The sequence below is a fragment of the Astyanax mexicanus genome, chromosome 7, assembly GCF_023375975.1.
Source record: "Astyanax mexicanus isolate ESR-SI-001 chromosome 7, AstMex3_surface, whole genome shotgun sequence".
Classification (NCBI taxonomy): Eukaryota; Metazoa; Chordata; class Actinopteri; order Characiformes; family Acestrorhamphidae; genus Astyanax; species Astyanax mexicanus.
Genome location: NC_064414.1, coordinates 438,614 through 510,702, shown reverse-complemented (window position 1 = coordinate 510,702; position 72,089 = coordinate 438,614). Strand labels below are relative to the sequence as shown.

Here is a 72,089-nt window from a genome sequence, read left to right as displayed (position 1 = left end):
TCTCATGTGGGTTAACTGTCTGCTAGATAAACTATAGCACAGGTTCATCCACATACTGTATACCACTTTAGTTCCTGAATCAGTTTCTCTGATTTTACTATTTATAGGTTTAAAATGAACATTGTTGTTTTATTCTATAAACTACAGACAACATTTCTCCCAAATTACAAATAAATATATTCTCATTTAGAGCATTTATTTACAGAAAATGAGAAATGGCCTTTTTTTGTTTTAGACTTAAATAATGCAAAGAAAACAAGTTCATATTCATAAAGTTTTAAGAGTTCAGAAATAATCAATATTTGGTGGAATAATCCTGATGGTTTTTAATCACAGTTTTTTTTTCATGCATCTTGGCATCATGTTCTCCTCCACCAGTCTTACACACTGCTTTTGGATAACTTTATGCTGCTTTACTCCTGGTGCAAAAATTCAAGCAGTTCAGTTTGATGGTTTGATGGTTTGTGATCATCCATCTTCCTCTTGATTATATTCCAGAGGTTTTTTAATTTGGTAAAATCAAAGAAACTCATCATTTTTAAGTGCTCTCATATACTCATACTATACAACAAAAACAGATAAATGTACATTTCCTTTACCTACAGGTCAGAAAGCCATCAGGAATATGGAAGCACAAATTCACAGACACTAAAAACTTGTTGGAATATTAAATAGCATTTATTTTGCAAAGATAATAAGATGCATAGCTATAAATCAATGTGCAAAACAAAATATTACACAAAAGAATGAATTTTGACAAAAAAAATGAAATGTTTTTGGTGATATATTCAAAAATATATTTACAGAGTACATTCTGCATATACATGTTCCGCATCTCTTCACTTTCGGGATTTTTGTCTTTGGGTTAGTACGATATACAGTATGGAATTACTTCAGATGAAGTGAAGGCAGGGTAAAGGTGGGCAATGTGATGGATAATATTTTGTTGTATCATTACACACATTTTAAAATCTTAATATTGTCACTATTAATAAGAGTTCCATTACAAAATGTAATGTACTATTTGGTTAAGCTGTATTACTTTGAATGGTATTCTTTAAGAATCTGCTGCAAAATATCACAATAATTATTGTGCATCACGGAAATTTGAACAGAATTGTGCACTGGACAAAAAAAAAAAAAAAAGGTAAGATATTTTTAAGATTTGTGCACAGCATGGGAGTGGCAGTCCAAATGGTGATACTGTGCACATTTTGGCACATTTCTTTGCTCCAGTTTTATTTAACAAGCAATCCTTGGGTTGAAATGTGTGTGTTTTTAGTGCAGAGCAGATCCTAAAGTAAGACCATGGCAGGAATGCACCAGACCAGGCCTGAGAAACGCCTCTGAGAGTCTCAAATAAAAATACTGCAAGCAGAAGATCCAGACCGGACAGGATTTCTACACTAAAGTCATGACTTTAAGTGAAGCTGGTTGGAAACGGCGGATCTTCTTCTTCAGGGCTCTGGAGGCTTTGATTCGGCACGCCACCGGCTCAGGTCGGGGGGGATGCTGATTCTGCAGGGAAAGCCCAGCTGCTGTCGGGCCTACAGCTGCCTCAGCCCACACCAGATCTCCTTCATCCTCCTCTTCCTCCAAAATGTCTTCCTCATCGAGGGACAGGCTGCTGTCCGAGTCGGAGGCGGTTCGAGAGCCCTGGCTGGATTCGCTGTCCCCGAATCGATTAGCGGTGAAGTCACTCAGCTCGCCCTCGCTGCTCTCGGCGATGGTGGAGTGGAACAGGGAGGCGCACTCAGCCGAGTACTCGGAGAACTCGGACTCGCACCTCGGGGGGTAGCGGGTACAAGCAGGTGCTGGTGGGTACCTGAGGTTCATGTTGTTGAAGTAGGAGGAAGAAGACGAGGAAAAAGGTGGTTGGATTGGATGAGGAACGCCACCCCAATGTCCTGAGTGGGGTCTCATGCCTGGCTTTTGTGGGCAAAGGCCTGCGAGTCTGTGGGTGGGTGCCTCTCTGGATCTTTGGTGGTGGGTTTGTAAAGGGTGGGGGGGCAGCTGGATCTCTGAGGCAGAAGGCCACTTTCGAGAGTTCGGTTTCCTTCTCGACTGACAAACAGAAGAAGAGTTGCCCAGATCGGGTACTTGGGAGGTCTTGCGAGGTTTGCTAGACCTCTGCTGAGGCTGGCTGGACTGAAGGTGAGCATTAGTAGTAGTAGAAGAAGAAGCACATGGATTTCCAGGTCCAAGAAGACTAGACTCTGAGCAAGATCGAACCCGGGCCTCTCTCAGGCGACCACTGATCTGCTTTGTGTCTCTCGTTTCTCCACGTATTTTAACGTGGCATCCTCTGTCCTTCTCCAGCTCTCGTAAGGAGTGTCTTTGTTGGTGTTTCTTGCCTGGAGGTTTTTCATTTCCTCTCTTCCGTAGTTTTACAGCCTTCGTTTTCTTCTCTTCTTGATGCACCTTCACCCTCTGAGACCCTGCGGGCACAAACTGGGCATGGACGAATTCGGACTGCCCAGTCCTCTGGTGACTTCCGTCACTGCTTCTGTTCTCATCGTTGCTGGAGGAGATCAGGCTGAGTCTGCTCTCTGAAGGCTTGGAGACTGTGGCTGTAGCCTTAAAGTCATCTTTATTATTTTTATTATGGTGAAACAGAGTGCTTTGCTTTTGGTCCTCAGTTTTTTCCCTGACTTTAAACGTAGGACCCATCAGAACACCAGGTCTGTGGTTCATCGCGCCTGTTGGGCATCGAAATTGGCACACAGGTTTGGATTCTTCAAACCCATCACTAATCATTTGAGGACAGGAGATCATTTGCTCCTGTCCACTAGTTCTTGCTGGTGAATATTTTCCAGAGTCTACTGGATTCTCCAGGTACAACGTTTTCTGCTGTAGGCCACCCTGCACTTCAGCTACAGTCACGGGCCCATAGTTCCCAACTTGAGCTCTGGAACCAATTAATCCAGGACCCTGGGTGTCACTACAGGAGGTATAGAGCTTTTCTGTACTCAGCTCTCTCTGGAGGTTCATCTTACCGGAGCTGCGCTGGACCAGTTTGACGATGTAACCTACAGGTCTGGAGGCGGATAAGTCCTGCTTGGATAGAGTGTCCTCCATAAGTCCCACTTCTACAGGGTTCTCTTGGGCCTCAGAGCCCACCGGTGTTTCCTGATCTCCACTAAGAGAGAAGATGGGACTTTGCAGGGCCACTGCGTGCAGGGGGCTGGGGTAGCGGTACACTTCCATGCCATTGCGGGACACGAGGTTGCTCTGAAATTTGGTGTCCAGCGTGGGATTGCAGAGGTTTCTGCACACGGCAGAGGTCTTCATGTCAACTGGTTTACAGTATCCAAAACCAGGGTTAATGACTCGATCAAGATCACCTGTGATTATAAATGAGAAAAAGCATTTATTAACAAAACGGCACCATTTATTATATTTATGTCTTATTTACAGCATTAACATAGAGGTTCACTCAAAAGCCAACTTGCTGTTTTCCAGCTCAAAAAGATTCAAGCTGTACAGGACTAGTATAGTAACGTTAGCTTAGCCTGAAAGGTACATCTCTTCCTGTGTCTGTTCCATTCACCCTTCAACACACTTCTCTACTTAGCTCTGCTATCTCAGCTATCTTTCATATATTTCATATTTCTTTCATTTTTGGACGTTTTCGAGCTGCAGTATCTGAGCTCATTATTTGGATGATTAGCACTACCAACCTACATGTTTGATCAGGCCTTCAGCTCAGATTAAACCACTGCAGCTCCGCCCCACTTTTATTCTGTAACGTTACTTTTGTATCATGCTTTATTTTTATTTTATCTTTATCTTTTTATTCCAATTCTTTGTTGTTCTTTTACATGTATTTAAATTTTACTTCTCTTTGTTTTAATCATGTCTGAATCTATCATGCTTTATTCTTATTTTAGTTTATATTTCCATTTTTACTGTTATTCTTTTACATGTTTTTTTTAAATTGACTTCTCTGTGTATTTTCTAATTCGTAAAGCACTTTAAATGACCGTTGTGTATGAAAGGTGCTTTATAAATAAACTTGCCTTGCCATACAGCTTTTTCTAGTATCTTTTGCAATTTTTTAAAGTACAGCCATAGAGCCATTTAACATCAGGAACTGGTCAGTTAGTGCAGAGTTTAACTTCTCTTTGCATTTTCTAATTTGTAAAGCACAATGAAAGGTATTATATAAATAAACTTGCCTTACATTTATGACTGGAATAACTTGCTAATTGTGCATTCATACTCTTTAAGTCTTGGTTGTTTGGCTTAAGTGTGTTGGGAGCTGATGAAGCAAAGACATAATCTGGGCAGTGATTTAAAAGTCCACACTCACCTGTTGAGACAGGTCTCTGTCTGGCTCGTTCTGAGCTGACTGATGTTGTCCGGATCCCGCTGCTTCCCAGCCGAACTCCCGGCCCTCGCGGCGCATCGGGCTGAGCTGTGGACTCGTCAGCAGAGCGCCGGCGCGAGACCTCGGCCTGAGCAGGAAGGAGAACAGCATGGGGTGCAGAGGGAAGTGAGGAGAGAGGCAGTAAACTGGCTTGGGATGAGGATGAGAGGCACTCGCTGTAGAGAGACGTGCAGGAGTTGGACAGAGAGCCCAAACCACCATCACTGAGCTCGTAGAATCCTAAAGAAGAAAGAAAAGTCCATTATTAGCGATAGATAATAGATTACTGAAATCAGATTTTCGGTGAAAATATTATTCAATTTATTTCTGTACTTCCTGAATACCTAATTTTACCTCCTGATGCAATGCTTACAATTAAATTAAAACTTATTATTTAGAAAATACTATCAAACTTAAGACTGAGGAGCAGAACAAAGAAGTATTTGTACTCTGTAATTGAATGTAATGTAATATAATGTAATGTAATGTAATGTTTGTGAACTCCGCTGCTCACCTGAGCTGGGTCTGCTGTCACTCTCCAGATGTTCAGCAGAAGCTTTACATACGTCCAGTTTGAGCTCACTGATCTGCTGATCCAGCTGCTGCAGGTGCGTCTTCAGTCCAACATCCTGTCTGCGGAGACGCGTCTACAGAAAAAGTACGTATATGTTGATCACTTTCTTGGGATATCTCATGATAATAGCCCAAATGGATGTTACCCTCAAGACCTTTACAGGACGTTATCTTGTGTTTGTGATGGGTCTGCTAAACTGATGAATTAAATCCGCAAAAATCTCAAACATCCTTAATTCTACTAAAAGGACAGTAATTATTGGGGTGTAGCATTATAGTCAATCATTAGTCTTGGACTTTATAATTTTCTGTTTGTGATATTTGGGCCTAAGACCAAATGGCTAATGGGAAGGACAAAGACAAAAAAATGTTTATAAAGACATTTTACAGCTGCAAGAGAGCAATTTTAATGCTTATACCATATGTTTATACCATAATGGATACAGCCAATAAGAGGATTGATGAGTTGTTAAAGGAAGTAATGGAATTGCTTGAAGTCTGGAGTTTTCCCAAAAAGAGATCTTAAAAATGCTAACAAAGGATTCCAGTCAAACATGAAAGCACAATAATCAGATACAGACAAACTGGCAGAATCCGTGCTAATACTGGATTCTAAAGGCTGACTTTCTTGAGAACCAAGCTAGGAGGACTAATATTGTCATTGATGGTATTCCAGAGACGGATAAGGAAAATAATCCCGTCTCAGAGGATTCTGTTTGTTTGTTTGTTTGGGTTTTGTGCCATATCAGCAACATGTTGGCTATTTTATGGCATCAACAATGTTCATAACTTGAGAATCACAGGCTTAAATCAGTGTCTTCATATTAAGGACTTCCAAAAAATTTAGTATTTTAGCTGGTGGAATCTTTTTCAAATAGTTATAAAAGTTATTTCTGGTGGTTAAAAGTGCAGGGCATGCTTTTAGCTGACTGCAATAAAAAACCTGCAGCAACACCAGCACTGTTGGAGAGAAGACTGGACACCCCTGGACTAAAGTTAAAGTAGTAAAGTTCCTCTGCTCCAACACACCTGATTCAAGCACGGAAAACACTAAACCAGGAAGGCCACTGCAATCCCAGATCCAGAACTAAAGGGGAACCTGGTCTAGTAACTCAAGTCAATCATGAATGACACAAGAAACCCCACTCTAAAACCAGTCTATTGGTGAAAAGAGGAAACAATGGAAACAGCTGCTTAGAGATCTTTAATGAATGACACAGGTCTCCTGCAGTTATACGATGTTCAGGGGGAAGGAAAGGAGGAAAGAAGAAAGAGGGAGTGTAGTTGACCATTAACCGAGCAAGGACAAGGGAAGGCCTGAGGGGGAGCGGTGCTGTAGGTTTACTCATCTCCCCCGCAGAGAACCAGAGGCCATTGTTTCCTCAAACACAAGGCAATACAAGACCAAGCCAAATATTGAACCGGCGTGATCTGACCGTAACCCCTGGATTCCACCACAGACTCAAAACAGACAGCTGGGTTTCTCAACATACTCGTCTTAATCTGAGCAAATAATACCAATATGTCGAAATCATAACTGAAATATTGATCTTTTTGGGTCTAATTAACACAAATCTGGATAGAGAACATCATGTTTCTCCATGTTTTCCCATTTAGATCTATTGAAAACAACATGAGACCTTGTAAAATCATATAAGCAGTTTCAATTCTCTGCCAGATATCGATATTTCTGGGATTCTTCCACACCTCTGGCGTTTTCCTGAAATATTCACAGTGATATGGTTTCAAATTTTAGGTTTTAAGCCTTAAAATGAATTCAGAGAGACTTCTTATTCACTCTGCTTAAAATGAGAGAACAGTTCACAGAGGTGATGATTCAAACCAAGAACATCCAAAGCATTCAATAACTAATAGCTAGGCACGTCGCTATGATTGTTATTGACTGATCCAATATCCAATATATATTGATATAAACTTCATCATTTTTGTTGACCTCAATACTGCCCACTGTGTTTTAAATGAATGAGTCGGTATGAGAATAATATATTGCTTCAACATCGGCATCACAATGTGCATACAGTCACAACAGTCAAATTGCATTATGTGTTTTTTTTTTTTTTTTTTACTTAATCTTAGATTCACATACAGCTGTATTAATATCATAACATGTTGAGTCACTGAGGAAAATCAGCTAAAGTATCTGGTGATAATTCCTGCATTGTTTTCTCTTGTAAAAGAAAAATGCAAAAAAGTATTGAAAAGTTTTTTAAAAGTATGCTTAACATTGAAAAGAATTAAGCTATATACACACACACATACACATATACCGTACATATATATATATATATATATGTAAAAAACACAACTTAAAAGCACTTCTAACTTAAGTACATTTATGCATGTTTTTTTTTAACATCACTTTTTAATACCTTTAAAGTATATTGTAAATGTACTACTTTGCATATTGTGTACACCTTAATTTCCATTGGAAAAAACTACACTAAAGTGCACTTTAAGCAGTAATTCATTTGTATTTTAAATACAAAATGCAATTTTAGTATTCTTTACCTAACTGAACATACTTGTAATGCTCTTGAATATACAAGAAAACAAATGATCACAATGTCAATTTTTTCCAATACTGTGCAGCCTTAGTCATGTTTATGCATCCTAATGCTGGAGTCGCCAATTTAAGAGGAACCAGTGTTAATGATATTTAGTCAATGAAAGGAAATGTGACCTCTGGAAGACCCCTATCTGTCTCCTTACTCCCTGCTTAATGCATTAGACTAGATCAAATAGATCATAGAATAACAGCCTTTTCATTATGACCAACTGGGACACTTTTCACCACTGGGAGCACGCTCATGACATTCTAATCATGAGATCAGGACACCCTCTAGACCTTTCTAAAAAAATTAATTGAGACAATTTTTATTATTTCTAATTTAACTGGGATTAAAACAAGGAGAAATCCTTCTTCTCCAGACCAGGAGCTCACTAAAGCTTCAAGCCTCATCTAAGGGCCACTGAGGGGTCAAACCCGTGCAGCCAACCGGGTCAGCTCTCTGTGTCCATTCTCATTAAACTGGGTTAATCATCAGAGACGGAAACTCACCCCCCCTCCCCCCCCCCAGTCCTCCACCACCTCCTCCATCCCCACCTCCTCCTCCACCTGGCCCATCCACCCCCCCCCCCAACCCCCTACAGTGAACACTGATTTATGAGCCTTCACCATCTCCAGCCACCAAAAACAACTGGAGCAGAGGATCAGTATCGGTGTCACATAATAATAAAAAATAATCATAAAAAGTGCTGACATTGTTTTTACTATTTTCAGTTCCACCTTAAAAAAATTAATCAGTTCTAATAGAACGCGTGTGATGTCACAAGTATGTAGCTACTGAACTGTTTAAGAATTTAAGGTGGGACGGAATTAACAACCCAAAATTGTGCTCGCATAAAAACAGGAATGTTTGTATACTAACAAAAAAATAACAATAAAATATATATATTTTACATTTCACTATGTACACAGAATACACAAAATACAATGCATTTCAACAACTGCAGTGCATTGGTGCATTAGTGATAACATTTTATTATTTACAGGCATTATCATACACTTTCAAATATATTTATAAATTTATAAATGTACGTTTTACTTTTTTTTGTATGTTAATCCAGTTTTTATGTTTTATTACATATATATATATATATATATATATATATATATATATATATATATATATATATATAAAGTGCTGAATATTTCCACTATAATGAAGCGCTAGACTGTAAATGCTAAACAATTTAACGTATTTAAATTAATATTAAAATATTTAAGGTGGAACATAATTAAGACACCAAATTCATCTAATATAAAAAGTGTGCATTTATGTGCTGTTATTGTCACTAATACACTTAAACTACTTCAGATACATTTTTTTTGCACTAAAAAGAAAAAAAATAAACTACAAACCCAACAAAAAAACCCAGAAATAAAGTGTTTGTTTCTCACCAGTTGCTGTTTAAGGGCAGTAAGCGTGGCCTCGAGACGCTGCTCCTCGCTGCTGGAGTCCGAGTCTCGGGGGTTTACAGCGGGGGAGCTGGCGGGCTGCTCCCGGTCCAGCCGCAGCGCCCAGCGGACCATGTCGCTCTGCTTCTCCCGCAGGTGGTGAAGCTCCTGCAGCCCGGCCAGCGCCGCCTGCAGCCTCTCCCCCACCCGGCCTCGGTCCACCCCCGCGGCCGCGCTCAGCAGCTCCGCTCCGGCTACTTTTCTGTTCAGCATTGTGTTTAAATACGGCGGTGTGGAAGTTTCACATCATCCGGAAACACCGAGACTCTTCCCGCAGCTCCGCGCGCTCCGAGCTCCAGCCGGAATCACCGAGCAGCCTGACTGACACTGATCACACTGAGAACAAGCTCCGCCCACATGTAAACACCGCGGGTATACTGAACAACCATTGGTCTGTAAAATTAATATTCTACTAATGAGCCTTCTTATTGGATGAGCCGTTAGTTAGAAGCTGTAAGCTCCGCCCACACTCCGTCGGACGCTGGTGTTGAGACTTATGTCTGTCTTTAACCAATATAATCATTTATACACCTATATACCTGATTATATACAGGAGTTTTTATGCTACAGGGTCAGTATTTGAGGCTAAATTCAAAAATAGAAAATTGGGCATTAAAAAAAGAGATTTTTTTTTTTCATTTTGTATAGTACAGGAGAAATCATTTTTCATGAAACTTCCCAATTTTATTTTTTTCATTGCTGCCTTTGACAGAATTTCAGGGAAAATAAAAAATATTTTTTTTTTTCAAAATGTCAATTTCCACTTTTTGTTATAAAAAGATGTTTTTTTTTGTACTAGAAGTGAACAAGAAAAAACTGAAATAATGGATTCAAACATTTTGTTTGTTTGTTTGCATTTTGTGAAGTACAGAAAAAATGGGTTCTCATTTTTTCATTTCTGCCTTCTGCCAACAGAATTTTAGGGAAACTGAAAAATATATATATTTTCAGAAATGTCAATGTTGAAAATCTGAGATATATTTCCAATTTTTCTTTACAACATGCAAAAACAACCCTGAGAAAAGATTTATTTTGAATCTGTAAGTTTATAGAAAACAGATTCAAATTGTATGTGTATTTGAATGAATCATGTATATATTAATACATGTCCTCTACGTTGCTGCTTTGCCATGCTGCTGATGCTGATAATCACAAAGTGCATGCATACTTGCAAAAAAAAAAGAATATCTGATTTATTCATTCATTTTCTTGCCACATGCTTCCAGAATTGCATACTTATAAGATCTAGGCCCATATATGACTTAAATCTGATAAAAAGAATAATAATAATTAAATATGACAAAAGACAGCCTGGTAAATGGAAACACTGCCTGTGTAACCTATGCTGGTAATTTACTGCTGCGAAATGTAGAGTGCAGAATAAGCTCACACTTTTACACTGGTGACCTCTAGTGTTTGAACAATGATTGTGAAAAGCTGAAAGTAAAAAGGAGCACATGTAACACAATCACTGGTATAACTATAAAACGCAGACAATAGCTTAGATGCTCTGTCATTGTTCAGAATTAGCTGAAAGGTAAGAAACATGAAAATGAACAGTCAGGCAATGCTTCACCACATCAACGTTTATTCATCTTTTTTAATCTACAAAAAAAGCTTCAGCATTAATAGAATTTAATTGGCCCTGGTTGGTTTATGGATAGAAAAGGGTTTGCCCCTGATAAGTTAGTCAGAGAGAGAGAAATGGAGCACTGGATCTTCGCAGGGTATCGATCATCATTCGGTGGTCGAGGGTTCAAAGCAACACCAGTCACCAGAACGATTATCAGAACTACTCTACGCCGCTTCAGTAAACCGGGTCCAGATGGCTGGTGGAACCTCAGAGAAGCTGCTGATGAGGTGACGGGCTTTATGTGGCCCGGGCCGTGCTGGTGCTGGAGGTCGAGGAGCCAGAGGCGCTCATCTTCTTCAGGGTGCGGTTCAGCTGCAACCACACAGACAGACAAGTTTATTAAAAATCAGATCTTAAAAAAGCATTACGCTATGAGAAATCCTCACATGCATATAGCAGATGTGTGAAACTGGCCAAAAAATTTAATTCTAACTGAATTAGGAATAAACACAAAGCTGTTCAGACAAAACTTAACATTTATGATGACCGATTTTAAAATGAAACAAAGTGCCAGAGAATAAACGTGTAGAATCATGTGACACAGGATTATATTTTTAGTCTATAGTCTACAAGAAATTATGATACTCATGCGGTAGTGGACATAAAAAAAAAAAAAAAGTTATGCCGTAAAAATAAATAAATAAACATTGATAATAATAATAACAATAATAATAATGATTGTTCTAAAACACTTTATGTAAGAAACTTAAAGAGCACATTAATTGTGTGTTACTGTGCTACAGATATTGGTCAGTCTTTTTTTTTTTTTACAAAGTGGCAAGAAAAAGTATGTGAATCACAATTTCATGGTTTTCTGCATAAAAATAGGGTCATAAAAGTGTTATTAAAAATGATCTGATTTTCAGGACAAGGGTAAAAAGTAATAAAAACATCATGATCTTTTAGGTGTTTTTTTGTGTTATAGATAGATGAGTAAGATTAGCATTTTTGCACAATAATTGCACAATTTGGATTAATGAAATTACAAAACAGCCTACACTTATTTGTGTTCGTATTTTCCATGTTTGCTACCTTCAGTTTTAATGATAAATTCAGATTGTTTTAAGTTTAATACACTCTCCATTTGTGGTTGTGTTACTATAATACTGTCTAATTACATGTTTTATTCATAGTAATTATTAATAATAATAAAAAAAAGTTACCAGCATTTAACAACAGTGAAAAATACCATCAGGAATAAACACATATTTATTTATTCAGGAATAAACACATTTTTTTACGATATTTATTTGTAGTATGTTTGAAGTGCATATATGAACACAGTACATTGAAAAGTACTGAACATTTTAAGACAGTCTTGGTCATTTTAATATTCAGATGACTCTTTAGGGATTAAAATGAGAGTGAATCATGTGTTAATTGCTGCGTGTGCATTTAAAAGGTGTCCACACAACGTTCCCACAATTCTTCACAGCTGGAATACGTCCAGACGAGTCTACCTACCTGCACCCATCAGCCATAACATTAAACCCAAGATTTTGTACCAGCAAAACAGCTCTGATCCATTAAAGGTTTGGATTTTTATAAAACTTTCAAAGCAATTTGTGTTTTTTTTTGGTGGAATTAAAACCGACATAACTTGCTTCTTTTTCCATGTACATGAATGAGTCCTGGATACTCTATAGGTCCTTTACAGCAGTTCATTCTGCAGTTCTCCTCTGGAAATAAACAACTACCAGGAACACTACACTACAAGACTTTTCTGTTTAGTTTATTTTTTATATTTGTGACCATAGAGAAAATTATGCTTTGTTTTTTAAGCTGTGAATGGTGAAGTTTGTTATCTGGCTAAAAAAAATATATATATATTAATGCTAAATAATTTGTCAATGATGTTATATGTGAAAAGGGCTGTTCTTAAGCTCTTACCTCTTCAAACTTGTGGATCTGTCGGATGAAGAAGTCTCCATAACGGCGGGCTACCTTGGTGTCTGCGATGTGGATCATGTCCTGAAGAGAAATTAGAGTAGATACTACACATTAAAACCTCGATAAGAATTAAACTGAAATATAAACTCAACACCATCATATTCAGTATATTAATCAGTGTATACAGACACACACCTTATCAATGTAGAAGTCGACCTCAGAGGCAGACTGGAACTCTCCGTCCAGAGCAGAGATGCCACTGGTCCAGACCAGATTCTTCATCTTGTGTTTAAAAACAAGCAACTGGATCCTGAACTCCTGCTCAGTCATGTCCAAAAAGCCGGCCAGCTTAGCCACAGGCATGGTGGTGTAGAGCTTCAGAAAACTGAAGGAGACAGAAACAGAAAAAACGCAGAAAAATAAAGAGCTGTTTAGAAATCAGTGATAAAATAACAAGCAAAGAAAAGTCTCTCTTAATCTACAAAGTTCTCTTTATTAAACTGGAGCTTTAAACCGGTTCTGACAGCTATTTTTGTAGGGGAAAAAAACACTGAATAAACTGCCATTTAAATGCATTTTGTGTCACTGATATTTGATTTTATAAGATTTCAAAGTGTGTCCAAACTTTTACTATAAATATAATGGGCAAACTCAGCTACAACTGCAGACAAGAGCCACTCAAAAAAAAAAAAAAAAAAAAAAAAAAGTATATATATATAATTTTAAGCAACAAACCACACCATCTCTCAGATATCAGATTTAAGTGATTCTCCCTAAGCGGAAGCTCAACATATATTTAACCACATGACGGTAACGTTTTTTCCTTGCCACTGTGTCGCCATAACAATCAGCATCTCAGTGGTGCTGCTCATAAGAGGCGTGGACCTGTGGTGGCTTCACTTTTGAGAGACGATGCTCTGTCCAGCTATTCACAGAATATGAACTGAATTGAATAAACAGACACAAACCTGCGGATGGTGGAGAGCTGCGCCTGCTGCTGCACTTCCTCTGCAAAAACTTTGAGCTGCTGCTGGAATGGTTCTTTATGGTAGTTGGGATGGACGTTGTCATAGTTGGGCACAACAGGAGACAGGAACTTGGGACAGGCAAAGCTGAACAGCTCCTCAAAGACCTGCAGATCTCTGTTACGAACAGGAGGCAAAACGTTAAGTTATAGAACAGCATTCAAATCAAATCAATGGAGCTCATGCAAATAAACTGCAAGCAATTACACATTCCAAAAAATCCCTTAAAGATTCACAGTAAATAACAGAAGAAAACGCCTCTATTATTATATACATCTGTACTGTTTCAAAAACAATATTATTGTGTCTGATACAGTATCACACTCCTATACTACAATAGCAAATCACACGTCTCACCCTTTCTGCATGCGCAGCATCTTGTCTCCGTATTTCTCTCTGAGCTGTGTGTGGATGCTCTCGTCGATGCGCATGGGGTACATGGTCAGAGCGATGGCCAGCAGCCCATGCATCTGCTCATTCTGCTTGTTAATCTAAAAAATATACAACACAGAAAACAGGTTTTTAAAAAATAAATAAACCAAAACTACTACTAATAATGCTATTAGCATAACCTACAAATGATTCTACTGTTTAAAAAAGGGGTTTGCATAATTTAGTTTAATTAGTTTAGGATATGTTAGCATTATATTACAAATCTAACTACATAATATTCAAAAAGTTCACTACTCTTTAAAAGTAATGTGTTAAAGAAAAACTGTAGCATCATTATAGGTCATAATTGTTTTTTTTTTACAATTGTTCCTGTATTACAATTATGTATAAAGTTAAACATAAATGGTCATTGTCAAAAATCTATTCTACATTTAAAAAATTAAGAGAATTTTTAAACCTTTAAATCTTAAGCATTTGACATAATATTTCAGTTAAATATTTCAGTTTAGACTGCACATACACACTCCTTCAAAAAATCTTACAATAAAATCTATTTAAACATCATTAATTACATTAAAATAATTAAGACTTAACATTAAAGCTATAATATTTGAGCATTAGTAGGTGTACTGACCATCTCGTATTTGTAGGTGGATCTCTGGAACATGTTCCTGGTCCTCTGAACGTAGAGCAGGATGTTGGCAAAAACACGAATGGCATCCTGGTAGCGTCGCATCATTAAGTAGGCAAAACCCACGTAGTAATAGGTTGTGATCTGGCACTCAGGCACACGCGAGTACATGCTCTGAGTTAAAAAAAGAAGCAAGAATAAGCATTTAGAGAACGAAATATGAGAAGATTTAAAACATTTTAACTACCACAACCATCACATCTAGTAAAGAAACAGATCTTCTACCTTCTTGTTGAGTTCGATGTTCTCCAGGACTTTGATGGCCTGGTAATAATCCCCCAGCAGAGAGTGCAGTCTCAGCAAACCCACCAAGCTGAAGTAGCCCAGCATCTTATACAGGGAGTGACGGCCGTATTCTCCAGCCACGCTCTCCGGGTCTCCTACAAGCACACAGATACACACACAGCTTAAACATAGCCTAAAAGAGCTGGATAGAAACTGCTGAATAATTATTGAATTATTGAAAACTAATGCAGACACTAGACACTCATAAGAACATAAAAACAGGATGATTATTATAATAAACATGTATAAAAAAATATAAATTAATTTAATTTAATAAGCACCAACTCCACCCCTACTTCTTAAGCAACTTGGAAAACACAAGCAAGCTTCCAGAGCAGCTCATATATAATGATATATCATGTCAGTCATTTATTAAAATAAATCTTTTTTTTATTGCATTTTCTCCACAATTGACAAGCACAGCGACTTGTTTCTGATACATCAGCTCACAGACGCAGCCTTGTGCTGATCCACATCACCCTAGGAGTGATGAGGGGAAAGAAAGAGCAAAAGAGCGCAATCTACTGTACTGTACCCACCCAGAGAGAGCAAGGCCAACAACTGTGCTCTCTCAGGGCTCTGGCAGCTGATAGCAAGATGTATGAACGGGATTCGAACCAGCGATCATAGTGGCAGCACCTTAGTTAACTGGACCACTCGGATAACCGTATTAAAATAAATCTTGATCATTTTAAACTGAACTGAATTAAACTATTCAATTCATGGTGTTATTGATCTGAAGTCATATTTCCCACTATATATAAAGAGATTTAAAATATCAGTGTTCAATAAAAATGCTAGGATAAATATTGTATATAACCCCTCCAATGTAATATTTATAAAAGAGCCCTACATTCTCCCTCTTTTAGTTAATATACTTTTATTTATTATTAATATATATATATATATATATATATATATATATTTTTTTTTTTTACCTCCGCTGGTGTAAACCTCGAGCTGTCGGTTAATGTTGCTCTTGTCCACCAGTGAATGCAGGACGTTCAGGACACTGTGCACGTTCCAGATCTTTGGGTTGTTTCTCAGGAACTCGATCTCCTCTTCAGACTTCTTGGCCGTTTTACAGCGGTACTGACTGAAGGACTGAAACTGAAGGGGGAGAGAAGTAAAAAGAGAAGAAAGTGAGACACTTTTCACTATGCAATGCCATCAACAGTTCATCCACAACATTAAACACTCAACAACTCACTAGGCTGCAGTAATTTACACAAGGAAAACTGTATTAGCTGTATTAGAACTTGTTTGATTTACCTGGTAGATGAACTCATCAATAATGTCCCAGAGCCACTGGTTGGGAAGCTCCAATGGTGCAGGACCATCAGCATCTATTAACAACAAACCAGCATTATCGATTACCTAAATTTTGTTCTTACAAACCATAAAATATTTTTTGCTTTGACTGTTTCCGTCTAAAACCATGAAACAAATATAATAAACATTAAACATGTTGACTTACTGAGAATGTAATTGAATAGATTGCAGTAGTTGTAGTAGGATTCAAATCTCTGGTCCAGTGTGGGTCCTCCCTACAAACCAGAGAACAACAAGATTTACATAAATCACAATAAGAGAAGCGTAATTTAGCTTTTAATAGAAAAAAAGAAAAAAAAATATATATATATACACAAACAAACTCAGATACACACTGAGTTTAATGTACTTACGCTGACTTTAGCATAAATGTGCCGATAGTACAGCTCCTTGTAGAGAATCAAGAAAACAGCATCTGGAACAGGAAGTAAAGCAGTAGGTTAGAGAATATCTCAGCCCTCAAAATGAGTCATTTCTCAGTGAATGAATAAAGTAGCCTTTAATATTGTTTCTCTCAGACAAAAAACTTGTATGTCCATACATAAGCTTTATTTGTTTATTTAATTTTTACATTCTGAGATTGTGAATCTGGCAGTTGCTCTTCACTGTTATGATAAATGAACCAACAAAAACGCTCCAAAATTACTTGGAATAAAATATTTTTTTACTTTTAAGTTTAAGGACAAATAAGCTGAAAGACAAAATAATTTACACCCCATAATACTGGGCTTTGTAGGTATGCCTGCTGGGAATATTCAGTATTAGAGTTTTCTGAAAAAGTAAGACAGTAATACTTTTAGGCTATTTAATTTAATGCAATTTAATGCAACTTTAAAAAAATCCAGCAAAATTTAAGAAAACTTGCGAAAAACTAAATTAAATTATTCAGCCTTCAGCCAATATTTCATTTTGTTTAGTTTCAGTGCATCATTTATATAAAAAAACAGCAAACATTTAGAATGAACAGAAAACAACCCCCCACCCACTCACCACTAAAACTGTATTAAACAAACAAACAAACAAAAAACAAACATCTCACCATTTCCTACCAATGAGGCAATAGCTTCTGCCTCTGGCCAGGGCGAAGTCTTAAAGAAACGATCTGTTAACTTGTTCCAACTTTTAAAAACAAAGACAAAGAAGACAAATAAAATTTAAGACCTTTCAAACTATAACATCAAACTGGTTATCACTATTTAAAATGATTAACTTTCCTGAAAAGCTACATCTCTATGCTGTCAGGGACAGGCAGAGGGAAGTAATGAGAATTAAAAGTATATTTTAACTTGAAAGTGAACCTACATTTTAGCCTAACTGACTATTTTATATAAGACCATCTGTACCTGTTCTCATAGACGTCCTGGATTTCATAGATCTTCTGCTCAATGCTCTCGCTGGACACGCGGTTGGCCTGCAGCTCATAGACCTTCTGGTCGATCAGGTCTGAGATGGTCTTATGGAAATACTGCAGGAAGTTCTTAATCACCTCTGGGATCACGTGGTACGTCTGCTGGTGCTCGTACTGCCGCTCAAACGCCAGGTCAGCTTTAGGATCACCTACAAACATGAGAGAATTTTATTTATTGTTTAGAATTTTAATGTAAGAGAGATACATAATTTTTACTATCTTTCTTTTGACTGCATACACTGACACTACTCACCAGTGTGAAGATCATAGTCGTTGGTGTAGTTGTAGGGATCATACTGCAGAACAATACAGAGAACAAGATTAAAGGACACCATAATAAATGGGGAAATTTACCTTAAACAGGTGTTTACTGATCAGTTACAGTACAAGACACACAAGTAGTTGCATGCATTAAATGATGGCAAATAATGGATTTAACCTGAGTAACACAAAAGAAATAGTGTGCATACTAAATTGTACAAATAAATATTTTAAATATTAATTTCTGTTATTGTTTCTACATATTAATAACTATTAAAAAAAAAAAAACAGGATATATATCACCTGATTTTCTAGGGGTTGACTCCACAAACGTCTAACCCTAATGTACAATTGTGAGGAACATCACCTATTAAAGCTTCAGTATTCAATTCTAAATAATGGCAATTCAATCAATATATTAAAAATATGCAATTAAGTAAAATACACTTTTAAATCTTAAGTACTTTTGTGAAGCTGTTCTACTTTGTTACTTTACACATCTGTAAATAATACATATTAAAATATCTAAATTCATATTTATTTCCTTAAATTGCTGTTTTAAGGTCAACTTTCTGGGCATTTATGTAAAAAGCTTATACCATACATACATAAAAAAAATGTGTTTTTATGGTTGACATAACTGCTCATTTACATTGATGGGCTTTTTCTCGATAAGTAAAATTACTGAGGTTGTGCTAACATATTGTAGTTTAAATCTTATCAGTCAGAACCTAAATTTTGATCATAAAATGTGTTTTTAACTTCATCTCAATCAGGAATTCGTCCTTTAATATAATATATGAATATATTAGTTATCTAAACTAGTTTACTCCCTCAGTAACGTTACCTGCTAACCAGAACTGCACAAAGAGCAAAAGCAGCTGTTACATGCCTGTTTAATACAGCTATTTGTTTTCTAACGTACTCTGGATTATTAAAAATACTGTTTATTATTTATAACCTGTTATAACTGTCTATAACCAGGTTCACAGTGTGAGTAAAGGCCTGCACCGCTAACCCGGCTAACCGTACTGATCGTTAGCTCAGGCTGCTATATTAGATATATTAGCGCAGCTACTAGCTAGCTAAGCTAACACGGTAAAAACGAGTCTTATTTCTCGCTAAACGCCGCCGAAATCGACATTTAACAGAGCTTTAAAATCTTACTTCTTCTTCCTCGTTCTGGAAAGAAGACATGTTTAATCGGTGAAAGCGTGCTTCTCCAGTTAAAAATCAACACGATTATCCCCCGTTCAGAACAACCACGAGTCGGGGAGAGGGAAAGGAAAGCCGGGAGAAATTTCCGGAAGTAAAAAAGAAGTTCCGCCACAATAAAAGCACGTATGAATAATTATCGGCAGGGTCTTGTTGGAATCGTCCGTTCCACCTTAAATAGCGCAGAGGTTAGTGCAGGCCTGAGGCGCCAAAATGTTACTCCTGCACTATTTAAGGTGGAACGGACGATTCCAACGAGAACCTGCCGAAACAAAGCCAGCTTCTTTGCGCTAAACTCATGCAAAAAAAACAAACATAAATACATAAAATCATAAAAGTCACACAATATTCAGAAACGTTAATGTAAAAAAGACTAATACAGTAAAATATATATGCAGTTAATTTTGTGTCAAAATAAAAAATTAAAAATATATATATATATACTTGGTTATTTTATTGTTCTTTGCAGCTATTTTTTATTCATGTATTTATTTTGCTTTTGGATTTTATCCGTCTTTGTTTTTTGTTTTTTTTTTTAGAACTAGTTATATGGATCAAAAAACAATTCATTAAAGCGTTGCACAAAAATATATTCTATACATAAATATGTATAGAAAATACATTAAACATGAGTCACATAATGTTCGCATAATATTCAAAAACTTGAATGTAACATAAAAAAGGCTAATACAGTAAAATATTTAAGTTAATTTTCTGTCAAAAGTTTTACCAAAAATATAATGTCCTATGGACATTTTGGACTTTTTTTTTAGATAAGCGGGTATAACATTTACTGTACATTTAATTTTATTTCACAAACAGTTTAAAGAATATTGATTGATTATATTCAAAATAGCAATACAAGAGACAAACAGCAATGGGGGGGGTAAAATACTTTTATATACTGAAACTCACAAGACGTGTAGGTTCACTGGAGGGTTTGGATAATAAGTGAAATGGCTATATTAAATAAAACAACAGTTTAAATATTTTTTTATGTATTGAAATGTAACTGAAGGCTGCAGTTCCAGAGCCTGTCTTCCAGCAGAGGGCAGCATTTGTCCATACTTGACATTATAGAGGGAGCTCCGTTATCTGCAGTCTGAACCATATTAAAATGTGTTTCAAATGTGGTTACAGGAGCCCATAACCATCATAAAGTAAGATTTTACTTATTTATTAATTTAATTAATGCCTATTAATTTATTATGCAAGTAGAAAATCTTAATTATGTGAAAAAAGTGGCTTTTGGGACCCTTTTCTTATTTATACTTCTGCAGTGAGAAAAAATATGATCAAGATTTGAATTGCTGAAGTTCTAATAGCAGATGGTTATAATGTCTAACTGTGTGGCACAGATGAGGTGATGCTTACAGGGAGCAGTTTTTAGTAAAATCTCTTTCATCAGTTCATCAGCATTCACAGAGCAGCCCTGTGAGGAATAACAGGTGCCACGTGAGCAAAGTTTCAAGCTCTGTTTTTAGGTTCTTGTTGTAATGAATGGAAAGTCCTGCCTCAGGACAGACTGAAGTCATTTCACATCTGAATTAATGGGACAAAAGGGCATCTGCACGTCCAGATGCAGCCTTAAAACTAACCTAAGCGTTTCCCAAGACATGAGTAGCAGTCTGTTTCTCATTTTTATGCTGTTTAAGCAGTGTCACATGAAAGAAATAGCCTAAAGATAAAATTCAAGTGATTTTTTAAAATTCCACCTGCATTTAAGTGCAGAAAAAAGACTGAGAGTGTTAATAGAGAAGGTTGCTAAACTGCCATTCAGTCTTTATATGGTTGGGCAGCTTAATACTGGAGATGCAACAAATATTTAGCAAACAATATCATTTAAAAAAATGTGTTTTTTGCCATTTTATAAAAAGTGAATAATAAGTACAAAAAATTATTTGTATACTTTGTATGAGTACTTTCTTGTATTTAAAGATACACTTTTCATAATTGTTCCATCAAAGGTATAATCTGAAGTACTTTTCTAATAGCAGGAACTACAGATTTGTACCATTTAAGCAGCCAAAAGGTACATTCAGTATTCTGTATCACTGTACTTATTAAAAATACAATCATTTAATTATACATTTTTCATTTGAAAGACAGGAAATTTTGGATCATCAAGTTCTTGACTCATATTTAGTTGATGATAATGTTTATAATCTTTATAATGTTTACTGGCACAAAAAAACATGGGTTCAAATAAAAACTTTTACTGAAAGATACTGTAACCCAATATAAGGTATAAGGTACTTAAAAACTTAAGTGATTAACTTATCCTGTGCAACAGAGGTAACACTTGCTCTTCCTTTCCTGGGGCAGTCCTGATGAGAGCCAGTTTCATTACATTTTTGATGGTCTTTGTAACTGCACTTGAGAATACTTGAAAAAATACTTAACTGGAACACTGGACATCCCAAACTCTCTCCCAAAACAAACTAGACTGCTATCTGAACCTAAAACATCAGCACACCCTGACCACGTATCTCCTCACTGTCCGAGATACGAAGCAGAGACGGATCCTCACCAAATACAGACTGAGTGACCAGAGCCTGACCATCGAGAGAGACCGGGTCAGAAAGTCCTGGATCCCGAGAGAGGAGAGGAGATGTGCTCACTGCAGGACAGGGGAGGTGGAGACAGAGCTTTCATTCTTATCCTCTTTCAATTTATATATCATTATTATACACTTACATCATATACATATACACAGTTTTTTCCTTTCTTTGCTTTTTTTTTATTACTTTACATTTTTAAAATCAGATTGTATGCATGTATATGTGTATAAGTATGTAAATATATATATGTACTGTTTGTCTCAAATGTTTTGACAATAGAAATGTAATTTTGTCATGTCAGTAAAGCAAACTGAACTGAACTAAGAGAGAGAGATTCTCAGAGAAAGAGAGAGAGCGTGAGAGAGAGAGAAAGAGAGAGAGAGAGAGAGAGAGAGAGAGAGAGAGATACAGACAGACAGATACTCAGAGAGAGAGAGAGAGGGAGACAGATTTAGAGAAAGACAGAGACTCAGAAAGTGAGCGAGAGAGAGAGAGTGAGAGAGAGAGGCTGAAGGTTGGGGAGGGATCAGGGTCAGGACTCGGCAGTAAGAGGCTCGGAGTCTCACCGCGCGGATCAGCTCTCTGGTGGGAATTAGCGAAATTAACTAAATTATAGAAATTATTATTATTCTATCCCTCAGACTCGCCGCCTCTCTCTCGCGGGATAAACCCACACCCTGTAAAACCTAAAGGCGGATTTTAAAGTAAGAGAAGCGGATAAAGAGGAGAAAAGAGGAGAAAACCTCTGTTTTTATTCGGAGTGGAGAAGCGCGTCGTTTCGGCCGCGGCTCGTTCCCGACAGCAGCGCCGGTGAAGATGCGCGCGCGCGTCTCTCTGCTCGCGCTGCTCTGCCTGCTGCACGCGGGGCGCGCGCACACGTTCTCCGCGCTCACGGTACGTGATACACTCTACACTTTACAGTGTTAAATAACTGTGTTAAATAACTGTGTTAATGACAACGACTTACTGTGTTCTGTTTAATAGAGATGTTCTTATACTAAGTTTATTTATTTAACATTTTTAGCGGCTTTATTTTGTAATTTCAACATATTGACGTATTTATATAACATTCTGGAGTTACCGCGCACCAAATACACTTTCTAAAACATCTTTGTTATGTTTTATTATTTTTTCTGAATATTAATGCTAAATTAAATATTGATTATACAACTTTTAGGCTGAATCTTTTAAACTTATACCTAATTCAAGTGATTCAATACAAAAATGAAAATCTGATTTGGGTTCAATCCTTCTGTAAACATTATATATTCAATATATGATTTTTACTCCTTGATCTCTTTACATCTCTTTACATCCAAACAAAACCTGTTATTTAACTGAAATATCTCTAAATCAATCCATTTTGAAGTTATTTAAATCAAACATTGAATTACATTGAATTTAATTGAATTGATTTGAATGGGGACCTCCTGAATTAGAATAAAATTTATTTTATTTGATACCCAACCCTAATGTAATAATGTGCTATTTCAGACGATCTGCTTTTTTATTCATTCGTTTAATTGCTCTGATTTCTAATTGAGTATTTCCTGAAGATATTATCCCAGTACTGGTGGACAGCTGTATCAGAAATGAACCCAAAACACAGGAACCTACTTCTGTGCGCCACCTGTTGTGCTTTCCTTGGGATCTGTAGTTTTGCCCTCACCACTTGGGGTTTAGAGCTGCAGGCTGTTTCAGTGTGTTCTTGAGAAATGCAGGTTGTGTAACCTCAGCTCTGCACTTCAGCAAGCTGCTGTTAGTTTAAAGATCTTATTTTTAGGCTACTGAATCTGGCAGAGATGCTGAGAACTGACAGGTCTGCCAAGTTTTTGTGTAGGTGCTGAAAATCAGCTTCATTGGCTGGTTTCTGCCCGGTGAAGAACAGGAGCAGAAAACAGTGAAGTTCTGCCTCTTCCTGAGCTTACACTGCTGTTAATCACCAGGCCCAGTTTCCGAAAAGCATCTTAGCATTAATAACATACTAACATGGAGATAGAGAGAGAGAGAGAGAGAGAGAGAGAGAGAGAGAAAGAGAGAGCTCAGTGTGAAGCTTGCTCGACCAGCTAAGATTAATCTTAGTGCTAAAAACCTTTTTAGCACTTTAGGATCACCAGAGATGTACTGTGGGTAATGTTGTCATAGTCAATCTTTCAGGAACCTTCAAACTTTGGTGCAACAATGATTTATTTCCTCTGTGATAGGTAGCTAAAGTTAGCTATGTGCTAGCTTCTCTAGCTGCTCTATCCCAACAAAGTCTGAATATTCTAACGCTCTATCCCAACACGAATCTGAATATTCTACCACTCTATTCAAACAAGAATCTGAATATTCTACCGCTCTATCCCAACAACAATCTGAATATTCTACCGCTCTATCCCAACAACAATCTGAATATTCTACCGCTCTATCCCAACAACAAGAATCTGAATATTCTACTGCTCTATCCCAACAACAATCTGAATATTCTACCGCTCTATCCCAACAACAATCTGAATATTCTACCGCTCTATCCCAACAACAAGAATCTGAATATTCTACTGCTCTATCCCAACACGAATCTGAATATTCTACCACTCTATTCAAACAAGAATCTGAATATTCTACCGCTCTATCCCAACAACAATCTGAATATTCTACCGCTCTATCCCAACAACAAGAATCTGAATATTCTACTGCTCTATCCCAACACGAATCTGAATATTCTACCGCTCTATCCCAACAACAATCTGAATATTCTACCCCTCTATCCCAACAACAAGAATCTGAATATTCTACCGCTCTATCCCAACAACAATCTGAATATTCTACCGCTCTATCCCAACAACAAGAATCTGAATATTCTACTGCTCTATCCCAACACGAATCTGAATATTCTACCGCTCTATCCCAACAACAATCTGAATATTCTACCCCTCTATCCCAACAACAATCTGAATATTCTACCCCTCTATCCCAACAACAATCTGAATATTCTACCCCTCTATCCCAACAACAAGAATCTGAATATTCTACCGCTCTATCCCAACAACAATCTGAATATTCTACCCCTCTATCCCAACAACAAGAATCTGAATATTCTACCCCTCTATCCTAACAAGATTAATCTGAATATTCTATCGCTCTATTCCAACAAGACTCTAAATATTCTACTGCTCTATCCCAACAAGAATCTGGACACCATACCTTTAGACTTTAAAACACAAAAGGGTTAAGACTAATTGGTAGGGTCAGGGTGTGAAATGGGTTTGGGCCTAAATCAAGCCTAGTCTATCTGTGTAAATTCACACACACACACACACACACACACACACCCTCACCGAATCACAGGTGCACTGTCAGTATAACCCCCCCTTTGGCTCGGAGTGTTATACCTGCTTGAGGTTGAGGAACAGCGTGAGATTCACGATGTTGCCAAATATGTAACTGGCTCCTGCGGGTTGGCTCAGCATGGCCCGAGTACACAGGCCCGAACTCGAAGGCGGTGGGAAGCCGCTGCTCATTAGCCACAAGCCAGCGCCTCTGGCCGGGCCCCCTGGGCCGAAGCCACCACAGATGGGCCAGTGGGAGCCACGTGGCGTAGCGCGCTAACAGAGTGGGCTTTGATGGTGAATTCAGCATGGCCACTTCTGGAAAACCAAACACACCATCCTTTCCACATGCCAGCACGTTATTAAACGTGTCAACAGGGGAACAGGAAACAGCCCACTTTATAATCCATAAATGCAGGTAAATGGTAAATATTTGCACTCGTTTGGCTTCATAATAGGGCAGCTATGAGCTTTACCATGTACCTTGCTCATTATATATATGAGGTTCTGCCATAACCGTCAGAAGTTGGTGGTGATAACAGGAATGAAATGATTTAATATTTTGAATTGTAGCTCATTGAAAATTAATTTTTTGTTAGAAATGCTGGTTCTAGTCTTTCAGATTTCAATCTTTACTACTGCGAGACTTTTATTACATCTGCATTAAGGCTTAAAACATATTTTACACATTTTGGCCAATGCTCTTATAGTAGCCTGGCAGCTTAATACACTTAGTAATACACTCAAGATAAGGATACTGCCATGACTGCTCACTGGAATAAAGCATGTAATGGAATAAAGTGCACTTTAATGCACTTCTGGGCAATGCTAATAATTGTTATTTTTGAATGCAACAACATGCAAAACTCAATCTGCATAGTTTGAACATGTTTTGGACTCTTTATGTTTTCTGATTTTTATCACAACCTAAGGCCTGAAACATACTTCAAAAGCCAAGCTAACAATCTGCTCTCTGCTGAATAAAACACTCAGTACTCAGGGAGTTGTCTGCTTTCACATCCATGAATTGTGTGATTCAGGCTCAAGGACATTACTACTAATAAAATAAGTTGTTATTTGTAACAATGGGGAAAAAGGCCAAGGAACACTGGAGGTATTGCACAATTTACAGAGACCCTAAATCCTAAATCAAGCTGTGAAACTTACCAGCCTGTTTAAAACCTTTATATAAAAAGAATCTCTTAGGAACCCCATCTTTATTGATGTAGGACATTGCAGGGCAGAGGTTCTACATAGAGAATCAGATTTGAGAAACATTGGTTTTGGGAAAGCTTCTCTTAGGGATGTACCTTCCTGCAGGCTTTGGATCCAACCCAGATTACCTCCAGAATTTCTTAATTGGCAGTTCTTAAGTGGAGGGTGTCTATGAGTTGGGTTGGATCAAAAATTCTAATGGTTTATTGGGTCGCCATTGTACTTTCTAGAATCCAAGTCAGTTACACTCTCTGAATCAAAATTAAACAATCTCTAAAAAACAGTAGAAGCAGCAGAACCAGTAGAAATGGTGTGAATTGAGCTGAGATTATCCTGTAATGTTGGTGTACAGTAAAGCTGAGAAAGCTGCCGTTCTGAAATGTGCCTGAAACTGGCTGTGTTTGCATAGGTTGCAAAAAAAAAGTGGGCAAACAGAATCTGGGGCTTTGTTTGTTTTGCCTCTGTTGTCTGTGCTTCCCCTCTGCAGCTGAACTGAATGTGTGGAGCTGGATCTGATTCTGCCGGTCCTGGCAGGCCAGCTGTGTGTTGACTGTTCTAATGGAATGCCTGAAGAGCTCTTTTTCTGGGGCCGGGCTGCGCTCTGCTGCGGTTTTGTCTCTCGGGGTTGCAGGCGGGAGGGGGCAGGGGCAGTGCGGCTAGCGGGACCGACCCGTGGGGCTCTCGTCTGGCGTGCCCGGCCGGTGATGATGGGAGTTGTTAGCACCACGGCCAGAGATACAGTGGCTGTCAATGTTTCTCCACTTGGCACCGGCTGCCAGCTATGCGGCACGGCCGTGAATGAGAGCCTATAAAGACGTGTCCTCGGGGGCACCCGTGGGACGGCGCACAGGAGGAGACACTGTTATTCCCTGTGCCGAAAGTACAAATCGACCCGGGACGCGGTCGGACACGGGAGAAGGTAAACCGAATTCCCGCAGGTTCTCTGGCCGCGGGCCGGTCCCAGGGAATCCCGGTCCCGCAGTACGGAAGAAGAGTCAGTCCCCTGTTTCAACAACACTGATTCTGCAGCAGAGCTGCAGAACTGCTGAGAGCCGTCCGGATGATACGGCTTCCCTCTCGCTCCGCCTATTTAGAGCTTACTGAAGAGACTCATTACAGTACAGTACATTACAGTAGAGTTCAAACAGAATATAACACTCATTTTATGGCCTTCTGCCCCTCAGAGTGAAAGCTGGTTATGTGGATAACACCATGCCCCCTGCAGGAATGCCAGAGCTGTGCTAAAACTAGAATTTTAGGGATTATTAGACCTTTGTATTATAAATCTGTATTTACCCACGCACTGGCATGAGACTGCAACCTCTAAAAAAGGATATGTGTCATTTTAAAGCTTGCTGATTACCACTATTTCTGTTACCTTCGAAATAATCCCATTTTTGGATTATTTTGAAAATGCTGTAAGTGTTCAACGTGTTAGTAATAAAGTACAAAAATCACCATTATATGGTTATATAAAGCTATATGGCTTGAAAATACACTTTGTCAACTTTTAATGTTTTAACGACACAGTTGTGTCTTAAATTTTGTATCATTAGTAAGGTGCTCTAAATACTGTATAGTACTGTAATAAATACTAGGGCAGCAACTAATGATTATTTAGTTAGTCGACTAATCTGACGATTATTTTTTCGATTAGTCGATTAGTCAACGATTATTTCTGCCGTCTATAAAAACGATAGAAACAACAGAACATAAGATTTAAATGGCACTTGAATATCTGAACTCTGTTTAAACATGGAAAGTTCTGATATTTAGGGGTTTAAAATGTAATCTGTTTTAAGAGAAACGATTAGTCGACAATGTCATTGTCGATTATAGTGACTAATCGTTGCAGCCCTAATAAATACTGTATGACTGTCTGCTGAATACATTAATTTTCAGTTCTCATCCCCTCTGTAATATGGAATAATTACCTTTATTTAAACTGGTGCTGAAGCATCAGGTATAAAGTGGTGTGTGAGTTAGCGCAGTGGAGGATGATAGTAGAGAGGAATGCACGGTGTCAGTCTCTGAGTGGTATGATTTAGAGGTTAGCGCTGCAGCTGATGACCCTAGCCTCATTACTCGCCGGCCGTGCAGAGGACGCCTCAGAACTCAACGTTAACAAATAGCCGTGGGTAGTTAAGCTGAGGGTGAAGGGTCATCCAGACTCACTCCCTGCTTACAGCCAGGCAGGCAGGAATGTGGGAGGCAGCGCTGCATTATACAGACGCACATCTGCACTTTTGCAAGAGAACACACCTACACACATCTATATCCACACTCACACTCACACTGCCAAGGAAATCCTGGTGAGCAGCCACTTAACACATCTCTTCAGTTTCAGATCAATGCCGAGCTTCCAAATGCTGATGTAACAGAGTTTTAGGTTGTATATATAATAGACTGTATTATATATATCAACCATAGACATCTTAAAAATGATGAGTTTCTTTTATTTTACCAAATTGAAAACCTCTGGAATATAATCAAGAGGAAGATGGATGATCACAAGCCATCAAACTACCAAACTGAACTGCTTGAATTAATTTTTGCACCAGGAGTAAAGCAGCATAAAGTTATCCAAAAGCAGTGTGTAAGACTGGTGGAGGAGAACATGATGCTAAGATGCATAAAATAAAACTGTGATTAAAAACCATCAGGGTTATTCCACCAAATATTGATTTCTGAACTTTTAAAACTTTATGAATATGGCTCTTAAAAAATGCTGCATTTGTGTTTAACATGTTAGTAATAAAGTACGAAAATCATCATTATATGGTTATATAAAGTTATACGGCTTGAAAATACACTTTGTCAACTTTTAATGTTTTAACGACACAGTTTTGTCTTAAATTTTGTATTTGCACTCATGTAGATGCTTTGGGTTTATTTGAGAATCTGGACTCAGTTGACAGTTTTTTCTCTTTATTAACTTAATTATGTCAATCAGCTAAACCTGTTCGCATCATTGGATTTTCACTAAAGCTAGAAGCACCGCAAGCGTCTACAACAGCAATTAGCATTGTGCAAACTGCAAACCGTCATCAGTCTTACCTCAAATTCATTCCATTCATTTTAATAGACACCAGGACATCATTCATTGGACAGTATTTCTTGTCTGAGGTGTAAAAATGATCTCAGTGTCGGCTGCTTCGTGCTACAATGTTTTTATTGCAGAAATTATTCGACTGTTAAAGGCTAAGTCCACATATTTAACCACATTTCCACATTTTCAGTGGATATTTTCTGCTGTATGACTCAAGTTTGAGAAGACCAATGCTTCTGTACCTATTTCTGCGAGCTGAGGACAGACATATTAGAGCTATTCTGGTCTGAAAACCACTGAATGCTGGATTTTATAGTTTTTTTTTTGTAGAAATATTGTGTGCAAGAGGCAGAGTGTGCTGCTGTTTCAATCACAATGTTGACATCTGACTAGTTCACGACCATCCTCTCGTTTTGGCCAAAGCATTCAAACATATCTTCTTTCATCCCTGTGTGATTTTTAAGCTTTTCAAGCAGCTCTTCCTTTTTGACAGAATCCATGCAGACCATTCAGGCCCTGAGACCCAATAGCCTTGCACCTGTGCTGCCAAATAAAGACCTTCCCCCTTCACTTCACATAGATGCTAGTGGGCTTTCATTGCCTTTTTTATTTTTCCTTCTTCACTCATCCTTTATCCCTTCTCTTCTTGAACCTTTTCACAGCAATTAAATGCCGTCCTTTTGATTGAGTCGATTGCCTGGTTAAAGCCTGTCACTTTCGGCCTTTTCCACCAAGCTGGAGACTAATGGTTCCCAGACGAATCCCAGGAAGCCCCCGCCAGGATATCCCACACATTCACACATCCGCACCAGTTCTCCCTCGCTTTCCATCAGGGTCCCGTTGACCCCTCACGGCTGGGGTGTTAGGGGGGTGTTAGATGCCCCTCTGGGGTAGCTGAAGGCCCGCCCCTGGGCCCCCTTGTTCCTACCAAGCCCGTAACCCTGCACAATACGCTCTCTGCTGGGGGTCAGCCTACAGATCGCAGCTTTCAGACCCACAATGCTTTCTTGGCCAGAGGGGGTAATAGGATTTGGGGTTTGTGTGCTGGTGGGTCCTTGAGAAAGAAATATGTCAAAAATCACCCGCTTGTGGCCCTAATTCTCTCCCACACTTTCCCCCTCCCAAACCACCTTTCATTACAGCCTTATGGCCAAGCTCTAGAGCGGTTTAGCTTTAGAGATTTGAAGGGAGGGAGAAATCAAAGAAGGAAACAAAGCGAGAAGGAAAAACACAAGGCCATGGCAGCTGGGGAATACTTGGGGGAAAAAAAGTCCCGAATTCATGACACATGATTCCTTTTCTTGCACTTTGTTCTGGCTGCCCTGCTTCTGTGGCTGTGTGCAATAGGGAGCAGCCATAAGTCATGAAGGAGGCATGTGAAGTTGCCGGTGGTGATACATCAATGCCATGCTAGGTCGTTCCCCGGGCCTCTGTTGCTCGTATACACTCGAACCGTGAGCTCTTAGCGGGATGCCATGATCGCGGCTGTTTACCCTTGTTTTCTAAGACATTCATCACCCTGCGCAGGACCACGATGAGTTAACTCAGACTCAGCCAAAAGGCTATTCAAGACTGTTCAAAAGCCGTACGTGGTGTTTGAAGAGTATTAACCACGTACGGACTATAGCGAACCTTGACATCCCCTTCGCTTCAATGCGCCATTCATCTGCTCTTCCTGCAGTCTCTTTGTCAGCTTAAGCCTCGCTCGATTGTCTCAAACAGAAGCCAAAGCGAGTCTTTCAGAGAAGCTGAACTAACCCTAACTCATCCGCAGTAAATTATTCCCTTTCTTCGGACCAGTTCAGTGTCATCTGCTGGTTATCCTTGTCATCCTTTTCTCAATGGCCTGTCTGCTGTGATGGGCCAACTTGTCCATGTTGGGTGGCAACATCAGCTGTCCATTCATCCTTTTCTTTTTGGGTTGTCTGTTGAAGCTGTTCACCAGCTGTTGAAGCTGTAAAAAAAAAAAGATCACGTCTGACAGACATGGTGGGTGGCTGGAGAATCCCTCTGGGCTCGTGAATGGGCATGCTTTAGTGCCGAGTCTGGGTTTGCTGTGCACTTTGGGCCTGGTTTGACTGTCCCTGACCGTCTGAGCTCTTTTCTCAGTTTCTGACTCTGTGGGTACCATCATTGCTATTGTGGGAACACCATGGTCACTTTTGGAGCGTAGCCTCTGTGCAATCAACTGCTAGTCTCCAAGTGTTTCATATTGGGGTAGAAAGAAAACAAGACATAAAAAGGCAACAAAAGAAGGACATTGGAATGGAACTTTGCGCAAGGGACCACAAGAATGAACTACTGTATATTTGTGCAAATCTATCAAATCTCTGGCGTAGCTTTCACAAGTGAGTGTCCTGTGCCAATGTGTGTCTGGGTCATTCTGCAGCTTAACTGCTAAAGTTGTGCAAGTGAAGCAATAACAGTTTGTAGCTCTGTGTTATTGTGTCCCTTAGTTACTGTTCTGGAAAGGTATCTGTCAAGCTACATCATAAGCTGTGGTGTACAGTACGTGACTTTGTATAGGGTATATATATATATATAGCATAAATTAGAATGAATAAGTTGCACAGTGATGTAAGTCAAGGTACCTTAATAAGAGAACATACTCTATGGAACAAGATGCTAAAAACCAGGAATTAGGACAGGGGGGAAGCATGTAGACCATTTGATAAAAAGCCAGATTTAAGACCACCAAGTTTTGCATCTTGACCACAAGAACTTGACCACAGTCTGAGATGATGAGCTTGATTTGGGGTCAGCATTGGCAGCGGCAGGGCTGTCACTCCTTACTGGACCCGATCCCGGCCTGGTTTCGTCCTGACAACTCATTCTCACCTCCTGCCGAGGCCTCTGACAGCAGAGCCGTGAAAGACTGAGTGGAGAGGGCGTGAGGGCACAGCTGCAGAAGAAGGAGAGAGGGGGAGGATAAAAGAGAGAGAGAGAGCGAGAGATAGAGCGAATGCAAAAAACGGGGGTAAGGGGCAGGGGCCTTGCTGACCCCAGACAGTGGGACACTGTCAGTCAGGAACTCCAGTACAGAGCTCCAAACAGATAGACCCCCAACGCACTTGGAAAAGGGGATGCTTTCATTCGCAAGTTAATATTCATTCGTTCTGAAATAAAGGCACCAGAAAAAGGAGGAAGAGAGGGGGCGTCGGGGTGAAGGAGGGAGCTTGAATTGAGAAGGCCTATTGTTCTTTTATTGCCTAGTTTATATTCAGATACGGCGAGAAAAAAAGTGGAGAGGAAAAGAAGTCCATTGAGATAACGGATGACTTCCACATACGCAGTGGCTCGCTTGCCCGGCACGCAGACGATATTAGGCCATTTTTTTGGTTCTTGTTTTTTGCTGCTTGTCAATCTTCACAAAAAAGTGCAGTAAATGAAGGAAAGGTACGAATATTTTCACAGCTGAACCTTTAAATAAGAGAAACCAAAGTTAAATTTGTTCACTTGTAGACTGTACGTTTAGCCTGTTTGGTTTTGGTTTCACACTAAAGTTTAGTAAGTGCACTAAAGACTACGTTCTGTCATGATCATCTATGTGGGCGGAGTCTCCATATACTTTTTTTTATTGGTTGCTTCGACAAAAATGACCTCTTCAGGTGTTGTAGTAAATCTTATTCCCTTTGAGTGCAGGTGTGTCTCATAGCAGAATGAGCTTAACAGAGTTCCCTCAGATTATATTTCTTTCTTTCTGTTTATATATCTAAATAAGGGTTAATCTACTGTATAATCTACAATTACAGTAGATAAAGGAATCACCACAGTAACCTGTTGTACCTATAGTGCTGTGTTGTGTGCCTGTGCAGCAAGGGGAAAATTCAGCACATCACTTCCTCTTTATATCTTGGGTTGTTTAATGGGTAATGATGGACTGCCTCAGCTTTTTAAACTTGATTTGTAAGTCTCTACTCTCTAGGAAAGGCTTTCTAAAAGATTCTAAAGTATTTGCTGTGAGTGTTCATATATTAATCACCCCACCTCATCCTTTACTCCCCAACTTATCAACCAAAATGTACCAAATGTACTGGACGGAGCTCCATCATTCCTGAAGACCCGTTTCCATCTGCTCCAGTTACTTACATGGGATTTGTTGGAGTTATAAGTGGCAGTAAAATAGTGAACATTGAACGTTTGCATCAAAATTTTATCAAAATGTTTTTGACTTAGGGGACTTTGAAACAATCTACTGTGTTAGAAATGCTTTCTACTCAGACAGGACTCTAAAACAGGAAGATATCTGGGCATGTTTGAACCAAAATTGAGTAATTTATCAAGTTTATTCAGTGAAAATGCTAATAACTAATGGCAGCTCTGCCAAACGGTACATCTTGCAGTGTGATGAACATACCTTGACAATTTTAAGACGTATTTCGGTCTCCAGATTCAGACAGCCTATGTAAATCTACAGTTAAACAGACACCTCCAGTAATACATAACACATGTAGCTGATATGCAAGTATGTGAATAGGTTCGTGAACAGTCACGTTCACAATGCCACTGGTTGTCTATGCGAACACATGACAGACTAGCAATATATCTGTTTTAAAGCCGTTAAAGACGTCATGGAAAAGTGCAGTGAAATTTAGCATTATCTGAAAAAAATCATAATTATTGTAATTATTGTAACTGTGTGTGGGTGTGTGAATGTGTGTGAGTGATGGTTTCTCAGTGATTTTGCATTCGACCGCTAAGCTTTACCAACAGAGGTAAATTTCTACTGAAAGACGCACAAATTACTCAGTACAACCCATGACCTGTCTTAATGTGTTTACTACTGTTCCTCATCATTAATTATAAATGTCTATATTAACCTTAAAATTGGTGAGCTGGAGACGTGGATTCTTTTCAACAACACCCTCCCCCCCCCCCCCCCCCCCCCCCCCACACACACACACACATACCACATACACATCATGCTGGCTCAGATTACACTAAAACCACACCTGTATATACACACACACTATTACATACTCATACACACTAATACACACTAATACACACTAATACACACTCATACACACTAATACACACTCATACACACTTACACACACTTGTCTCAATTGAAATTTCTGTGAGATTTATAGTCACTGATGACAGCAGAGCCAACGGCCATCACCGGGGGTAAGGGCCTGTTCCCTGCACCCCCCGGTTCACGGCTCTGCCAGGTGCAGATAGGCTGAAACACACACACACACACACACACGCACACACACACACACACACACTCGTTTGTAAGCTGTCATGTTGAGCTGATTTTCAGGGCTGTAATGATTTAGTGGTCTGTGTGTATGAAGTGTCTCTCTTCAGCTCACACATGATTCATGACCCCATAATTCCGGCGGTGGGGGAGGAGAGCATTTCTGCTTCTGTACACTTAGAATTTACTTCTTTTTTTTTTTTAAAGATGATGGATCAAGTAGGAATGGGACAGGTTTAAAAGGAATATTTGATATATTTGATATGATATTCTACCTGTAATTACACATTCTTGTTGGCCTTGACTTCAGATGAGGGCTCTGTACTCACTGTATATTTATAATATGTGTATTGGTATGTTTATTAGCTAAGGAGCCGTGAATTAATTTGTATTATTTTAAGTGATTACAAAAAAATATTCATGTGTTTATGCAATATATATAATGATTTAGCAAAATCCCTTGAATTTTAAATGAACAAAATATCCCTGACCATCTAACTGTTTAAAAAAAGGTCAATAATAATTAAGATTAACAAATATAAGACATACTATTTCAAAAGTATTGGAACACCTGCTTTTAAATTAAAGTTTTTTATGGATGTGGATATCCCTAAATAGTAAAAACAGTAGCACGTAGAGCTATCAAATACTGTTAAACAATATAAAAAAAAAAAATATTGCATTAAATGTTAAGGGAGTTAAACTGTATTGAAACCAATTTTTTTTTATTTACACACAGTAACAAACAGCTTTTATTTTGAAAAATGGTGCAAAAATAACCTCATTATATTTCATTATCTCATTAAAATAAGACATAATATGAAAATCACTGGCACAAATTTTAAGTTTAAAGGTTTCCGGCAGAAAAACAAACCTATCAGTCTCCATTATTCCGTCATGAAAATCATATTAAAACAGTAATTTGATTAATCTCCCAGCATGAGTTATATAATACCTTCTTATAAGAGAGAGAGAGAGTGAGAGAGAGAGAGTGAAAGAGTGAGAGTGAAAGAGAGAGAGAGAGAGAGAGAGAGAGAGGAAAAGAGAGAGTGAAAGAGAGAGAGAGAGAGAGAGAGAGAGAAAGAGAGAGAGAGAGAGAGAGAGAGAGAGAGGAAAAGAGAGAGTGAAAGAGAGAGCGAGAGAGAGAGAGAGAGAGAGAGAGAGAGAGAGAGAAAGAGAGAGGAAAAGAGAGAGTGAAAGAGAGAGCGAGAGAGAGAGAGAAAGAGAGAGAGAGAGAGAGAGAGAGGAAAAGAGAGAGTGAAAGAGAGAGAGAGAGAGAGAGAGAGAGGAAAAGAGAGAGAGAGAGAGAGAGAGAGAGAGGAAAAGAGAGAGTGAAAGAGAGAGAGAGAGAGAGAGAGGAAAAGAGAGAGTGAAAGAGAGAGTGAAAGAGAGAGAGAGAGAGAGAGAGAGAGAGAGAGAGAGGAAAAGTGCTGACATAGAAGATCCTTTAACAGCAAAGTCAACAAAGCAGGGGTGAATTGGGGGCGTACAGGTGTGAGAGTGACAGACAGACAAAAGCACAGAGAGACTCTCTTCACCCTCACTACCCAAACAAGACAAGACAGCAGAGTGTGTGTGTGTGTGTGTGTGTGTGTGTGTGTGTGTGTTCTGAAATGGACTGAAGACATATCATAGAAATCATCCATGCTTTCACTGTATTGTAGCATCTGACTAATCTCACTTATGTGTTTTGTATTAAAATAAATCATACACAATCCGTGGTTGTTTCTAATACACTGACACGCCAAAACCCGCTGGTCAGTAAGTAAATTGATCATGTGGTCATCAAGTGTTTACCTTGGGGGACAGATTAAGAATGCCCACACCTGTATAAGTTGTGAGTTTTTATCTTGTGGATGAAGTTTAACCCTGGCCAGGTTGCTCATGGTGAGGCACTATGAATTGTGGGAGTTGGAGTGAAGTCTAGCTGTGGTTGCAGGTGGATGGGAATACATCATAGAAGGCATTACCGCCCACAGTGGACAGCGCAGTGGGTGTTACTAACCGTGACCATTTTTTTCTGGCTAGAATTGTCCACTGTAATGACATTGTGCCACTGACTGTAACATACTCCCAAACATGATACATCCACCCCCATGCTTAACAGCTGGAGAGGTGTTCTTATCATACAATTCTGAACATTTAATCATTATAGCCAAAGCCATCATTAGTTTACATACTTTCTAAAATGCACATATCTTCAATATCCTATGAAAAACACGTATCTCCATTTTTGTCGATTTTTAGTTTACTACATAATTTGAACAGACAAACTGTCCCTCACACTGTGCCGAAATTTCTTGATAAACAGACGAATAGAAATACTTCAAACTCCTCAAAATGACCTGAAATAAACTCTTTTTAAATTGACTTCCATTGACTTTCCACTCTTTTTCCATTGTTCCAATTTTTTGTCTATTTGCTATTTTGGAGATAAGTGTTTTCCATTGGACAGCGACGATATACTGTACATTTTCCCTTATGCTCAACAGTTGGAGAGCTGTTCTTATTACACAATTCTGAACATTTGAGTTCACAAACTTGTTTCTAAAACAAATAGTATTTTTTTCTTTGTAAAAGTGGCCAATAATGTAATTAAACACTATTATATCTCTGTCTCTCTCCCTCTCTGTAGTTTTTACGGGTGGATCAGGATAAGGAATGTAACATGGACTGTTCCGGAGCTCCTCGGAAGCCCCTGTGTGCATCAGACGGCCGGACCTTCTCCTCACGCTGCGAGTTCCAGCGCGCCAAGTGCCGAGACCCCCAGCTGGAGGTCATCCGAGGGCCGTGCAAAGGTCAGAGTTCAGTAGCCACGCTTGAGCTGTGCTAGGGTCACCCCAAAACCCCTCTCGGGTCAGGGTTTAAACTCATCTCTGGATAATTAATCCCCTGGGTTCTGGGATGACAATAAGAAGTGGCACACACCGAGTCAGAGAGGACTGATCCCACGACTTTACTCTTATTTAATCTGTCTGGAGCTGTTTATAATAGAGTCAGGACACAGAGGAACGCTGAGAGGGTTTGGCCAAGACCGCTGGACTTTGCAGTTTGGTCCAAAAAATAAAAATAGGAGGTGTGAAAGGTGCTGAAAACCATGATCTGGACCAAAAAACTGTGCTCTCTTTTATAGACTGGTCAGACCTTCAGACCAGCTACAACAATTAAACAATAGAAGAAGAAAACGTAGCGGTTTTGTGCATATCCCACAGCAGTATGGGTATTGTCTTGTCTCATCCCATGTTGTTTCTCTTTGTTGTCTCATCTTGTCCCTTATCTTCTAGCTTTGTCTCATCTCTTCTCATCTCATGTCCACATTTCTCCTCTCAGCTTCGTATCTCTTTACTGCACAAAAAGAGAATACAGAAAGTTTGTTGTGAGAAGAGAATGAGAGAGATAAAGAGGAGGAGAGAGAGGAAGAGAATGGGAGAGATAGGGAGAATAAGAGAGATGGAAAGAATATTAGAGATGAAGAAAAGGAAAGAGAGGAAAAGAATGAAAGAGAGAAAAAGAATGAAAGAGATGAAGAGAAGGAGAGAGATGTAGAGAACGAGAGAGATGGAGAGAATGAGAGAGATGGAGAGAATGAGAGAGATGGAGAGATGTAGAGAATGAGAGAGATAAAGAGAAGGAGAGAGATGTAGAGAATGAGAGAGATGGAGAGAATGAGAGAGATGGAGAGATGGGGAGAATGAGAGAGATGAAGAGAGGCAGAGCAGGAAAATGAGGCGTAGAGAATCAGAATGTCCTGTGAACTCACTGCAATGCGTGGAAGCTTATGAAAGTGGTATTGTGCAGGCGGGCACTCTCACGCTCCTCTGCTGTTGGGGGGGAGGCGGGTGGGTAGACTAAGGGCAGTTCTGAGAAATCGAAGTGCCTGCGGGCTTTTAAAGTAAAAATAAAAATACATTTTCATCAAAATATGAAACTTTTGTGTTGATAAACATGACCAGTAACTGTTTGTTGGCTCACTGGTCACTGAATGCCTGTATTAGAGCTTTAAAGAGAAAATAAACCCTCTGATTTTAGCTGACTGCACTCTCAAACAAAGGCTAAAATAAATGTGAGGGGTAGTTTGGGAGGGGCACTGGGTGATGTATGGGTTTAGAGGCGGGGCAGGAGGGAGAGCTGATTGGCTGAGCTGCAGCAGCCGCAGTGTTCCTCTAATAGAGGGATGTGAGACGCAGACACAGTGCTCTAATGCTTTAAAGATCAATACACTGTATTTGTGTTTTTTATGTATATATATGTAGGACAACAGGTGAACCAACAATAAGGTCTTCGTTTACTGATGCTCATGGAGGCTCAACCTCACAATCTCACAATTAACAGGACTTAAAGGACTTAAATAAGTAGTGATACTTTTATGGCTGATTGATATTAATATTGAAGCTTCATGTTTTATTTTTCAGAAGGTAATTTAAGAACTACTTTCCACCATTCCTCCTCACCTATCCATGTGTCCATCTGGAGTCTTCCACAGGCCTGTGTGCTCTCACGCTCAGACAGGCTGAAATAAAGCAGTCCTCTCTGGGTCTGTCTCTCAGAGTTCTCAGCCTTTACTCTCTTTCTGTCATCCCTCCATTGCCAATTCTTTCAATTTAATCGGTATGTTTCAGTTCACTTCAGTTCAGTAAATAAATACAAGTCAATTTAGTTCTGTTCAGTTTTAATTCAGTTCTCTTTCACTCAGCACAGTTACGATTAACACACAGCAGATTTCTCAGTCTTAAATCAATACTATTAGTGTTAAAATACCACTGAGAGTTTCAGCTGTTAGGTTTGAGTTAGATCAAGTGAATTTAGTTTAGTTACCTTTAATACACTGAAAAACAAAATTCATTACGAATGAAGTCAGTTTAATTCAGTAAGTTTAATACAATTCAGGATAATTTAATTCTGTGCTGTTTACATCAAGTAAATTTCATTTACAAACTCAATTCAGTGCACAATTAAATGGAAACAATAAAATTCAGTCTAATTCGTATTAATATGACATAGTACAGGTAACTGTAGTTAAGTTAAATAGTGTTCAGTTTATCCCAATTGAATTAAATTAAGTTAAATTCAATTTAGATTCAATAAACTTTTTAGAAACTAAAAAGGACTTGCGTTGAGATTTTAAGGGTCAGTTCAACTTAATTCTCTCTCTCTCTCTCTCTCTCTCTCACTCTCTCATGATCTCTCTCTGTCTCTCTCGTCCAGCTGTTTCTTCATCATCCTAATAGTCATAGCTCATTCCTCCCTCCTGTTTTGTCTCAGTTCTAGTTCTCTCTCTTTCCCAGTGTTGCTATTTTAGCTTTAATTCCGTCTCTTTCTCCATCTGTCTTTCTCTTTCTGTGCGTTTAGCAGACTGGGCAGACTGGGTAGACTGGGCAGAGTGTCCCACAGAAGAGGTGCCACCTCAGCTCCAGTCTGAGGGTGTATTACAGTATAGCTCAGTGGAGAAAGTGAGTGTGTCATTGCTGAAATTGAATTTTGAAGCTGGTGGAGCTTCATTCTGTGGCTTTAGGCGTCTCAGCCAGACCCGGCTCTCAGCTTCCTCCAGCTCCCCTTCACCTCAGAGCTCGTCTGCTCTCGCCTGGACTCGTCTGCAGCTCTGGTCAGCCAAGTCAGAGGCTCCTTTAACCCTCAGTTTAACCCTCGCAAATCTGTAAGCTGTAGCTGAATTACCTAAGCTCTGCGTTATTCACTATTCCCTTCATCTGAAAACCCAAGAATAATGTACTAAATATCACTATTATAGAGAATAGAATATGTTTGTTATGTTTAAATAAACCAAACTAAGTCTAACTAAGTAAATTCACACTGGATTCTTTCTTTAAAGCAGCCCTTCTGACACCAACAATCATGCCAAGGTCAGACCTTCAACACTGTTAAAACACTACAGCAGATGCTTCCGATGATTGGTGTGTGGTTGGTGTGGTGCAGTGGATAACATAACACCACTACCTGCTAGCCAGCTATCACTTCATGTGGGAGACTGGGGTTCAGTTCCTGGTCTGGGTGACTGGATCCTGCTCTACACCAATAAGAGTCTTTGGGCAAGACACTCCAAACACTACGTTAGCCCAACTCTGTAATAAAAATATTTTTAAGTCTCTCTGGATAAAAGTGTCCGATAAATACTGTAAATGTAAAGTAAATTAAGAAGTTTGTGTTTTGTTTGTGCATCAGAGAGAGTGAACGATAGAAAAAAAGAGAGATAGAGAGAGAGAGAGAGAGAGAGAGAGAAAGAGAAACAGAAAGAGGAAGATGGCTCTAATGAGAGAAGGCTGTTGGGGCTCTTCCCAGCCACATATTTATTGACAACTTCCGAAGCAGCCTTTCTCATGAACACACACACACACACACACACACACACACACACACAAAAACACACACACACACAGTAAACAGTATCAACTGAAGGTTTTCTTTTCCTCAAATCATTTCCTCACTTTCTCTCCACCTCATTCTGGAAAAGTGGCATGTGCCACATCAGTCCCCCGGCAGAACCAGAACCAGAACCAGCGGCACTCTGAACGTCTGCTTCAGTTCAGCCTTCCTCTCAACCTGATCTCTGTTAAATGGATCAGAGTAATGTGATCTGCTCTGGCTAGAATTCTAGATAAATGATATTACAGTGAGGGTACCACTTTAAAATAAGACTTCCTTTATAAAGGGGTTATGAATGGTTTATAAAGGAGATTATTAACAGTTATTAATTAGGCTGCAAATACTTTTAAAATCATTAAATCATTAATAAGCAGTTAATAAATAATTAACAGCATAGATAGAAATGTTAAAAAAATGACTGATGAAAAGATGATTCCACACTCATTTCTACTGTCAAACCTCAGATATCTCCAGATACTGATCTTACTTTGTGTTTCCCCTCAATCAGCATTAAACTTGTTATATTAATATATTTGTAAGTATGTTTAACTACAGTCTGATCTCATCATACACCACAGTTTTCTACTTACAGTTGTGTAAATCAGGCTGTCTCATTGTAATACACTGTAATACACTCTTTATTACCACCCCGGGGACAGTGATATGCTGTGTTTTCTGATCATCTCTTCCCTCTTTCTCTACTTTAGATACATCCAGATGTGTGGCTGAGAAAAAGTACACAGAACAGCAGGCCAAGAAACTCTTCCCACAAGTCTTTGTGCCTGTCTGCAACCCAGACGGCACCTACAGTGAGGTGAGCGATTAAACAAGAACACTGTAGTTTACCAACACACACCCACGAGAAGTAACAGCCAATCGCGTACAGCCTACTCTTATCCGGAAACAGCTGCTTACCTGAAGGACTGCATTCAGTGCTAAGGCATTACCCAGGACAAAGTGCCAATCCCACTGCCAATGCCAATGCCCAATGCCAATCTCTGGGCACCACATGTTTAAATCAATTTAGAATAAGACCTGATATTTACCAGAAATCCATGTTTTTAGACTGTGGGAGGAATCTGCACACCAACATTTAGAAAAAGATGAACACAAAAAATAAAAATAAACTAGGCTTCTGAATAGAAACATAAAGAATCTTTCTCTCTCTGTGTTTCTTTCTCATTTTTCTCTTTCTCTGGATCTCAGGTACAATGCCACAGCTACACCGGCTACTGCTGGTGCGTGACACCCAATGGCAAACCCATCAGTGGCACAGCAGTAGCCAATAAGAAGCCTCGGTGCCAGGGTAAGTTTTTTTTTTTACCATGAGTGTACAATTTGTTTATGTTTGTAAAAGCTGTTTTTATTCCAAAAGAGTCTTGCTCAGAGCGAGGGAGGTTGTATAATTTTATTTACATGTTTATGGAGTTTTATATTTGTTAATAATCCTCCCCAGAGACCCTCTTTATACGGGTCTGTAAAAATCTCATATATCTGCCCGGCTGTACTGCGCCCACTGACCTCACCCCAGCCTGGTATTACAGGAAACACTCCGCATCTGAGTGCATGATTACCCTGGAAACTGGCTGGAGATTATAATAATGCACTGCAGTGAACTCCATGTACCCAACAAGCATGAAACCCAAGCAGAGCTGCCAACTGAACGATAGCCCAAAACCTGCAGCAGTGACCTACAAACACTTTATTATTAATGGATTTAAAATCTGTGCTGGTGGGAAACATTATTTGAGGTAATACTTTACCAATAAAGCCTCCAGCGTGAGGTATGAGTGCTTATTGAAGGAAAAATCTAATTTACGCAATATTCCCTGTAGACTAACTGTGGGCAATCAGCCTGAAATAATAGTGTTTTAGTTTATTACTGGAGTTTTTTTGGAACTATGAGAATAAAAAATGCATTTTTTAAAAACAATTAATCAAATACATTTTGTCGCTGTCCAATGCTACATAATACTACATAATTTAAACAGATAAACTGTCCCTTACACTTTGGCAAAATTTCTTAATGAATGGACCAATAGAAATTTCAAGCTTCAAAATGATAAAATTATTGAAATAAACTCTTTTCACATTGACTTCCATTGAAAGTTTAGAAGGTTTTTTCCCTCTCCTGTAAAGCTGCTGTTTCGAAGATATTTGTTTTTTATTAGACAACAATGATTTGTGCAATGTATGAAAATGCATTTGCTACAAATATTTATAAAAAAAAACATTTAAATGCAAATACTTTTTTTAATGTTTCACTACTTTATTACTATATTACTTTTAAAAGACCAACATATAAAACAATAGTTTTACACAACATTGAAACATATCAATGCAATTTAGTTTTAGTTTTAGTTTTAGTTTTTGCAGGGGGTGATTGTTGCAAATATGTGAGATGAACTATTTTTTGATATTATATGTTAATTACACTGATTAAATAATTAAGGCAAGCAGAAGAAGTTTCATACTGAAATAAAAAATACTTTTAACTATTTTTCCTAGATCTTCAAACTTTAAACCGGGTCAAATTGACCCAGAACAGAACAGGAGTGTTAAGTACTGTATGGTTTTCTTGGGTCTGTACAGTAGAGAGGAAGGATACAGGGCTTCTGGAGGTCTTGCTTAAAGCTCCAGCAGCAGCAGCAGCAACAGCAGCAGCTCGGGCCGGGAGCTCGGTGGGGGCGTTGAGCAACAGCATAAAGCCTAATCCTCCAGAGAGCGAGAGTAAGAAAACCTTCCCAAACTCTCCCATAACTAAAGCCACCTGCCCCCCCTCCACAGCCTCCACAGCCTCCCACCCGGGGCAACTTCAGACAGGGACAGGGCGATAATACCCTGAAGACTGTCACCATGAGCCGTGCGTGCCCAGAGTGTGATTTGCGCGCTCGGCTTTGCGCGACCGCGGCAGCCTTAGTAAAAGGGGCCAATTAGATAGCTATTTTAATTGCACATGTGAGACTTAATCAGTCCAGTATGGAGGAGCATCAGGAAACAGCTGTGCGCTCGGGCCGCGCTCCAGCGTAGCGCACGTTTCACGCCAGCGTGGTGTCGTACGCTTTCCTGCAGCGCGTAAGAAAACGCATACGTGTGCCCTGTAGAGATCGGAGATGGAATTAGACGTTGGCACATGAAGCAGTTACGCAAGCTCTGAACCCCATTGTTTTTGCTGTTGTTATTTCTGGAGCTCATTGTTGCTACACTTTTTGAAGTAAATTGTAAATTGGCAGCGAACAATCAAACTCACATGGAACATATTTAGAAATGTATTTTTATATATATAAAAAAAACGTTGCAATTTGATTGCATTTCCTTTCAAAAGTCACTGACTTGCCAAAAGTCATAGGGGAAGTTATTGGCAAATTGTCATAGTGTGTCATAGTAGGCAAAAATTTGGGTCAAATAAACAGTCTAAAGATTAAAACACAGGTAGAGCAAAAATACAGTCGGAGTACACTAAAAAATAATAATATATGTTAAAACAAATCAGAGATCAAGGAAGTGCGTTGTAAAGTATGACGAAACAAAACAATACTCAGCAAAAAAGCAAAGATCTGGACTGACTTTTATACCTGGACAAACAGGTGTTAGCAATCAGGAGAATTACTTCCTGAAGGCGTCACATGATCTCAACAGAGTCTCTGAGTGGTGTGTTCTGGGTAGTGTAGTCTTGTGGTGCTAAATCGCAGATAGAGCTGATTGTGAGAGAAATGAGAGCGCTGACAGCTTGGGAACACCCACATCTGTACAGTATATGTTGTGAGGTGTTATCTTGTGAGCAAGGTTAATCAGTGGCCAGTGTGCTCTTAAAGCAAAAAGTGTTTAATGTCTTCTTGTTTCTTTCTTCCTTGTTCTTTTTTCAGGCTCAAAGCTTGAGAAGGCCACACCCAGAGAGCCTGGAAAATCAGGTACATAACTACAGTATACAGATGCATACAATTTGTTAACGTAAATGTTTTGGCGTGTTTCTGTGTGTTTTAACCTATTACTCATTAAACCATCACGCCCATTATGCCCTACTGGATCTTTATCACAGATATCTTTGAAACCCTATATAAATTAACTATATAAATCATTACAATGCAATTCATTCTAATAATCCATCTTTTCTTACAGTACCAGAAACAGAAAATTCACTCTAATTCATCACTTTCCTTTACAGACGCAGAATTCAGTACCTTACTAAAACTGCACTGCTTTCCTTTAGGTCCTCCTCAGGTGTAAGACAGGAGCCTGCACATACATGATGTGTTAAAAAAAATGAACTTCACAATCCATTCAACTTGCTTGTGTTGCATTTACCTGGGTGTAACATGGGCGAGGTGGGTTCCAGGTGGGCACTGAGGGGCACTGAGTGGCACTCTCACATTGGTGGGGCCAATCACAGACATCCATATCATCACTGTCCAATGAAATCAAGTATCTCTAAAACAGCAACTTCACAGGAGAGAGAAAAACTTTCTAAACTTTCCAAAAATCGACAAAGATGGAGATACTTGTTTTTCATTGGACAGCGGTGATGTGTGAGGCCAGCATAAAGCTTTCTGCTTTAGGCTCCTCATGGTCATATGATTTGAGTTTGGCATTAATAACCAGCTTCTAACATTTATTTTATAACATAACCTTTTACTAAAATGGTCAGAATTAAATCCCTTTTCCACATTTTTTTCAAAACCATCCCACAAACCCTCAGTGGGTTTCCAATCCAATCTAATGATTGTGTTGACATGATGTCACATGACCTCTGGAGCAGTCACTAAACATCCATGTATTACACATGTTCGTCTGAGCGGTTCCTTTTTGAGTTGCCGTTGTATTTTGGAATATTCTGACAACAATAACAATACAATAACATTTTATAATAACATTTAATTTCCACAGGGAGTTCCCGCCCCGGCCTGTCTTCATCCTCTCTCTCCGTGTTTTAGTCTTCCTCCTACACAGCGAGACGCATGGTTTATTTTAGTTGTGTTGCAGATGGATTGTGTGTTTATGAAATTTATCTTTTTGCCCTTTTGAAAATGCACAAATCCAAACTTTGCATGAACTCTACTCTGGAAAGCTCATTAGTGCTAGTGATTAGCTGCTCTGTCTGACTGATCACAATCAGAATCTTTATTTAATCACCAAATACAAAACTTAGTGTAAACAGTGTGCACAGAGTTGCCAGTTTATTGGGTAAACCGAATCTATAGTCTCTAGAGTACAAATGTTATTTATGTACCAAGTTCTGATCGAGTTTGAGCACAAATACTATCAAGACCAAAGCAAGTTCCCATATAAGTACTAAGACAATTTGAGTACTAATAATACACTGCCTGTCCAAAATAAAAGACTCCACCTGGATGTAAGTAAGTAAATGATGTGTTGGTTGGTTGATGCTGCAGTTGGTGCTGCAGGTTTAGGTTCAGCAACAGTATGTGCTGAAAGAATGAGGTCAGCTGACTACCTGAATATACTGAATATAGATATAGCTATTGACAATCTGAACATTATGCCTTGATGAATGTATAGACACAAAGCCACTGTATACCCAAAAACTGGCAATTCACTGTAAACCCCCTCAATCAACCCCAGATCAAGCTAATCAATACACCCACAACATTCACACAACAGTTATCTGTAGTTGTCTGTACAGCAGAGCAGGCTGGTAATAATAAGTACAGTTCAAACATGAAAAGGGTATTTTTCAAAGAATTCCAGTAAGACCAGGCAGAAAATAACTTAATTTCAAGACAATGGTCAGGGTTTCGTGTAGCTGAGGGCTGGTAAACATGTTACCACTTGTACGTCTTCCCCCTGAGGTCCACCCATGACACATGTGTGGTTTCATGTGTCCAAAACAGTCATATTTCATTTTAACAAGGATATTTTGGAACATCTTAGTAATTCTATTATAAAACAAGCTGTTTTACTGTGTCTTTAAGACTGGGATATGCAAATCCCAGCTCTGGTTGGCTGTCTTGCAGACCTCTTTCAAATTCAGTTCAGGCAATAAGACCCAGTTTACACCTGGAATCAGGATTATGATTGGATAAGGCTAGGCTTTATATAAAAAACATGGAAATATACAGGGTTTGGAGAATGAAAGTGAAACACATTGAATTCTGCCGTGATTTGATCAGCCGTGGTTTTATGTTTTTTGGATACAATCCGGGTTAGCACCCCAACATCCCTTTCAGACAGCTTCCTCTTACAGCGTCCACAGTTAATCCTGTTGGATGTGGTTGGTTCTTCTTGGTGGTATGCTGACATTACCCTGGATACCGTGGCTCTTGATGCATCACAAAGACTTGCTGTCTTGGTCACAGATGCTCCAGCAAGATGTGCGCCAACAATTTGTCCTCTTTTGAACTCTGGTATGTACCCATAATGTTGTGTGCATTGTAATATTTAGAGCAGAACTGTGCTCTTACCCTGCTAATTGAACCTTCACACTCTGCTCTTACTGGTGCAATGTGCAATTAATGAAGTTTGAACACCAGGCTGCTCCAATTTAGCCATGAAACCTAAAATCCCACACTAAAATGATGACGGGTGTTTTAGTTTCATTGTCCAAACCCTGTATATATTGACAACCAAACTCCAGTAATAATAACTGTGCAATACGTGAATCTGCATATTTCATCCCACACAGCAATTAGATTTCTGATTGTCTGATTAACCAGAGATTCATTTCACTACCACATGTAGATGCATGTTGTTCTTTTTGGGTCTAAACTGCTGAATGGTGAATAATCATTTAATCACATGACTAGAACCACTACTCTATTCCTTCCTTCTTTTTTAATGTTTTTCACTCTCTCTTTAGCCCTGGTTCCCTCGGTTCTCCTGTGCAGACTGTTCTCTGTAAAACTCTCTTCCTCTTGACCGGGCAACGTGCAAAAAGATATTGACTGATTTCATGAACTTTTATCTTACTCTCGTAATCGTAGTTTCTATGCAAATCTTCTCCATTCTAAATGCAGATGAGAATGCTGGGTTAGTGGTGGCGTCGCAGCCTCCGACCGATGAGGAAGGTGAGTGACGGTTGTCTTTATTTAAATCTAATATTTCTTCATCTTTTTTATTTTTTTGTGTTTATTTATTTGAATAACACATCACCAGTCAAACACACACAATGAGGAACCTGATCTAAAAGCTTCTGAACTCTAATATATGTTTAAACCTACATGATCTGCCAAAACATTATGATGAGTTTTTGTTCTGATACTCACTTTTTATATATTTATATATATCATCATAAAAACCATGGGACTAAAAGCCTGGAATAACTCAGGAATTGGCTTAAAGCTTTTCCACATTCAGGAAAGGCTTTCTAGGAACATGTGTGTCCAGGTTATTAACTGATCCTGGTGTATCTTGTTTTTCTCTTCCTCCAGAGTTCATCTCACAGTACCCCACGCTGTGGACAGAGCAGGTCCGAAGCAGACAGAACAACAGAACCAGAACTCAGTGTAATTTAAAGTCTTTACACATATATTACACCTTTAAATTCACACATCATCCCCCTTCTCCATTACTTCTGTAAACTCTCAGAACTGAGCTGCATGCAAACAAGCTTTTTCTGGACAGTAAAGACAGTTACTCCAACAAAAGCAGGATAAACTCTGTTTAATAGCTGTTTAATTTTTAATGGAGCAATGAATGAGTAGGATTTCCATATGTATATCAAAATAATGTTGTTTTTTCACACTGTAACAAAAAAGCGAGGTCTGAATCGCGTGTGTGTGTGTGTGTGTGTGTGTGCAGAACCGTGACTGTTGTGTACAGTTGTAGTGCTAATGCACACTTACCCCTCTTGTTCCCCCCTTTAACGAGCCGCTGGCATGTTGATCTAATTGTGAGCATTAGAGACTTTATTAAAGCTTATTCGGAAAAAATGATTCCATACACTATGACACAACAGCTCACACTGATGGAACAGTGTTTACACTATTACCGCATTGGTGTGTGTGTGTGTGTGTGTGTGTTTGTGTGTGTGTGTGTTTGTGTTTGCGCAAATGTGCTTGCGTGTGTGCGAATAGTTTGATCGTGATGTCTTATTGATTTACGACCAATAAAGCTCATGTGAACGCAGTGTTGATGGTTTTGATTAGCCGTTTGTTCTGTGGGTAAGCACTGATTACTTCTATCACAAGCTGCTCCGAACAGAGAGAAGAAAGAACGAGAAGAAAGGAGGGAGTGGGAGAGAGTGAAAGAAAAAAAGGAGATAAAAGAAGAAATGAGAGAGCTGTGTATATGTTTAGAATAAGTGAAATTTAGAATAATGTTAGGAAATAAGAAATAATAAGAAATAAGGAAAAAGTAAAGATGGAAAGGTATGTACATTTAAAATTGAGTTTTTATTCTGGCTACACTGACATGCCTACATGACTAGTATTGTGTCCCATTACTTTTGCCATATACCGTGACATATCCCATGACAGACATATAGACAGACAGACAGACAGACAGACAGACAGACAGACAGACAGACAGACAGACAGATAGATAGATAGATAGATAGATAGATAGATTATCTGGATTATCTGTTCACACTTATAATTCTAGTCAGGCGACATCAGTCACAATAATTACCACCCACTCTGCTGTCCACTGTGGGTGGTAATGCCTTGTATGACGTGTACTAGATACACATGTGAGACTGTGGATCGAGAAATCGTTAATTCTTCACTTCACTTACAAGATAACACCTCACAACTTAAACAGGTTTTGGGCATATCCAAGCCATCCCCTGAGGTATCGCTTCATCATCAGTTTACATTCTACTGTCCCGTGACTTTGGGCATATCAGTGTATCTGGAGGAAGGAAGCCGTGAGAGAAGCGTCTGTATGTTTCTCTCATCTCTTCACTTTTTTTCTGCTGGCGTGGGATGAGTTGGAGTGCAGCAGTGCTGGAGAGCGGTGCGGTATGGCACCAGGCTTCAACACAGAGCAGCATGATTAAATCCTGATGCAGGATTCTTTCCTAGAGAAGTCCAGATCCAGTCTCTTCATACATTCCTGTTTAAAGCTGTACAAATCTGCACACTGAAGACGAGGCGACTGTAGACCAGAGACATTATTTAGATGTTAGGGGAAAATAATTATGGCACCACTTTAAAATAAGGTTCTTAATAATAATTATTAATAATAATAATTTATAAAGGAATGTATTAATGTTATTAATTAAGTTATAAACCATTAATAAGCAGTTACAACAAATAGGATGGGCAGCACTGGCCTGCCATGTACCAAATAGTGATTGCACATTAATTTATGCTGTTAAACCTCAAATTTTACTAGGTACTCATCTCCCTTCTCATTTCTGTTAAAATTTCTATTAATAACTTTATTCATTCATTTTTTGATTCATTCGTTTAACCATAATAACAAATTAAATGACTGAACTGATTTTATTAGAACTGATTTTATGTTATTAGTTATATATTTAAAAAGTAATTGTCACTGTTGTTTTTTAATTTTTTATTTACGTGTTGTAAGTACTTATAAATATTTTATACTAGTATTTACAACTTAATTTATAATCATTATTATACTCCTTTATAAACTATTTATAAACCCTGAATAAAGGAGCCTCGTTTTAAAGTGGTACCATAATTATTTTATCCTCCCTAAAGATGCTGATTTTGTTTGGAGTTTACCCCTAACAAATACACAAAAAGTCAGTAATTTTATGGTAGGATATCTTTAATTATAATTTTGTAAACTTACGAACAAATTATTATTCTATGCACTGTATATTGTATATATATATTCTTTATAAAAATAAAAAAAACATATCACGTCATTTGACATCAAATCTTCACAGCAATTCTTCAAAATCGAGTAGAAAGTCTTTTCTGGACACAAAAGCAGGATAAACAGGATTTATTTTAGTACAAACAATAGATTAGCATGTGTCCCAATACTTTCATATAGTTCATATAATTTATCTTAGAGAATTCTTTTTTATTTAATATTGTCTAAATCTATTTTTCCCTTTAACATTATCTTTTAAAACTGCTGAGTATATGAGTAGTTTTTCTAAGGCCAAACCATCACGCACACACACACACACACACACACACACACACACACACACACACACACACACACACATACATGCTCCTGCAGTCCTGTGTAAATATTGGTTTTGGTTAGGTGCTGAGAGTGGGCTCTATTTCTCCAGCTCTCCATTTACTGTCTCTGACTTTCACTCTGACACCACTGTTCCAGTTAGCTCCCCAACCCTGCTTCTACTGTCTGTTTCTCACTCTTTCTTCCATTCTGTGTCTCTATGTCTCTACCTATATATATATATGCATCTAAAAAACTAGAATATCATTACGTAGATCACGTAGTGGATCAACACCAGCAGATGACAGACATGTCTCTTCAAACCATCACTGATTGTGTGATTGAAACTTCACACTAGACCTCGAGCAGTTTGGACTGTGTGTCTCTCCACTCTTCCTCCAGACTCTGATCCCTTGATTTACAAATGAAAATCAAGTAAAATTTACTGATGATCAGTGATGGTTTGGAGAGACATGTCTGTCATCTGCTGGTGTTGATCCACTGTGTTTTATTATCAAGTCTAAAGTCAGTGCAGTTTTGTTTTCCCGCAAAATCTTACAGCACTTCATATCTTACAGCTTCCCTCTGCTGACGATAACTTTTATGGAGATGCAGATTTCATTTTCCAGCAGGACTTGGCACTCTGCCCACACTGCGTACCAAAAGTACCAATTGGTCTTATATAATATTGTGATATAATTTTTGGGACGCTGATTTTTGGGTTTGCATCAGCAATAAAAGAAATAAACTTAAACTTAAAATAGATCACTCTGTGATTTCTGATTTTGAACTGAATTACTAAAATAAAAAAATATTTATATTTTTGAGATGCACTAGTATATACAAGCACTCTATGTAGACAATATCTATTAAAATAATACAGACTCAATGTGTACTTTCAGGACATTTCTACTGTTTTATTGTGTTGTATTGCTTCAGTAAAGTTAAAATCTGGGTTCCCAGGCTAAAGCACAGTGACCATTCTTCCTCTTACTCGCGTTCTCTCTCTCAGAGTCTCCCTCAGAGTCTCTGCTTCTCCAGAGTAAACCCAGACACTTGGCCTCTCCTCCCAGCAGGGAACTGTTAAACATCATTCATCTTCTGCTGAATCTACAGTGTCACTTCTCGCTCTCGCGGCTCTGCTGAGTGCTGCTGCCCTCTGCCCACGTTCTGCATTACTTTCACTACGCAAATACATTCAGTCTGCTCAGATTCACCATTTATCTCTCTCTTTATTAGCCTCGTCCTGCGATCAGGAACATCTAACGGCTCAGGAGGAGGCGAGGCAGCATAAGAACGAGGCGGTGTTCGTGCCAGAGTGTGCCCAGGGTGGCCTCTATAAACCAGTCCAGTGTCATCCCTCTACAGGCTACTGCTGGTGTGTTCTAGTGGATACGGGAAGGCCGATACCTGGCACCTCAACCAGGTGAGTACCAGAACAGTTCAGTCTACGTCTCGTGGTTCTGAGATGTGTTTCTCTGCTTTAGATCGTGTTTTCACAAGAGATTTGCTGAGTCAAAGTCTTGGCACTTCATTTGGACACTCAGGCTACACTAGAACTTCACTGGTTTTGTTTTGTTTCCTTCCTCTTGCTTCAATAATGGACCCAATTCTGTTCCTAATTTACAGGCTCTGCTTTGATGATATTCCACAGACTGTCCTGTCAGGCTCTGAGTGGTCCAGCGGTCTAAAGTGCTGACACTATGAGCAGGAGGTTGCAGGTTCGAATCCCGCTCGTGCAGCTTTACCATAAAGCTGCCAGCGCTCAGTGCTTGGCCCAACTTGATTTATATTATTTTAGCTTTTATGCTTCTGAAAGTGCTTTTTCACTCTCCCTTTATGACCCCTTCTTGCAGTCCACCTCATCAAGCCTCATTGAAGTTTATAAGTCCAGCTATTTTGGAATAGCATTTTTTTATTTGGACTTCTAAATCACTTTACTAGTATTATTACTATTATTTTTCACGGCCTTTGATGTCTTCCAAGACAAATCACATATCACTCACGGCTCTTGCTGTTATTATAAACGGACCTTACCTTTTGGCTTCCTGCAGGAGAACGTCTTGAGTGCTGAAAGAGGAAACCTCCTTATTACCTTTTAAAACGGTTGATGTAAGTCAACCTCTTCTCTTGTAGTACATCTAATATATATACTCCCGGGGCACGGTCCATTATTCAAATCACAGTGTGGTCCAAAATCAGGGTTGTGGGGTTCCTCAGGGTCCGGTACTTGGCCCTACCTTGTTAACGTTATTATGGCTTCTATGCCTCTAAGAACAGCAGCTTTTTGATTCTCAGTGGAGTAAATTTAAGCTAAATAGTTGTAGGGCAGTTTGCGAGTGTGCCAGGGGTCAGTGGCACTTAGCGGGGGGGGGGGGGGGGGGAAGCTGATTGTGTGGCTGAGAGGTCCTTGTGTAACGAGGCACAGGAGAGTTGTGGAGCACTGCTGTGAACTGTGAAGCAGTGCTCGCTGCAGTATCGAGTTAACAAAGCCCCAGGCAGAGCGCCAGACTCCACATTAGTGCACCTAGTGCTTCTGCTTTTCTCTCTCTCTCTCTGTCTTTCTCTCTCTCTCTCTCTCTCTCTCTCTCTGTCTGTCTCTCTCTTCTCTCTCATTCTGGGTCTGGCTTGGCTGGGTTTTCCAGCAGCGACTGGAACTTGTTGGAGTTATGAATAAGTCTCTGTCTCATGCTCCCAATCTTTATTAGTATTCACTGCAAAAAAACTAAATCTTAAAGTAAAATTATCTAATGTTATTCTCGGATAAGAATAGTTGCCTTATAAGCATTGAGTAAGTGTGAGATTATTTCACTTATTTTATGAATAATGATCCTTATTCAGTCTTACTTAGAATTTTCACTTTGTTTAAAGCGTTTTGAACTTAAAATAAGCACGAAAAGTCACCAGTGAAGTTACTCTGATTCTTGTGTACAAATTTAAGCCAGAAAATAAGGAATTTTTGTTTGATTTAATTTGACTTACTTCACTCATTTTATCACATTGTGATTGCTTATTTAGAGAAATCTTACTAAGAAAATTTTGCTCACCCAATTGGCAGATTTATTTGCTTAATTTAAGCATTTATGTCTCAATTTACATATATTTTGTCTAGTTTTTGCCAATGTTTTTTTTTTTTGCAGTGTTTCTGCTTCTTTCTCCTCAATTTCACTCCATGTTCTACCAATGATGCTTTACAAACCACAAGTATGTTAGACAATAAAAAAATATCTGTTTCTCTGTATACTTTAATATCCTGGTATCACCCTGTTCTTCAATACTTAGAACCTCAAGAAACAATAAAAGTCCATCAACCAGAAATACTAACATCCATTCTTTGAGCAGCTGATGAAGGATAGATTAGACGATGATCTACACTGTAAACTGTGCAGCAACAGATTCAGATCTTTTATCTCTGATATTGTTATCTCTGTATACTGAATTGAACTGGTAATATGTAGATGATAGAACCCACACTCAGATGACTGTGCCAATCGGAAGGCAATGCATTGTTTTTTTCAGGTGAAATGATCCCGATTGCTGCCAACAACCTCCAATTAAGCACTTTATACTCAAACAATATGCAAAAATGTGGTATGGAATACTTTGCTGTTGCTCAGCTGTATAACTGTAAATGGCCAAGTAGCATCACAGCATCTTCTGAGAAAAGCGCAGCGACTCTGGTGGTTCTGATACATCAGCTCACAGATGCAGCCTTGTGCTGATCCACATCACCCTAGGAGTGATGAGTAGAAAGAGCAAAAGAGTGCCATCTACTCTACTGTACCCACTCAGAGAGAAACAGCAAGACCAACAACTGTGCTCTCTCGGGGCTCCGGCAGCTGATGGCAAGCTGCATCACCGGGATTCGATTCTGTATGGAAATTTTAATTGATTCTGTGGCATTCTATAATAGATGTGACTAATTGTTGTGCTACACCAGTTACAGTTCTACCAACTTTTCTTTATAATGTAAAACAGACGTCCTGCATTAAAAGCGTTGTTGAAGTCTCAATCAACCAGCTTCTACTCTCACAATGGGATGTGGTCTGAAGTAAGAGTCCAATAGAGTCCAATAGAGTCCAATAGAGCATGTTGAGTGTATTGTTTCCCCGAGGCCTAAGCTGCAACTGGAACTGATTTCAGATCAGTGGGTGGCATCTGCGTGTTTTAATAAGCTTTAGCCTTAGCCTGAGGTTTGCATAGCTGTGTTATTTCACCATAAGGGGGAAGAAAAACAACAACAACTGAAAAGGGTCAGACTCCTGGATTTCATTTCAACACTGTCTGTGGATTTTTAGCATAATGCTCCTTCATTGGGTTTTACTCTGGAAACAATAACGCTTTGTGTTCTTCTCTCCCCACAGATACGAGCAGCCAAAGTGTGACGGCAATGCGAGAGCCCATCCTAACAAAACCAAAAACCTGTACAGGAGCAGACATCTGCAGGGTGAGTGCTGAGGTTTACTTATTGTTCCCTGACTTTACCGCTCAGTACTTCTCATCAGCACAGACACAATGCTCTGTTTATATGTGGTTACTGGTACCTACTCTGAGATCTGCAGGGAATCGGTGTTGCTAGAAAACTTACTGAGTCAGGAGTCAGGATTTAGTAAATCCCCCTTTTGCAGAAATCAAAGCTAGAAAACACTTTTTTGTAAAACAGCTAAACCTGGAGAATTAATGCATTCCAAATCAGAAAAGCTTGAGACAGTATGGATAATGCACAATATAAATTAAAAATAGAGTGTTTCCATTTTTGTTTGACTTTTATTTGATTGCAGACAGTAGGACTGCTTCTATTACTGGTGCTGCTATACAGCTGCATGTTTTAGAACTATGTGGATGTATAAAGACTTTTTTAATATTAATTTAAAAGCTGCTTGATCAGTGTTAAGATGAGGCTCCTAAGATACCAAGAGCTTCTGCGCTTCTCAGCAGAGGAAATAGATTTTTTGACGCTGTGAAGTAACAGGAATGATATTTTATTTAGTATTCTGTTTATTATAAGATGTAAAAGTTGGGCTTGTACATGGCAGTGTGTCCATATGTGTGTAATGAGCGGGGTGTGTAAGCTTGGCTGAGCGTGTGCGGTACACCTGCGTTGCCTTGGTAGAAATAAACATCTGATGGTTGACTGATATCAGGGTTTAAATCTGTCAGTGGTGCACCTTTGTTTCCTGTTACCAAGATTTTCTGGCAACATGCCAGAAATTTACCTGGACACACCTCACTTCCAGACTTCCACACCAAACCCATCAGTGTAGATATACAGTATTTGTATACTCCATTGCTGTTTAAATGACGCAGGCTCAAGGCGTGAAAATGAGTGTTTGCAGAGTGTAAGGTAGCAATGAGCTTCATGATGCGCCTTGCGCAGGGTGTGACATAGGGCCCGAAGTATTATATTATGATCAGCAAACATTATTGAGGTCATGTTCATATATTATTCAATAAGATAATATCGTGATTATTGTGACAGGCCTAATTTTACGTTTGTTTTTTATTTATTATTTTAAGAATGCATTAAAATCAAGCCTTTGAATGTGTGTGTCCAACTCTCCATTGGCCACACTGACGTTGCAGTAATTGGTGGGTAATAATTTGTGAATAATAGAAAACACTTGTGTTCTGTTCTTTATAGCCCTGTTCTCTCAGATTTCTGCTACTAATGCTTGACTGAGTTTCACACCCTGATGCCTGCTTCCAATGTGTTCTGCTGTGTGTGATACAGAGAGTGTGTGTGTGTGTGCAGATATGCAGCTGTGTGTAGTATTTGCTGGCGTGCACCACCGCCCCCATTACAGTTGATGATGGTGCAATGCCTCCTGTGTGGTTAGTTTTTGACAAATGGATTATGTAAATCCTGCTGAAATAAAGCCTCTCACACCAGCATGCTTATCACCTCATTACTAACAGCCGTCCAGGTGTACCTGCGGGCTCCAGCGCCTACTTTACAGGCCAAGAGCTTAGAGGCATTAAATAGGAAGAGTTTATGGGAAAATATGCATAATTCAGTGGGACATATTTATAACCATGCCATTGTTGGGTGCTTTTTGCTGGAGCTTGACTAATGTAAAATCAGACCTAAAATAATGCAAAGAAAACCTGTTTATATTCATAAAGTTTTAAGAGTTCAGAAATAATCAATATTTGGTGGAATAATCCTGTTTGGTTTTTAATCACAGTTTTTTTTCATGCATCTTGGCATCATGTTCTCCTCCACCAGTCTTACACACTGCTTTTGGATAACTTTATGCTGCTTTACTCCTGGTGTAAAAATTCAAGCAGTTCAGTTTGGTGGTTTGATGGTTTGTGATCATCCATCTTCCTCTTGATTATATTCCAGAGGTAAAATCTCAGAAACTCATCATTTTTAATGGAGTCTCCAGGGCTATATAGTGTGGATATTGTGTTCAGATGAATCAATATTCCAGAGAAATGAATGTAAAGCATTTGGACCCTAGACGAGAAGGACCATCCAGACTGTTATCAGCAATATATAATATAAAATATAAATATGCAGTTCTGCCCTATGTGTGTGTGTGTGTGTGTGTGAGTGAGTGTATCTCCCACCCCTTAAAAGTTCCCGCGACCTTCCAGTGGACAAGTGGCAAAGGTGAGCAGATTAGGTCGCAGCGGAGATGAGCGATAGAAGAGATTAGAGGAGATAACTTGAAGGAGGGAGGACTGGGGTGGATGGATGAGTATCAGGGGCAGAAAGGAGAGGAAGAATGCAATGTGGGGGGGGGTTGAAAATTAGGCCGAAGTGGGCCTGAGTTTGATTATGAGCTTTTTCTAAGATTTTTTTTTCTTATAAAAATCTCTTTCCAAAACCCGCCATAATTACCCACTGAAGAAAATTGGCCTTTAGTGTTCCTCACAGCTAATGGGATTAACTGTGGCACTCTTAAACAAGACGAGGGTATAAAACAGGCTTTAGGTTCATTAGTGAGAGAGTGTTCGTGCATAATTATGACATCATGCTTGTGCTCTCCATCTGCTCCATCAGTAGTGCGAGAACTCTGACATCACGAGTGGTTTGAGGAGTTACAGGAGAAGAAAGAACAAAGCTCATTATTCTTGTGCAGCAGCCGTTTTTCTTTAACACGGCCTCTTGCACTTATTTTCACACTCTTACTGTCAGTAACAGTTTTAAATGTTATTTTGTCCAATTTTTCTGCAAACATGTTTGAAGTTACGCTTATATAACACACTTTATAATCACGTTTTTACACACAACCATTTATACTCAGCACTCATCCATACACTGGTGAGAAGCGGCAGCCAATAGCTCGCAGCGTACTCTCAACCGAAAACAACCGTCCACCTGGATTTATATCTGGACTCACAGTCATACATACATTTACACACTTACCACACATAACACACACACCCGATCAATTTAGAGTATTTCTTTGGGTAATTTTAGAATATCCAATATAACTGATCTCCATGTTTTTAGACTGTGGTATTAAACCTACCTATACACAGGGAATACGGAAAGTCTATCCAGATAGGGTATTGAACCCAAGACCCCAGTGCTGGTAGGCGAACACGCTAACCACTAAACCACTGGTAAGCATGTCTTAAAATGTTAAATAGTACACGGTCATTGTCATTCGTGCATGGATGTCATTGGAAAAGATGTCTACCTACCGGCATCATAAGTTGATTTTCAGCATTTATGACTCCATGTACAGGGTTGAATTGGTTGTTTAACTATCAGAATATTAAAACTTTAAGCTAAATGGTCTCATGAGTTTGTATAAATATCAAAAAGACATTTCTAGTTAGTAGAGAATTTGAGTTTCTCTCATTGAGACTCTGGACAGACATGCTGTTAGCTACACGATACTGGATCTGTCTGGCTAACGCCATAGTTTGGCTCTGGGCTTTCCCCGCTGCATTCCTTCATAAACATGTTATTAACGGCGGGTGTTAATGAACAGAGCCCCTCTGTTTCCAGTGCATGTGTGTGTGTCTGTGCGTCTGCATGTGTGTGTGTGTGTGTCTGTGTTTATGCAGCCGTCTGTCTTGCCAGTAGCTCATGCGCAGGTGCCGTGCAGAGAGCAGATCTAATGGTCATGGCTGGTTGATTGCGGGGCATGGGGGCCGCTGAGGGCTACCGGGGGGCACTGGGTACCAGCAGCTGCACATCAAGACTTTTCTAAAATTTAGTGTATTATAGCTGAAGTGTATTCAATTTTAAATCATGTGTGCATGTGTCTTTTTTTTGGAATGTGAAAAACTGTGTGAAATTTAGAGCAAAATTGGCCATGCTATATATATATATATATATATATATACTGTATATAAAACTAACTAACATCTACAATAACAAACATCAGGCAAACCAAAGCAACTGCTTAGAAACACCATAGCATATTTTTTTGCCACTGCAAAACGTTGCAACCACCTACCTTTCGCAAATGCATAGAAATCACATAGCAACCATCTAAGATACCACAGCAGCCATCCTGCTGATCTGCACATTTCTACTGTAGCACATTAAAGTACAAAAAAAATTAGATTCATCTTTTGTCTTCCAAACATCCACATTGTATGTTGGTAATATTTAAGCACTGCTTTTCATATACACTATTCAGTGTTTATACAGGTGTTGTGAAGTCCTTATGTATGTAACTTACAAATAAAGTTTTATTATTTGATGTTGTGTACTGTATTTTACTGTATTGCTGTCCTATTCAGTTGGCATTTGCTTTAGGTCACCAGTGGTTCTGCTTTGCAAAGCCCAGCTGTGTGCATTACACACACACACACACACACACAAACACTGAGCCACATACAAAACATACCAGCATGTCAGTAAGTCCTCCTGGTGAACAGGTTCTCTGCCACTGGTTCAGACGCAGCGCTGCTTCACTGGGCAGGAGCAGCCGTTAGTGGCGTTAGTGTATTCTGGTTACACACTTGTGTCTCACAGTGCAGTGGGGAGTGTGTGTAATGTGTAACTGTGTGTATAGGTGTGTTATAGCTGTGGGGACGGTGATGAGAGCTTTAGAAGGAGAATGGGGGCAGTAGTGTTGAAAGTTCAGCTGCAGTGAGTGGAGGGGTGTTTGCCCAGCTCTGTCCCGAGGGAGACCAAGAGCAGATCAGGGCACGAAGGCTTAGCTTTCACTTTCAGACTGCTGACATGGTCTTACTCCATGCGTGCTAACAGAATTACATTCAAGGCTCTTACACATTACACCATATATACACACACACACACAGGCTAATATACATTGGTAAGAGAATGAGAATGAGGAGACAAGGCTGGGTCATTGGTAAAGGTGTGGAGATGAATGGGTAGATAGGGCTAGGTCATTGGTAGAGGTATGGGGATGAATGAGTAGATGGGTCTGGTTCATTAGTAAGAGGTGTGGAAATTAATAGGGTAGATAGGGTTGGTTGGTTGGTTTATTGGTTGGAATATACCTAAAGGAAACTGGGCTGGTTCATTGGTAGGGGTATGGGGATGAATGGGCAGACAAGGCTGGTTCATTGGTAGAGGAGTGGAAATGAATAGGTAGATAGGGCTGGTTCATTGGTTGGAATATACCTAAAGGAAACTGGGCTGGTTCATTGGTAGGGGTATGGGGATGAATGGGTAGATAGGGCTGGTTCATTGGTAGTGGTATAGAAATGAATGTGTAGATAAGACTGGGTCATTGGTAGAGGTTCAATGGTAGGATTATGGAAATGTGAAGACAGAGCTGGTTCATTGGTTCTTTCCCATACACCTTGATGTTATACCAGACAAGGAATCATTTAGGTGTCCAATGGGTTCTACAAGAGTCATGGTTCTATACATAAATATATTTAGTAACCTACTGTATTTAGATGTTTTGTTGGCAACTGATGCTTGTTCACATGGGCCTAATGCCCTTCAGTATACCATGATGTTCCATCACCCCTATAGTGGCAAAAGAGCCACTTTACTAAAGAATTCTTAGTACTGAAAGTCATAGCTTTACTTTTTCATTATAACCTCAGCACGGGGAGTGCAAACTCGCCTGAACTCTAAAGCTGAATCTGAAGCTGTTGAGGATTTACAGTCGAGAGCTCTTGGCTGAAGGCACGTAAAGCTCGGAGTATTGGGTGAAAAGATTTTCATTGTGAGGGAGTGACTGCATCTTTTTGTTTTTTCAGACAGTAGGAAGAATGCAGCCACAACTCCCACATGAACAGGTGGGCGAGATCTTTTATTGGACCTCAGCCCGTGAGAACAGACTTGAGCTCGTGCTCTGAGCCGTAAAGCCTCGCAGCATCGAGACTCTGTGAAGCTCCTCCACTGTCCTGCTCTACTAAACCTCTCTGCCTCTTTTACATCTCTCCACTTGGGTCTCAGAGGTGTGTTTACTGGAGAATCTGCCGCAGTCTGCATCACACACCTGTTGGAGAGCGCTGTGCTGTGCAATTATCTCCAGCACAGGACAATCTGGCCTTGGGGTTTGGCCATAAACACTCATGACTTCACCCTCTTCCCTCCTCCCACACACATTTAGTCCTCTGAGTGATGGGTGGGCTATACACATGGCTGAATATACACAGATAAAGTATAACATTTTAATGGTGATGGTGGTGTGTTAGTGTGTGTTGTGCTGATTTTAGGAGTGGATCAGATACAAATACAGCAGTGCTGCTGTAGTTTTTAAACAGTTCAGTGTCACCGCTGGACTGAGAATATAGTCCACTAATCAGAAATGTCCAACCACCTTTGACTACTGATGTTGGACTAGAGAATGACCAACACAAACTGCAGCAACAGATGAGATTCTATCACTGACTTTACTTTATGAGTGTGTAATAGAGTGGAGGACATTGAGAGATTTAATACAGTGTCACTGTTCTGTAACTGAGCCACTCACTATAAATGCAGTGCTGAGAATAACCACACAAATAATAATAATAATAATAATAATAATAATAATAATAATAATAATAATAATAATAATAATAGCTGCTCTGTGGTGGCCGTTTTTGGTCCTGACCGTTAAAGATAATCTTTAAATACTCATTTTTGCTTTCAATAAAGCATATATTCTATTCCAGGCTCAAATACTTTGAGAACCATGCCTTTTTTTTACCTTTTTATTTTTTTAGGTTTGATGTTTTTCCCATTAATCGAAAACACGAAACTATTGAATGGTATTATATTAAGAGTTAAATGGAAGTGAGAAGATTGATGGCTGTGAGAAAAAGGAAAAGCTTCAGGAGGAATCTGTCTCCTGAAGTTGTAAGCTCCTACCCCACCCTTGGGCTCTGAGCCATTTCCATTATACAGCCGTGCTCTCCATTACTGTTATTAGGGTCGGGGCTATTGAGGAGTTCTTAAATCCCTCATTTCTATATTGACGCTTGTTTTCTCTGACCGTCTGCAGGAGATCCTCCTCCAGCCTAACCGCTCAAACTTCCACACATCTAAAGTTTGGAGATTATTCTGACTGAGTGTGTTCTTCTATAGGCTTTGTAGTAAAGGCAGTGTTTTTTTTTAAATCTCCAGAAATGTGCTTTTGTTAGACTACACCCACCCAAATGTAATCGTAATGGTGTTGTGGAAAAGGCCAAAATTTAACTCGATCTTCAGGTTTTCTGCTAATGATAAGGCCTGTTAATGGGTGTAGATAGATGGACCATTTCAATTTTAATTACATTTGTGCAGGTATTTATTTAACATTCCTCAATCCACAGTGTCACATGGGTACCAGGAATACTGTACATCATAGAAGATATTATCACCTACAGTGGACAGTGCAGTAGGTGGAAATGATCATGACCTGCAGCATCTGGCTAGAACTGTCCAGGTGAAGAATGTGAGATGTGAGAATGCAGCATTCTTTAGCAAAAGCCAAACGGCAAATTATACTATTGAATACAATGTGAAGATACAAAGTGGCTTCTTTATCTGTTTACTGATTTTCCAGCTTCACTCAGCTGTTGCTACCTGTGTCTATAAACCTGCTCAGAATGATTGGCAGGTGTCTTCTTCCTCTCACACGATGGAAGGCGTGGCCTCAGCGGGTCTCCGTTGGCTTTATGTGGCGCTGCTGTTAAACCCAAACACACCACCTGTTATTTTATACCCGACTGGCCCACCTATGATGTTTTCACCATGTCAAAATGTGTAAAAAAAATATTTAAAGTACAGTTTTTTTTCCTTTTCACCAAAAACAAGACTGCACCCACAATAAGCATTTATTAAACAGAGATTATTGATCATTGATTTGACTGAAGTTATTTCTCTCTGATTTGCAGGATGTCCTGGAGCCAAGAAGACGGAGTTTCTGACCAGTGTTTTGGATGCGCTTTCTACAGACATGGTGCACGCAGTCACGGATCCAGCTGCTGCTGGCAGGTAAACAGACGTCTGTGCGTTTGGTCATGAAATGTTTATGTGACGTTTTTAAAGAGCAGTGAACCTCAGCTGTTTAACCCTTTAATACTGAGGCAAAAAAGCACCTGCTTTTCGTGTGTAGGACAGGGATGTATGAGTTGAGTAAAGATCTACATGTATAAGGCCAGGTTCTCACTATTTCTCACTGTCTTTTCCTGTTTTTAAAAAACGAAATCTTACAACAACATCTTATCTGTATTTTATTTTTTTTTTTACATTTTTATCTTCTGTGTTTTGGCTGAAAATCAGCACACAGATTACTTATATCACATTTCTTAGAGGTCAACCTTATTTTGTATTTTGGAAGAGTATGTGATTTCATGTCAAGAGGCTTTTATTCTCATTACATATATATATATATATATATATATATATATATATATATATATATATATATATATATATATCAGAGTACAGGAACACAGTGTAATGAAATTACGATCCTCCAAAACCATGGTGCAATATGGAACAATAATACAATAGAAAAACATAAAGTGCAAAAGTGTAACGATAGTGCAACATAAAACTATAACACTACAATAAATACAATAAATACAAAAGACGAGAGCAGACAGACTCAGTGTGTGTTCCTCCTGGTGAAAGATCATGTTAGGTACGGTAAGTTACACCCATTGCCGCCACAGATGTCCAAATGTCCACAGGCAGATTTTCTAGCCCACATATAAAAGTATTGCCAATAGAATAGGACTCTCTGGAGCAGAAGCATTGAGCTGTGGAGCAGTGGAACTGTGAAGTTATGGGCTTCATCATCCTGACCTCACTAATAAATACTTTTCTCACTAAATCTAATCTAAAGTCCTCACAGCTATGCTCCAAAACCATGTAAAAAGCCTTTTCTGGACACTATAGACTTCCCATGATCCTGAGCCAATTTACACCATTTAATATCAGGGTGAGGGGTAGGTTTAAATAGAGAACAAAAGACTAAAGTATTGCCATCAAAACATTAAGCAAGCTAATGGTGATCTACAGAGGTATTTTAAACATAACTCCAGATAGAAACTACACTATATTTTCTGTGTATTTCAGTCTGAAATGCTGCCCATATACAGCAGAGAGCAGGGCCGAATGAAGAACTGATCACAATACACACACACACACACACAAAAGAGAGAAGATTCATGAGTTCAATATGTCAAACAGTTGCACAGGAATAAAATGTGTTATATCAGCGCAATCGCTGGTTTATATCATCTTATGTAAGCAGCTGTTTTATGATCTCAAGTTTTATTAATGTGCAGCTGTTTAACACATTTAAATAAAGTCAATTCAAAACATTTGAAATAGATTAAAGCATCATTTTTGTCATTTTATAGCAGGTTGAAAGTGCAGAATCAGTCTATACTTACTGTATTTATATTTACTTAATTACTTTAGAAGTGTATGGCAAAATAACACAAATATAGTTTATATTATACGCTATAAAAAAGTTTTACAGCATCACAGCGTATCAGAATAGTTCATGATCATTGTTGCAATGTACAAATATACTATATATATATATATATATATCACAGGATTTGCATAATGCATAATAAAACATAATGCAAATTAAATGATAAATGTTATGCTATAAGCTGCTTGATCTGGAAGGAGATTTTTCCATGTTCTCTTTTTCTGTGACATATTTACACCAGAGGGAGATTAACATTATTAACATTATAATGTCTTCTGAATATATTTTATTTTACTTCAGTATTTATTAGGTAGAAATATAATAACAATAATAATATAATGACGTGTTGGTCCATTGAAAATTCCTGCATTTTGTAATATTGCAGAAGATAAATTTGAGTTTACCCCACTTAAAGTATCTACTAGTGTCTACATTTTATTGTTTTTTGATCAATTTGATCATAAGAGCAGCTCTGTCAGTCTGCTCTGAACCAAACAGTGCGTGAAATGAACTCTATCGTGGCAGTTCTGGCGTCGGTTCTGAAAGAGGAAATGTTCAGATGTTTTATTAAATCTTCTGTTCCACCACAAACACTCAAAACAGCAAATTCCAGATGTGTTCATGTTATTCATGTTATTCGGATCATTCTTACATTGGTCTGGTTCTTCAGGACAAAAGGAACACAGTGATAAAGAGTGTAGGATGTTTTGTTTAATAGGAACATCACACTCTCATTAAATGTCATTTTTGGAGGATGGACATGTAAATAAACTAGAGTTGAACTTGTGCTGAACGATACGGGATATCGTGTGATCTTGTGCCATAGAAAATAGAGGCCCATTTAGTATATTCTTTAACCAGTCTTTAAATCCAGGCCTTGAATCCAGTTTCCCATTTTGGCCAATCAGATTTATTATCAGATATATATGCAAAATGTTGTTTCCATCAGACCACGCTTAAACTGCTATAAACTGCTGTAATTCACCTCGCCTTGCCATGAGCATGTTGGTCAGTGTTCAACCTCACTCACACTTCACAACTTACATGTACACAGATATGAGCATTTCCAAGTTTATTTTAATGATATTCTAGTCTTTTTTGGCATTTTTTGACACATTTGCTTTGGTAAATCATTGTAAAACTGTCTGACCATCATCAGTGTTAAACAGATTATTAATTATTAATTCATATTTTTCTCCCAGAATGCCTGAGCCCGACCCCAACCACACTCTGGAGGAGAGGGTGGTACACTGGTACTTCAGTCAGCTGGACAAGAACTCGAGCGGCGACATCGGCAAAAAAGAGATCAAGCCCTTTAAGCGTTTGCTGCGCAAGAAGTCCAAGCCTAAGAAGTGCGTGAAGAAGTTTGTGGAGTACTGCGACATCAGCAACGACAAAGCGCTGTCTCTGCTGGAGCTCATGGGCTGCCTCGGGGTCACGAAGGAAGAGGGTACGGAAAAGAAAATGAACTTAATTCACTCACGTTTGTAGTCATCCACTATTCAACATTGTGGATGTTACATTTGATTTATAGGCATGCTAGTCAGTCAGCTTAATGATACTGGTTATGCTGGTTGAATAGTGTATACTTGCTGGTTATCCTAATGATTCTGGTCTTGCTGCTCATTCTAAATGATCAGCTTGGTCATGTTAATTGACTGGCTTGTTGAAGCTGGTAATGCATCTCAACCAGCATAGTCATGCTTTTTCATGCTGGTTGACCAGCTATACTAATATTACCAGCATCACCAAGTTGGTCAAACAGCATGACAAGCATGGAGCACTGAAAAGCAGATCTAAATGAACAACATGTCCAACCTTGAGGCAGACATACTGGTTTTCTAGCTTAATCAAACATTAATAGAGAAACCTACCCTATACTGGACCAGAGTTTAGCCAGTCGTCTACTTTAACCAGTTTGACCAGATTAGAGTGTCTGTGTGTAGAGTGTCTTTTTTTGGTTGTTTCTAACAGTTAAATGTGTAATTGTGTGTGTATTCAGGGCTTGTATGTTTGTGTTCTTCTGACTTGCTTTTAACACATTCTCACTGTCTTTACTTCAGGAGCGAAAACAAGTGAAGTCCTGACTACTAGTAAACTGGTGAGTGAATTAATGTTTTCTTTCCATGTTTAATGTTTGCTGTGTCACTGTAAGCCCTGGAATTAACAAAAAAATACTGATAAGTGAAGACTAAAGCAATGCAACAATGTGATAAGCAATAGTAATCGTTTAGCAAATGTAAAAAGCCTAAGTTCTGTTTATTATATCAGAAGCAGCATTAGAAAAAAAGGATTTTACCCCAGGGACTCATGCGTTTGATGTTGTGGGAGGTTGGGTGGGTTATTAAGCTTTTGAGCATCAGTTCTTTGGAGAGCAGAAAATCGTATTGTGTGTTCCTCCTGGTGAAAGATTTGTGTAACTCACAGCTGATCAGTTGTGCAGGGTAATGTGTGAATGTGTGAACGTAACACTAAGTAGAGGTCTTAAAATCAGAATTACTAAATAATCTGAACTGATTATTTTCCTGTTCTTTCTCTTTTCAGAACACCTCGAAGAAGCAAGGCTGATCCAGCAGCTGAGATTAACCCGAGTTTCTGCTCCACCACGCGGCGACGGAGAAAACCCATAGTATTTGCACTTTGTACTTTAAAACGGAAACGATAAACAATGTAAATTCACTTTTTTGTAGAAAAAGGAAGGTATTTAAACAGACTGCTGAACATGTGAATGATGTTAGTTAGCTTTTTTATGTCCTTACACAACGTTAATACTTTAACACATACAATGTATGTGTCCTTCTTGAGTCTAAAAAAGGTAAATGCGATTTTTTCAGAGTTGTAAAAGTTGTCGTTTTGTGTCGTTTTGTGTTGTTCTGTTCTTTTGTTGTGTTTTTTGTTTGGACCTGATGACAGATCCGTTGGCTGGTTGTAAAGGAACGTATTGGTCGACTCTTCCTCTGGTCATGAACTGATGGTTCTGATGGTTCTGACTCTTCTATCATCATCGAACGGCTTTAGAATGGAGATGCTTTGTGTTAATTAGAGATAATAAAGACGTCTTTTATACTTTTCTCTGTATGTTTTGTACCTGTACACTGTATATATCAAGACCTCTCTGTGAAATGTTTGGATAAAAGGATTTTTGTGCTCGTAATAAAAAAACTCTTCTAACTGAATCTACAGTATAATCTGGTCTTATTAATACAGAGTGACGTTAGTATAACGGCATAGATTGATCATTTATCATTAAGTCAGGTTAATTGTGTTTAACCACAAAGGTTGTTGTTAACTGTGGATATGAGAGAGTTTCACATCATTTTTAGATTTTTAAAAAAATAATAATACAATCCCAATTTCAAAAAAGTAAATGTATATATAATGTAAATATATATAAAGTAATTAAAACACTTTTTTTCAGTTTTAAGTTTATCTGTTTTCTTTAAAGTCCCTGGCAGTTTACTAATGCAGTGATTTTAAGTACAGAATCAATACAGCCTGTCCTTTACACACAGGCATTTCTCCAGATTCTCCAGATTCAGAGTTAATGTTTTTAATGAAATGTTCTCTAAAATGTGTTTTATATTCTATGGATCTATATGGGTACTTGAATGCATTTTTTTTCTGCTTGGATTTTCCCTTTTCTAGTTTAAAAGCCTGGAAAATGCTGTTCCAGTTCCAGTTTTGGCCCAGAGAAAAACAACTATAGGTGTAAAAATGCATCTCAAAATGAGCACAGATTATCTCAGGACTCAGCATATTTTGTAACCGTTTAATTTCTATATGAATAGATATCATATAGAGTGTATAATCCTGTAGACTCTAGTGTAATCCTGTAGTCTCACTCTCTCTCTGCTGACCTGACGCTGACCCCGGCCCTCACTCTCGCTGTGTGATTGGTGATTATCAGACATGTCCTGCAGGGGTGAGATTATCCAGAAATCTGCCTGAATCTAACACCCCTGCAGAACAGAGAGGAGAGATTAGCCACTGATGGCTTAAAGGGGTCAAATTAAGGCCTCAAAAGACCCCCAGCATCACCCCTCAGATATCAGAGTGAGCTGCAGGCTCCTTAACAAATGCATCTTCTTACCAGCCTGGTGTGTCTTTGGGCAAATAATAAACTTTTTTTTACACTTTTTTTCCCAAATGATCACCACAGCAATTCATTTGTGGTAAAAAACGCAGACGTCCCAAGTCTCCCGGAAATTGAGTCTACCGCATATCAATAATAACTTCTAGATGCCTGAAAATCAGATGAAATCTCCTGGAATCTAGCACACGCACACAGATGATGCATATTCATGAAGCGCATTCTGATTGGCCTGTTCTCTGCAAAGATTCTATGAGCCAGCCAATCAGTGTTTAGTGTGGGTGGGCAGTGTTTTTTTCTTCCTCCCGGATGGGATGCGTTCAGGAGCATCATGGCTCCCATCAAAACGTATTTCCTCATTACCTCAGACTACTCTAAAGTATATCCATCTATATCCATCCGTCTGGTAAAAGTGAAAAACAGTGAAGGTCTTGCCCGCTGTATAGTTTGTAATAGTGATTTTAGCATTAACCACAATGGACTGAATGATTGCAAAAAGGCATGTTGAGGTATATATATATTAATGAAATTATTTTTTGTAACCTGGGATGTCTAAGAACATGATCCAACCTTGATCCAACCCAGCTATCAAATATGCTACTCATCTTTGAGTTAAACAGCTGTTCAGGTGCAGTTTAACTTGATTGATTAGCCAGATAATTACTACAGTTATAAAATTATGCCAGAAAAAAAAATCTAAAGGTGTGAAACTGAACCATGGTCCGGATTGTTTGCAGTGTGAAAACACTGTCATCCATTAAACAATAAAGAAAGTAAAAGAAGAGGTGTTGTGCAGAAATCCGACTCTCACGTTCTCACGTTCTTGTCACGCAGTCGTTTATAAATAAGAATATAAATGACTTTCTATTTGAGCTGCAGTAACACTATCTGTATGAGCTTGATACTGTATACTTGAATCATGTTCCACAGGGAGGAGAATGTGGAGTCTTGCCCAAGGACACTTACTGCTGTAGCGCGAGGGAACTGAACCCTGTTCTGCCATGGGGAAAGTGGTGTTATGTTCTGCGATATGCAATCTGATTCAATATCAATATATAATTCGATATCTCAAATGCCATCACTACTACTGGTCTATGTGTGCCTACATCTGCATCCACTACTGGTTACAATTCTTCCCACCAGACCCAATTGATCACAGCATAAAAAAGCTAAAAAAGGAAATAAACACATTATTTTGACTTTATCTTATTTTTGAGAAATGTTCCCCATTTTCTCCCCACCTCTTTTTGAACCTTTTTCACAAATAGCATCACAGCGCTAACGCTCGGAGGAAAGCGCAGTGACTCTGGTGGTTCTTATACATCAGCTCACAGCCTTGTGCTGATCCACATCACCCTAGGAGTGATGAGAGGAAAGAGCAAAAGAGCACCATCTACTGTACTGTACCCACCCAGAGAGAGCAAGGACAACACCTGTGCACTCCCAGGGCTCCAGCAGCTGATGGCAAAACTTCATGAGTGGGGGTTCAAACCTACAACATCCTGCTCATATTGGCAACTATTTGCAATTTTATTCTAATTTTAAAATACTCAGCTATTTAGACGTTTTGTATAAGTGTAGCCCCGCCTTTACACAGTTTAAATTAATACGGTTTAAATCAGTTTTCTAGAGGAAAATAAAAATGCGGTAATATTAGAATAGAGAAAACTCAATAAGTCAATATCTCACTCGACCTGTATCTGTGCTTCTCTCTCTGTAGTGAACAGTGAGGGGAATAAGCTGATGAATAATTATAGCTGGTCATAAACACGTCACTTTTTAATATTTGAACTCTGAAACAAATTACACTAAAACCTGCAGCACATCGTTCATCAGGGGACAGACACGCCAACACACACACACACACACACACACACACACACACTATACACACACTATACACACACACACACAGATATATACACACACACACTTTACACAGACATAGCATTGATGCCATGTTCTCTGGGCACGGAGTGACTGTGTGTTTAATGTTCCCTGGGCACGAGTGTGTGTGTGTGTGTGTGTGTGTGTGTGTGTGTGTGTGTGTGTGCAGGTCTGGCAGACTGCACGGAGAAATTACTGTCAAACTCCATCACGCATTTTAATGACCACTGGCTCCACTCCTGGGGAGCAGTGCACCCTGGGTAAACACAGCCAGGAGGACACCAGGGGCCTGGGGATTATCTTCTTCAACTTCTTCATCATCATCATCATCACCCCCTTCTTCATCAGGCTTACATCATTATCTATCATCATCATCATCATCATCATCATCATCATCACCCCCTTCTTCATCAGGCTTACATCATTATTATCATCTTCCTCATCAGTTATCAACTTTTTCTTTCATTATTGTTTTCTTGTTTTAATCTTTAGTATCTTTGTTTCCATTTTTCTGTCATCAACACCTTTATCATCATCATTGTCTTTTTTATACACTGCCTGGATGAAATCACTTGCAAATAGGTAAGAGCCTCCCATTGGATAATTACAGCATGAGTGATTATGCTTCAGCTGGCAATAGGTTATTTAACCCTGACTGATGCAGTGAGTAGCTTCTCATTTCTTAAAATTAAACAATGTGTAAAGACACTGTGATCCTGTGCTCTTGGAAAAGATGTTCATCTGTTTTAGAACAGTCAAATCATTGGCATGCATCAATCAGACAAAACATCTAAAGATAGATTGCTGAAAGTTAAACCTGAAAAATCGGGTTAGAACTGATAGTCTGATGGATTATCAAAAAGTTGAAGGACAGTATGGAAGCAATGTCATTAAAAAAATCTTAAATGATTGTGATTGGCGATCTCTTAAGCTTTTGATGAATCAAATTACAGTAACTCAGGGATATGATGTTTAATAGTGAAAGTAAGAGCTTTCCCACACACACAATGTGAAAGGAACCTAAGAGATTGGGACTAAACAGATGTGCAGCTTTAAGAAAAACTTTTTAATGAGGCTAATCGACAAAAACAGCTCAAATTTGTTAGGAAATATAAAGATTAGACTCTGGATCAGTGGAATAAGGTCATGTGAAGATCTGATGAGTCCAGATTTACTCTGTTCCAGAGTGATGGAGCATCAGGGTAGGAAGAGATAAAAATAAAGTAGCTGAACTCACTCATTAGAAGGAGGGTCTGAATACTTTTGGACGTATAGTGTTGTGTTTAATGTAATGTGAGCAGTGCTCTGCAGGCCGGGGTTATCGGTCTGCAGGTATGCATGCTGTGTGGACAGGTGTGAGTTGCAGAAGTGATGGGACGGAGGCCTCCACACACCTGCG

The 72,089-nt window shown here is 39.0% G+C and overlaps 3 protein-coding genes across 5 annotated transcripts; 1 reads left to right on the top strand and 2 right to left on the bottom strand.

Moving 5' to 3' along the window:
- Positions 1-656: 656 nt before the first annotated feature.
- Positions 657-9,300, bottom strand: dact2 (dishevelled-binding antagonist of beta-catenin 2). Its single transcript, XM_007238501.4, has 4 exons — positions 8,925-9,300; positions 4,884-5,016; positions 4,313-4,609; positions 657-3,344 (listed from the first exon to the last, which is right to left on the bottom strand). The coding sequence occupies exons 1-4, from the start codon at positions 9,192-9,194 to the stop codon at positions 1,402-1,404; spliced, it is 2,643 nt and encodes an 880-aa protein (XP_007238563.3). The 5' UTR covers positions 9,195-9,300; the 3' UTR covers positions 657-1,401.
- A 1,249-nt stretch (positions 9,301-10,549) lies between these two features.
- eif3s6ip (eukaryotic translation initiation factor 3, subunit 6 interacting protein) lies at positions 10,550-19,221 on the bottom strand. 2 transcript variants are annotated; one of them, XM_007238500.4, is made up of 15 exons: positions 19,067-19,221; positions 17,892-17,934; positions 17,574-17,787; positions 17,270-17,349; positions 16,584-16,645; positions 16,376-16,445; positions 16,171-16,244; positions 15,837-16,008; positions 14,839-14,993; positions 14,557-14,727; positions 13,887-14,020; positions 13,473-13,646; positions 12,700-12,889; positions 12,505-12,585; positions 10,550-10,926 (listed from the first exon to the last, which is right to left on the bottom strand). In XM_007238500.4, exons 1-15 carry the CDS (start codon positions 19,094-19,096, stop codon positions 10,852-10,854), a joined length of 1,725 nt encoding a protein of 574 aa, XP_007238562.2. In that variant the 5' UTR covers positions 19,097-19,221; the 3' UTR covers positions 10,550-10,851. The 2 variants fall into 2 exon arrangements, with proteins under 2 accessions (XP_007238562.2, XP_049337513.1); XM_049481556.1 differs by lacking the exons at positions 17,270-17,349; positions 17,892-17,934; positions 19,067-19,221 and having other exon boundaries at positions 17,574-17,652.
- Positions 19,222-22,119: 2,898 nt separating this feature from the next.
- smoc2 (SPARC related modular calcium binding 2) lies at positions 22,120-67,889 on the top strand. Of its 2 annotated transcripts, none has more exons than XM_022685116.2 (13): positions 22,120-22,569; positions 37,092-37,254; positions 41,542-41,648; positions 42,041-42,140; positions 44,701-44,745; positions 47,773-47,856; positions 48,220-48,294; positions 52,139-52,325; positions 55,264-55,346; positions 63,158-63,257; positions 65,916-66,163; positions 66,777-66,814; positions 67,258-67,889. In XM_022685116.2, exons 1-13 carry the CDS (start codon positions 22,492-22,494, stop codon positions 67,279-67,281), a joined length of 1,332 nt encoding a protein of 443 aa, XP_022540837.2. In that variant the 5' UTR covers positions 22,120-22,491; the 3' UTR covers positions 67,282-67,889. The 2 variants fall into 2 exon arrangements, with proteins under 2 accessions (XP_022540837.2, XP_022540838.2); XM_022685117.2 differs by having other exon boundaries at positions 22,121-22,569; positions 47,806-47,856.
- Positions 67,890-72,089: the final 4,200 nt, after the last annotated feature.

Excerpts from the sequence above, each read along its gene's own strand:
- eif3s6ip (XM_007238500.4), bottom strand. The coding sequence starts at position 19,096 with ATGTCTTCTTTCCAGAACGAGGAAGAAGAA. Across the intron at positions 14,994-15,836 it reads CGAGGTTTACACCAGCGGAG|GAGACCCGGAGAGCGTGGCT; the intron begins GTAAAAAAAAAA and ends GTGTGCTTGTAG. Across the intron at positions 12,586-12,699 it reads TCGACTTCTACATTGATAAG|GACATGATCCACATCGCAGA; the intron begins GTGTGTGTCTGT and ends ATTTCTCTTCAG.
- smoc2 (XM_022685116.2), top strand. The coding sequence starts at position 22,492 with ATGCGCGCGCGCGTCTCTCTGCTCGCGCTGCTCTGCCTGCTGCACGCG. Across the intron at positions 63,258-65,915 it reads GATCCAGCTGCTGCTGGCAG|AATGCCTGAGCCCGACCCCA; the intron begins GTAAACAGACGT and ends TTTTTCTCCCAG. Across the intron at positions 66,815-67,257 it reads TCCTGACTACTAGTAAACTG|AACACCTCGAAGAAGCAAGG; the intron begins GTGAGTGAATTA and ends TTCTCTTTTCAG.
- dact2 (XM_007238501.4), bottom strand. The coding sequence starts at position 9,194 with ATGCTGAACAGAAAAGTAGCCGGAGCGGAGCTGCTGAGCGCGGCCGCG. Across the intron at positions 5,017-8,924 it reads CTGCCCTTAAACAGCAACTG|ACGCGTCTCCGCAGACAGGA; the intron begins GTGAGAAACAAA and ends CTTTTTCTGTAG. Across the intron at positions 3,345-4,312 it reads ACAGAGACCTGTCTCAACAG|GTGATCTTGATCGAGTCATT; the intron begins GTGAGTGTGGAC and ends TTATAATCACAG.